General features: G+C 41.9%; 1 long non-coding RNA gene across 2 annotated transcripts; it reads left to right on the forward strand.

Annotated features, from left to right (window-relative positions):
• Window positions 1-20,426: 20,426 nt before the first annotated feature.
• On the forward strand, window positions 20,427-30,930 carry LOC147653735 (uncharacterized). 2 transcript variants are annotated; one of them, XR_015285754.1, is made up of 11 exons: window positions 20,427-20,985; window positions 21,128-21,339; window positions 21,740-21,813; window positions 23,158-23,230; window positions 23,599-23,826; window positions 25,415-25,550; window positions 25,826-25,924; window positions 26,069-26,212; window positions 26,427-26,512; window positions 27,064-27,178; window positions 27,650-30,930. It is a non-coding gene; the product is annotated as an uncharacterized LOC147653735 (long non-coding RNA). The 2 variants fall into 2 exon arrangements; XR_015285755.1 differs by lacking the exons at window positions 20,427-20,985; window positions 21,740-21,813.
• The last annotated feature ends 41,159 nt before the right edge of the window (window positions 30,931-72,089 follow it).

Below are 72,089 nucleotides of genomic sequence, written 5' to 3' on the forward strand. Positions count from 1 at the left end.
GGCGAGGAGAACGTGTGACAGGACAGCACATGTTTGTGCAGCTCACCCCTGCCACTGACACAAGCACGGATTTGCAGCACCCTATTCCACCCATGGTGTGACAGGTTTCTGCGCTGTGCAGGGCATTTCTCTGCATCTGGGAGTCCAAGGGAAAGTAAAATTGTTGTCGCAGAGAGCAGCAACAGCAGTAGGGAGCAGCAGAAGGAAGTCTTGCCCGTACTTCTTCTACAAGACAACTAGAGACTTGTCAGCAAGCGGCTGAGCAGCATCTACGTTCCACTTGCAGTCTGAAAGTTTCCCGTACCAGATACCTGTTCAACACCTTCCTTATTCGCCTGCCCGCAGTGCTCGCGCTTTCCCCCGCCCGCGCTCTGACTGGCACTCTCCCTCTGACGCACATGGTTCCTTGGCCGGTTGCCAAGAGCTCCGGAAAGCAGCTTCTGCCGAAGGAGACTCGCCTCTTGCGGTTGCCTTCTCCGAACCCCGTAGTCGCGGCTTCTGCCTTTCTTGCTCTTATTGCAAGCGGAAATCTTTTGCACTGCGTCTGGCGAGGAGAACGTGTGACAGGACAGCACATGTTTGTGCAGCTCACCCCTGCCACTGACACAAGCACGGATTTGCAGCACCCTATTCCACCCATGGTGTGACAGGTTTCTGCGCTGTGCAGGGCATTTCTCTGCATCTGGGAGTCCAAGGGAAAGTAAAATTGTTGTCGCAGAGAGCAGCAACAGCAGTAGGGAGCAGCAGAAGGAAGTCTTGCCCGTACTTCTTCTACAAGACAACTAGAGACTTGTCAGCAAGCGGCTGAGCAGCATCTACGTTCCACTTGCAGTCTGAAAGTTTCCCGTGCCACATGCCTGTTCAACACCTTCCTTATTCGCCTGCCCGCAGCGCTCGCGCTTTCCCCCGCCCGCGCTCTGACCGGCACTCTCCCTCTGACACACATGGTTCCTTGGCCGGTTGCCAAGAGCTCCGGAAAGCAGCTTCTGCCGAAGGAGGCTCGCCTCTTGCGGTTACCTTCTCTGAGCTCCGGAGTCCTGGCTTCTGCCTTTCTTGCTCTTAATGCAAGCAGAAAGCTTTTGCACTGCGTCTGGCGAGGAGAACGTGTGACAGGACAGCACATGTTTGTGCAGCTCACCCCTGCCACTGACACAAGCACGGATTTGCAGCACCCTATTCCACCCATGGTGTGACAGGTTTCTGCGCTGTGCAGGGCATTTCTCTGCATCTGGGAGTCCAAGGGAAAGTAAAATTGTTGTCGCAGAGAGCAGCAACAGCAGTAGGGAGCAGCAGAAGGAAGTCGTTGCAGTACTTCTTCCACACGACATCTATCTATCTATCTATCTATCTATCTATCTATCTATCTATCTATCTATCTATCTCCCTATCTATGTATCTCCCTATCTATCACCCTATATGCATTTCTTTATTATAGATTTGTATATTTTAATTTCTATATTATTCATTTAAATGCCAAGCTTTTAAATAAATAGGGGAACCGAGTGAGAGGAGTGGCAGCATGGTACGGGTCGTCGCGAGTGCCAGAAGCCCGAAAAAGCGGCCGCGTCAAGGACCCCCGGCAGAGTGCGGCGTCGTCACCGCTGCCTGTCGGCGCCCGACCGTCTCGCGCTCGGCCCCGGTGCCGCCGAGCGCACAGCCCGTGTCCGCACGGCTGGAGCAGCCGCGGAAAATTGCGACGGGGTGGCGTCGACGCCAGGGTGTTTGTCAGGCATTCGAATTCACGCACCCACTGCCCGGGGTCCTTCCATTTTCCCGCCTTTTTGGCCGCCATCCTTGGAAGGACAAGCCGGCCACGACCTGGCAGCCATCTTCTGCGTGGCGTGACGTAACTTCCGCCCTTCCTCGCCGCCATCTTTGCTGTGGCTGAAGCCACTTCCGGCAGAGCGGCCATCTTTGTTATGGCACAAGTAAGGCCCCCGCTGCTCTCAGCGCGTCTGTCTAACTTACATGCCTGAACGAAAAACCTGCCGACGCCGACCGACTCCGAGCATTCCGCCCGATTTTCCGCCGCCTTTCCCGGGGCGAGGACGATGGCGGCGAGACTCAGCGGCTCCGTAGCTGGGTGGCGGCCGCGCCTGCGGCGGCAGGCATTGGAGTTAACGCCTCTGCCGCGGTCCTCCCGGCCGGCTCCGGCGGGGGGCGGGGGGGAGGCCCGACGCGGCTCGGTTCGGTTCGACTCTTTCCGGCCCGCTTCGGCTCGGCTCTTTCTGGCCCGCTTCGGCTCGGCTCGCCCCTGCTCGGCCCCGCTCGGCCAGGCCCCGCCCGGCTCGGAGCACAGCTGCAGTACCGCTCTGTGCCCACAAGGCGGCAGCACTGCCGCAGAGCTCAGCCCGGGGTGGGCGGGGGGAGCCCCTGCAAGTGCAGAGAAGCGAGGCAAGAAACCACGTGTACAACCCCCTTCCATATGCTGCTACCTGTTTCCAGGCGACGACAAAGACCCATGAAGCAAATGCTTTTTCTTGGCCCATTTTGCTAAGCAAAGCTCTTCTGCAGCTCTTTAGTGCTTGCCAAACTCCAATGCGCGTGCTGCTGCTTCGATCGGATAAGAAGCACAGCCTTCTGACAGCAGCTTTCAGGTTGCTTCAGAATGAGCTTGGCCATTTGAACGTGCAGCATGTCTGTGTGTGCATAAGCTGCAGGTGCAAGCTCCTGACAAATGTGTTCTGCAGGTACAGTTTCTCTCTGCCGGATGCAGTGGAAATGCTTTCTGCTGGTATTCTCGCCAAGAGTCACAGAGTGCTTAACTCAGGAGCCCTGAGAATGGAAGCGCAAGAAGCGTTCCGCATTTGGTGGGATATTTTTCTAGAATTTGGTCGTGTTTTGAGAAGATTTAGGGAATTTGGTGGGATTTTTCCTGGAATTTTGTTGGATATTGAGGAGATTTTGTGAGATGTTTGTGGAACTTTGAGGGACTTTTCTGGAATTTGGTGAGGTTTTGTAGAGAACTGATGAATTATCAGGGATTTTTCATGTATTCTGTGGGAATTTGTGGAGATTCTGTGGGATTTTTGTGGATTTTGGCCGTGTTTTGAGTCCCCTCAAAACCACACAAATCCTTGAAAAGGTCCACCAAATTCCAGAAAAATCCCACAGAATCTCCACAAATTCCCACAAAATCTAAGAAAAATTCCTCAAAATTCTTCAAGTCTCCTCAGAATCCCACACAATTCCAGAAAAACCCCACAAAATTCCAGAGAAGTCCCACAAAACTCCCTAAATCATTTCAAAACCCTACCAATTCACAGGAATGTCCCACAAAATCTCTACCAATTCCCAGAACATCCCACAAAAATCTCACAAAAATCCCTAACACTTCTGAAAACTCGACCAAATTCCAGAAACGCCCCATAAAATCAGCACAGTTTCCCACAAAATTCAAGAAAAAACACCACAAAATTCCCTAAATCTTTTCAAAATACCACAAAATTCTTGAAAAGCCCCACCAAATTCCAGAAACATCCCACAAAATGTCCTCAATACCCAACAAAATCCCAGAAAAATCCCACAAAATTCCCTAAATTTTCTCAAAACACAACCAAAATTCCAGAAAAATCCCACCGAATCGCCACAAATTCCCACAGAATACATGAAAAATCCCTGATAATTCGTCAGTTCTCTACAGAATCTCACCAAATTCCAGAAAAGTCCCTCAAAGTTCCACAAACATCCCACAAAATCTCCTCAATATCCAACAAAATTCAAGAAAAATCCCACAAAATTCTCTAAATCTTCTCAAAACACGGCCAAAATGCACAAAAATCCCACCGAATCTCCACAAATTCCCACAGAATACATGAAAAATCCCTGATAATTCGTCAGTTCTCTACAGAATCTCACCAAATTCCAGAAAAGTCCCTCAAAGTTCCACAAACATCCCACAAAATCTCCTCAATATCCAACACAATTCCAAGAAAAATCCCACATAATTCCCTAAATCTTCTCAAAACACGACCAAATTATAGAAAAATATCCCACCAAATCACCACAAATTCCCACAAAATACATGAGAAATCCCTCAAGATCCCTAAATCGCCTCAATATCCCACAAAATCACACAAAAATCACACAAAACCTCCACAAGTTTCCACAAAATCTAAGAAAAATTCCTCAAAATTCTTCAAGTCTCCTCAAAACCACACAACGTCCTGGAAAAGGCCCACTAAATTCCAGAAAAATCCCACAGAATCTTCACAAATTCCCACAAAATCTAAAACAAATTCCTCAAAATTCTTCAAGTCTCCTCAGAATCCCACACAATTCCAGAAAAACCCCACCAAATTCCAGAGAAGTCCCACAAAACTCCCTAAATCATTTCAAAACCCTACCAATTCACAGGAATGTCCCACAAAATCTCCACCAATTCCCAGAACATCCCATAAAAATCCCTAAATCTTCTGAAAACTCGACCAAATTCCAGAAACGCCCCATAAAATCAGCACAGTTTCCCACAAAATTTAAGAAAAAACACCACAAAATTCCCTAAATCTTCTCAAAACACGACCAAATTCTAGAAAAATATCCCACCAAATCTCCACAAATTCCCACAAAATACATGAAAAATCCCTCAAGATCCATAAATCGCCTCAATATCCCACAAAATCACACAAAAATCACACAAAACCTCCACAAGTTTCCACAAAATCTAAGAAAAATTCCTCAAATATCTTCAAGTCTCCTCAGAAGGTTCTGGATGAGGGTAGAAATAATTAAAAAGCATCTTGAAAGTAACATCATATTTTTGTCAGCCATCTCTTCAGGGACTACTTTAAATCCCAGAATGTTCAAGAGCCATCATCACTGTGCAAACAGAAGCTCCAACTGAACGAAACCAGAAGAAGTGGATATGGCAAATTCTCTGGTCCAAGTGGTGATATTAATCTGGTGAGGCTCTGGATTCCCATTTCAGACATACTATCACAGCTTAAATATAGGAAAAAATTGGGATTTTACTTTGCTGTGGTCTCTTTTTGTTTTGCAAAATATGTGATAGTTAATATATGAGTAAAATCTTGTATAAAAACAGGTTTGTTTTTTGTTTTTTTTTCTAACAAATAGCCAAATGCATATTACCTGCCTTGCTGGAAAATAATTGAGGTCTTCCTCTAAGAAATTTTTTCTCAGAGTGCCTTTCTTTGTGATTTGTGTTCTTATCTTAGGAAGATACAGGAGTTGCTCATTTTAATGCTGTCCAGCAGACTATTCCATGCTTTCTCAGCTGTTTGGATCTGCAGTTCAGGATTGGACCAAGAAAAATGGTGATGGGATGAAATTATTTTTATTCTTAAATGAGGACAATTCCATTTTTAAACATACACATGTGCTTCCAATGCTTTCAGTAGTCAAGGATGAAATTTTGAACAGACATGAATTCCTCAGTCTTTGTTTCTTTTTCCCTGAAGGATGGAATTTGGACTTTGCCCACCAGTGCAGTCCTTGCTATGGGCAGATGTTTCTTCTGTTCTTCTTACCAGCAGTAGGAGTGGTTGGACACTGAACCTCAAAGAAGAGGGAGCTAACATCCCTTACCTGGATAAGTCCCACAGGTAAGCACCTTGGAGAAGTTCTTCAACCAAAACCAGTTCCTGTAAGGCTTTCCAGCCCTTGACAGGAAATAAGCTGATTCCTGCAGGCTGCAACATGAAGACTTCCAGACTGAAGTGAGCATCCTGCTATAAGGAAGGATTTGGGAGTAGTGAGTCATCATTTGTATGGGAAATTAATCTGTGATTTTTATTTATTGTTTTTTTTCATTTGAAGTAACATCACATCATCATAGAGAGACATTGTCTGTCATTTCTGGTGTGGATACCTGAATAACTCAGCTAGACAGGTAGCATGATAAGGTAATACAATGCAGATATTGAAAGGAATTTTTTGGATGATTTTTTTGTTAGTTCAAGCTGCAGTCCCTGATTTATTCAGGCTTTGAAGTACCATGCAAGCCTTTCCCACAGAAGAAATTCTGTTTTATGTAAATAATGCACTGTGCAGTAAACTAGAAGAAAGCAGGGAGCATAGAGCATGAAGTTAGTGTTTCATGCAGGTGTTTGAAGGCAATGTGGGATTCCAGAGCTTAGTGTTTGAATTGCAACTTGAATTTCCTTCTTTGCTGTTATTTAGACTGCTCTGAAGTAGTCATGAGAAGCAAAAATGAAAGGCAATGTTGTTTGATGGGGACTGTGGTAGGGCTTTCTTGCCAGATTTGAAATGGCTTGAATTGATTAAAATCTCCAGGTGAGGGGAAGATTGTATCCATTCCTCTCTCTTATTAAAGCAAATTTTCCAAGAGGGATGTAAAATTGCAGTTGAGGGTTGGGGTGGTTTTTTCTTTTTTCCCTTCTTTCATGTGCAACCTAACAACTCCAATTTCACAGGCCTATTTAACATTTGATCCCTAAAAGTCAGTCCTTTGCTTTGTATTTTGGGCACTTGTTCATCTTGGGAAATTTGTCATCTTCTCAGGGCATTGAAGGTCAACCAAATGCTGCAGGTTTCATTCTTCCTTTCATATGGTCTATGTCCTGGGGTTTGACTCTTAAGCAGAGCTATTTTTTTATTTTGCAGCCTAGCAGTTGTACGGTGGGGCTGTGTGCAGGTGAATTGATTTGAGAACGATGGGTAAATCAGCTCCTGGGAAGATGTGCACTGCCTGGCCCCGATGCTTCAGCATGCTTGAGGTCAGCTTGGCTGTCTCTGACTGTCTAATAATAATGCAGAATAACAGAATTAAGTATTCATTGTAATTGGTGATCAATAAGATTTGTTTTCAGCTAAATCTGCGTGCTAGTTTCTAAAGCACTCCAGTCTGTTTCATCAATGACCTTTGTGGTTTTAGCTTAAGCTAAAAATCTAGTTTCTGCTGTTGTTATTTTCTGCCCTGTCGCTGTGAGAGGAAGGGATGATGGCTGGAGGTTTGGCAGTCAGCGAGGGCCTGGCCACCACTGCAGTTCTGTACACTCAGCCTTGGAGATGTGATCAGGAATGTGCTGTTAGTTGCCAGTTTTGTATTGCAAAGACTGAGCATGCTGCCATCACTCTGTTTGATGAGTGAGTTTTCATTGGTTTGGTCCGACTCCAAAGCAGCCTTAATTTGAAGGTGGAATTCTTTGTGGATGAGGCTGTGAAGAATATGGTGTTTATACTCCCATCCTACGGGCAGTACGGTAGAACAACTCCTAACTGATTTGGTAATAAAGACCTAGTTTTTCTTCACTAAACCTGCCCTAGCCAAATTCATCAGCTGGTGATAGCTATCTCTGGAGTGGGAGTTCTTTATTGAGTTGATTGACAATTTAATATACTTTGTCAAGCTGTGTTGTTTAGTTTCTGTTGATCCAGAGACACCTGAGGCTCCTTTTGCTTCCTAAGGGATTAAAGTAGCAAGCACTTAGAATGAGATATTGGGAAGATGGGTGCAGGAGACTTTGTAATTTACTATGGAAAAACATAATAATGATGATGAATATTTCAGGTGGAAACGATAGCATTTCACTATATACTATGTGAAATGCTTTTATGTGGTTTTTTTCATTTCTCTTTTATTTTTTAATCCTGGATAAATTAAATGAGGCTTTTGGGGAAAGCATGAGCTGGAATTTCTATTGAGGTTGATAACCTCTGATTCTGCGTGTGACAGGACAGCACATGTTTGTGCAGCTCACCCCTGCCACTGACACAAGCACGGATTTGCAGCACCCTATTCCACCCATGGTGTGACAGGTTTCTGCGCTGTGCAGGGCATTTCTCTGCATCTGGGAGTCCAAGGGAAAGTAAAATTGTTGTCGCAGAGAGCAGCAACAGCAGTAGGGAGCAGCAGAAGGAAGTCGTGGCCGTACTTCTTCTACAAGACAACTAGAGACTTGTCAGCAAGCGGCTGAGCAGCATCTACGTTCCACTTGCAGTCTGAAAGTTTCCCGTGCCAGATACCTGTTCAACACCTTCCTTATTCGCCTGCCCGCAGCGCTCGCGCTTTCCCCCGCCCGCGCTCTGACCGGCACTCTCCCTCTGACGCACATGGTTCCTTGGCCGGTTGCCAAGAGCTCCGGAAAGCAGCTTCTGCCGAAGGAGACTCGCCTCTTGCGGTTGCCTTCTCCGAACCCCGGAGTCGCGGCATCTGCCTTTCTTGCTCTTATTGCAAGCGGAAAGCTTTTGCACTGCGTCTGGCGAGGAGAACGTGTGACAGGACAGCACATGTTTGTGCAGCTCACCCCTGCCACTGACACAAGCACGGATTTGCAGCACCCTATTCCACCCATGGTGTGACAGGTTTCTGCGCTGTGCAGGGCATTTCTCTGCATCTGGGAGTCCAAGGGAAAGTAAAATTGTTGTCGCAGAGAGCAGCAACAGCAGTAGGGAGCAGCAGAAGGAAGTCGTTGCAGTACTTCTTCCACACGACAACTAGCAACTAATCAGCAAGCGTGCGAGCGGCAGCTATGTTCCACTTGCAATCTGAAAGTTTCGCGTGCCAGATACCTGTTCAACACCTTCCTTATTCGCCTGCCCGCAGCGCTCGCTCTTTCCCCCGCCAGCGCGCTGATCGGCACGCTCCCTCTGACACACATGGGAAGTTGGCCGGTTGCCAAGAGCTCCGGAAAGCAGCTTCTGCCGAAGGAGGCTCGCCTCTTGCGGTTACCTTCTCTGAGCTCCGGAGTCCTGGCTTCTGCCTTTCTTGCTCTTAATGCAAGCAGAAAGCTTTTGCACTGCGTCTGGCGAGGAGAACGTGTGACAGGACAGCACATGTTTGTGCAGCTCACCCCTGCCACTGACACAAGCACGGATTTGCAGCACCCTATTCCACCCATGGTGTGACAGGTTTCTGCGCTGTGCAGGGCATTTCTCTGCATCTGGGAGTCCAAGGGAAAGTAAAATTGTTGTCGCAGAGAGCAGCAACAGCAGTAGGGAGCAGCAGAAGGAAGTCTTGCCCGTACTTCTTCTACAAGACAACTAGAGACTTGTCAGCAAGCGGCTGAGCAGCATCTACGTTCCACTTGCAGTCTGAAAGTTTCCCGTGCCAGATACCTGTTCAACACCTTCCTTATTCGCCTGCCCGCAGCGCTCGCGCTTTCCCCCGCCCGCGATCTGACCGGCACTCTCCCTCTGACGCACATGGTTCCTTGGCCGGTTGCCAAGAGCTCCGGAAAGCAGCTTCTGCCGAAGGAGACTCGCCTCTTGCGGTTGCCTTCTCCGAACCCCGGAGTCGCGGCATCTGCCTTTCTTGCTCTTATTGCAAGCGGAAAGCTTTTGCACTGCGTCTGGCGAGGAGAACGTGTGACAGGACAGCACATGTTTGTGCAGCTCACCCCTGCCACTGACACAAGCACGGATTTGCAGCACCCTATTCCACCCATGGTGTGACAGGTTTCTGCGCTGTGCAGGGCATTTCTCTGCATCTGGGAGTCCAAGGGAAAGCGCAATTGTTGTCGCAGAGAGCAGCAACAGCAGTAGGGAGCAGCAGAAGGAAGTCTTGCCCGTACTTCTTCTACAAGACAACTAGAGACTTGTCAGCAAGCGGCTGAGCAGCATCTACGTTCCACTTGCAGTCTGAAAGTTTCGCGTGCCAGATGCCTGTTCAACACCTTCCTTATTCGCCTGCCCGCAGCGCTCGCGCTTTCCCCCGCCCGCGCTCTGACCGGCACTCTCCCTCTGACACACATGGTTCCTTGGCCGGTTGCCAAGATCTCCGGAAAGCAGCTTCTGCCGAAGGAGGCTCGCCTCTTGCGGTTACCTTCTCTGAGCTCCGGAGTCCTGGCTTCTGCCTTTCTTGCTCTTAATGCAAGCAGAAAGCTTTTGCACTGCGTCTGGCGAGGAGAACGTGTGACAGGACAGCACATGTTTGTGCAGCTCACCCCTGCCACTGACACAAGCACGGATTTGCAGCACCCTATTCCACCCTTAGTGTGACAGGTTTCTGCGCTGTGCAGGGCATTTCTCTGCATCTGGGAGTCCAAGGGAAAGTAAAATTGTTGTCGCAGAGAGCAGCAACAGCAGTAGGGAGCAGCAGAAGGAAGTCGTGGCCGTACTTCTTCTACAAGACAACTAGAGACTTGTCAGCAAGCGGCTGAGCAGCATCTACGTTCCACTTGCAGTCTGAAAGTTTCCCGTGCCAGATGCCTGTTCAACACCTTCCTTATTCGCCTGCCCGCAGCGCTCGCGCTTTCCCCCTCTCGCGCTCTGACCGGCACTCTCCCTCTGACACACATGGTTCCTTGGCCGGTTGCCAAGAGCTCCGGAAAGCAGCTTCTGCCGAAGGAGGCTCGCCTCTTGCGGTTACCTTCTCTGAGCTCCGGAGTCCTGGCTTCTGCCTTTCTTGCTCTTAATGCAAGCAGAAAGCTTTTGCACTGCGTCTGGCGAGGAGAACGTGTGACAGGACAGCACATGTTTGTGCAGCTCACCCCTGCCACTGACACAAGCACGGATTTGCAGCACCCTATTCCACCCATGGTGTGACAGGTTTCTGCGCTGTGCAGGGCATTTCTCTGCATCTGGGAGTCCAAGGGAAAGTAAAATTGTTGTCGCAGAGAGCAGCAACAGCAGTAGGGAGCAGCAGAAGGAAGTCGTTGCAGTACTTCTTCCACACGACATCTATCTATCTATCTATCTATCTATCTATCTATCTATCTATCTATCTATCTCCCTATCTATGTATCTCCCTATCTATCACCCTATATGCATTTCTTTATTATAGATTTGTATATTTTAATTTCTATATTATTCATTTAAATGCCAAGCTTTTAAATAAATAGGGGAACCGAGTGAGAGGAGTGGCAGCATGGTACGGGTCGTCGCGAGTGCCAGAAGCCCGAAAAAGCGGCCGCGTCAAGGACCCCCGGCAGAGTGCGGCGTCGTCACCGCTGCCTGTCGGCGCCCGACCGGCTCGCGCTCGGCCCCGGTGCCGCCGAGCGCACAGCCCGTGTCCGCACGGCTGGAGCAGCCGCGGAAAATTGCGACGGGGTGGCGTCGACGCCAGGGTGTTTGTCAGGCAGTCGAATTCACGCACCCACTGCCCGGGGTCCTTCCATTTTCCCGCCTTTTTGGCCGCCATCCTTGGAAGGACAAGCCGGCCACGACCTGGCAGCCATCTTCTGCGTGGCGTGACGTAACTTCCGCCCTTCCTCGCCGCCATCTTTGCTGTGGCTGAAGCCACTTCCGGCAGAGCGGCCATCTTTGTTATGGCACAAGTAAGGCCCCCGCTGCTCTCAGCGCGTCTGTCTAACTTACATGCCTGAACGAAAAACCTGCCGACGCCGACCGACTCCGAGCATTCCGCCCGATTTTCCGCCGCCTTTCCCGGGGCGAGGACGATGGCGGCGAGACTCAGCGGCTCCGTAGCTGGGTGGCGGCCGCGCCTGCGGCGGCAGGCATTGGAGTTAACGCCTCTGCCGCGGTCCTCCCGGCCGGCTCCGGCGGGGGGCGGGGGGGAGGCCCGACGCGGCTCGGTTCGGTTCGACTCTTTCCGGCCCGCTTCGGCTCGGCTCTTTCTGGCCCGCTTCGGCTCGGCTCGCCCCTGCTCGGCCCCGCTCGGCCAGGCCCCGCCCGGCTCGGAGCACAGCTGCAGTACCGCTCTGTGCCCACAAGGCGGCAGCACTGCCGCAGAGCTCAGCCCGGGGTGGGCGGGGGGAGCCCCTGCAAGTGCAGAGAAGCGAGGCAAGAAACCACGTGTACAACCCCCTTCCATATGCTGCTACCTGTTTCCAGGCGACGACAAAGACCCATGAAGCAAATGCTTTTTCTTGGCCCATTTTGCTAAGCAAAGCTCTTCTGCAGCTCTTTAGTGCTTGCCAAACTCCAATGCGCGTGCTGCTGCTTCGATCGGATAAGAAGCACAGCCTTCTGACAGCAGCTTTCAGGTTGCTTCAGAATGAGCTTGGCCATTTGAACGTGCAGCATGTCTGTGTGTGCATAAGCTGCAGGTGCAAGCTCCTGACAAATGTGTTCTGCAGGTACAGTTTCTCTCTGCCGGATGCAGTGGAAATGCTTTCTGCTGGTATTCTCGCCAAGAGTCACAGAGTGCTTAACTCAGGAGCCCTGAGAATGGAAGCGCAAGAAGCGTTCCGCATTTGGTGGGATATTTTTCTAGAATTTGGTCGTGTTTTGAGAAGATTTAGGGAATTTGGTGGGATTTTTCCTGGAATTTTGTTGGATATTGAGGAGATTTTGTGAGATGTTTGTGGAACTTTGAGGGACTTTTCTGGAATTTGGTGAGGTTTTGTAGAGAACTGATGAATTATCAGGGATTTTTCATGTATTCTGTGGGAATTTGTGGAGATTCTGTGGGATTTTTGTGGATTTTGGCCGTGTTTTGAGTCCCCTCAAAACCACACAAATCCTTGAAAAGGTCCACCAAATTCCAGAAAAATCCCACAGAATCTCCACAAATTCCCACAAAATCTAAGAAAAATTCCTCAAAATTCTTCAAGTCTCCTCAGAATCCCACACAATTCCAGAAAAACCCCACAAAATTCCAGAGAAGTCCCACAAAACTCCCTAAATCATTTCAAAACCCTACCAATTCACAGGAATGTCCCACAAAATCTCTACCAATTCCCAGAACATCCCACAAAAATCTCACAAAAATCCCTAACACTTCTGAAAACTCGACCAAATTCCAGAAACGCCCCATAAAATCAGCACAGTTTCCCACAAAATTCAAGAAAAAACACCACAAAATTCCCTAAATCTTTTCAAAATACCACAAAATTCTTGAAAAGCCCCACCAAATTCCAGAAACATCCCACAAAATGTCCTCAATACCCAACAAAATCCCAGAAAAATCCCACAAAATTCCCTAAATTTTCTCAAAACACAACCAAAATTCCAGAAAAATCCCACCGAATCGCCACAAATTCCCACAGAATACATGAAAAATCCCTGATAATTCCTCAGTTCTCTACAGAATCTCACCAAATTCCAGAAAAGTCCCTCAAAGTTCCACAAACATCCCACAAAATCTCCTCAATATCCAACAAAATTCAAGAAAAATCCCACAAAATTCTCTAAATCTTCTCAAAACACGGCCAAAATGCACAAAAATCCCACCGAATCTCCACAAATTCCCACAGAATACATGAAAAATCCCTGATAATTTGTCAGTTCTCTACAGAATCTCACCAAATTCCAGAAAAGTCCCTCAAAGTTCCACAAACATCCCACAAAATCTCCTCAATATCCAACAAAATTCCAAGAAAAATCCCACATAATTCCCTAAATCTTCTCAAAACACGACCAAATTATAGAAAAATATCCCACCAAATCACCACAAATTCCCACAAAATACATGAAAAATCCCTCAAGATCCCTAAATCGCCTCAATATCCCACAAAATCACACAAAAATCACACAAAACCTCCACAAGTTTCCACAAAATCTAAGAAAAATTCCTCAAAATTCTTCAAGTCTCCTCAAAACCACACAACGTCCTGGAAAAGGCCCACTAAATTCCAGAAAAATCCCACAGAATCTTCACAAATTCCCACAAAATCTAAAAAAAATTCCTCAAAATTCTTCAAGTCTCCTCAGAATCCCACACAATTCCAGAAAAACCCCACCAAATTCCAGAGAAGTCCCACAAAACTCCCTAAATAATTTCAAAACCCTACCAATTCACAGGAATGTCCCACAAAATCTCCACCAATTCCCAGAACATCCCATAAAAATCCCTAAATCTTCTGAAAACTCGACCAAATTCCAGAAACGCCCCATAAAATCAGCACAGTTTCCCACAAAATTCAAGAAAAAACACCACAAAATTCCCTAAATCTTCTCAAAACACGACCAAATTCTAGAAAAATATCCCACCAAATCTCCACAAATTCCCACAAAATACATGAAAAATCCCTCAAGATCCATAAATCGCCTCAATATCCCACAAAATCACACAAAAATCACACAAAACCTCCACAAGTTTCCACAAAATCTAAGAAAAATTCCTCAAATATCTTCAAGTCTCCTCAGAAGGTTCTGGATGAGGGTAGAAATAATTAAAAAGCATCTTGAAAGTAACATCATATTTTTGTCAGCCATCTCTTCAGGGACTACTTTAAATCCCAGAATGTTCAAGAGCCATCATCACTGTGCAAACAGAAGCTCCAACTGAACGAAACCAGAAGAAGTGGATATGGCAAATTCTCTGGTCCAAGTGGTGATATTAATCTGGTGAGGCTCTGGATTCCCATTTCAGACATACTATCACAGCTTAAATATAGGAAAAAATTGGGATTTTACTTTGCTGTGGTCTCTTTTTGTTTTGCAAAATATGTGATAGTTAATATATGAGTAAAATCTTGTATAAAAACAGGTTTGTTTTTTGTTTTTTTTTCTAACAAATAGCCAAATGCATATTACCTGCCTTGCTGGAAAATAATTGAGGTCTTCCTCTAAGAAATTTTTTCTCAGAGTGCCTTTCTTTGTGATTTGTGTTCTTATCTTAGGAAGATACAGGAGTTGCTCATTTTAATGCTGTCCAGCAGACTATTCCATGCTTTCTCAGCTGTTTGGATCTGCAGTTCAGGATTGGACCAAGAAAAATGGTGATGGGATGAAATTATTTTTATTCTTAAATGAGGACAATTCCATTTTTAAACATACACATGTGCTTCCAATGCTTTCAGTAGTCAAGGATGAAATTTTGAACAGACATGAATTCCTCAGTCTTTGTTTCTTTTTCCCTGAAGGATGGAATTTGGACTTTGCCCACCAGTGCAGTCCTTGCTATGGGCAGATGTTTCTTCTGTTCTTCTTACCAGCAGTAGGAGTGGTTGGACACTGAACCTCAAAGAAGAGGGAGCTAACATCCCTTACCTGGATAAGTCCCACAGGTAAGCACCTTGGAGAAGTTCTTCAACCAAAACCAGTTCCTGTAAGGCTTTCCAGCCCTTGACAGGAAATAAGCTGATTCCTGCAGGCTGCAACATGAAGACTTCCAGACTGAAGTGAGCATCCTGCTATAAGGAAGGATTTGGGAGTAGTGAGTCATCATTTGTATGGGAAATTAATCTGTGATTTTTATTTATTGTTTTTTTTCATTTGAAGTAACATCACATCATCATAGAGAGACATTGTCTGTCATTTCTGGTGTGGATACCTGAATAACTCAGCTAGACAGGTAGCATGATAAGGTAATACAATGCAGATATTGAAAGGAATTTTTTGGATGATTTTTTTGTTAGTTCAAGCTGCAGTCCCTGATTTATTCAGGCTTTGAAGTACCATGCAAGCCTTTCCCACAGAAGAAATTCTGTTTTATGTAAATAATGCACTGTGCAGTAAACTAGAAGAAAGCAGGGAGCATAGAGCATGAAGTTAGTGTTTCATGCAGGTGTTTGAAGGCAATGTGGGATTCCAGAGCTTAGTGTTTGAATTGCACTTGAATTTCCTTCTTTGCTGTTATTTAGACTGCTCTGAAGTAGTCATGAGAAGCAAAAATGAAAGGCAATGTTGTTTGATGGGGACTGTGGTAGGGCTTTCTTGCCAGATTTGAAATGGCTTGAATTGATTAAAATCTCCAGGTGAGGGGAAGATTGTATCCATTCCTCTCTCTTATTAAAGCAAATTTTCCAAGAGGGATGTAAAATTGCAGTTGAGGGTTGGGGTGGTTTTTTCTTTTTTCCCTTCTTTCATGTGCAACCTAACAACTCCAATTTCACAGGCCTATTTAACATTTGATCCCTAAAAGTCAGTCCTTTGCTTTGTATTTTGGGCACTTGTTCATCTTGGGAAATTTGTCATCTTCTCAGGGCATTGAAGGTCAACCAAATGCTGCAGGTTTCATTCTTCCTTTCACATGGTCTATGTCCTGGGGTTTGACTCTTAAGCAGAGCTATTTTTTTATTTTGCAGCCTAGCAGTTGTACGGTGGGGCTGTGTGCAGGTGAATTGATTTGAGAACGATGGGTAAATCAGCTCCTGGGAAGATGTGCACTGCCTGGCCCCGATGCTTCAGCATGCTTGAGGTCAGCTTGGCTGTCTCTGACTGTCTAATAATAATGCAGAATAACAGAATTAAGTATTCATTGTAATTGGTGATCAATAAGATTTGTTTTCAGCTAAGTCTGCGTGCTAGTTTCTAAAGCACTCCAGTCTGTTTCATCAATGACCTTTGTGGTTTTAGCTTAAGCTAAAAATCTAGTTTCTGCTGTTGTTATTTTCTGCCCTGTCGCTGTGAGAGGAAGGGATGATGGCTGGAGGTTTGGCAGTCAGCGAGGGCCTGGCCACCACTGCAGTTCTGTACACTCAGCCTTGGAGATGTGATCAGGAATGTGCTGTTAGTTGCCAGTTTTGTATTGCAAAGACTGAGCATGCTGCCATCACTGTGTTTGATGAGTGAGTTTTCATTGGTTTGGTCCGACTCCAAAGCAGCCTTAATTTGAAGGTGGAATTCTTTGTGGATGAGGCTGTGAAGAATATGGTGTTTATACTCCCATCCTACGGGCAGTACGGTAGAACAACTCCTAACTGATTTGGTAATAAAGACCTAGTTTTTCTTCACTAAACCTGCCCTAGCCAAATTCATCAGCTGGTGATAGCTATCTCTGGAGTGGGAGTTCTTTATTGAGTTGATTGACAATTTAATATACTTTGTCAAGCTGTGTTGTTTAGTTTCTGTTGATCCAGAGACACCTGAGGCTCCTTTTGCTTCCTAAGGGATTAAAGTAGCAAGCACTTAGAATGAGATATTGGGAAGATGGGTGCAGGAGACTTTGTAATTTACTATGGAAAAACATAATAATGATGATGAATATTTCAGGTGGAAATGATAGTATTTCACTATATACTATGTGAAATGCTTTTATGTGATTTTTTTTTCATTTCTCTTTTATTTTTTAATCCTGGATAAATTAAATGAGGCTTTTGGGGAAAGCATGAGCTGGAATTTCTATTGAGGTTGATAACCTCTGATTCTGCTCTTGTTTGTCTGTCTGCTGGAACTTGTAGCAAACTAGCTATGTCCAAGTTTAATTGTGTAATAATTATCTTTCAAATCGAGCCTTTCTCACTTGGTGCTGATGTATTTGGGGGAGGGAGGGGAATGGAGAGTAAAGAGCTCCTTTCATGAATACAATTTTAATTTCATCTTGCTGATTTGAGCCTTTCCAAGATTCAAGTGAGCATTGGATCAGGTTGGAACTGAGGGGATGACTCATGACTCTGGCATAAAAACTACATTGCATTCCACATATTGGGAGTTTTCTGTTGCCCACAAGAAAGTTCAGGAAAAAAAAGAAAAATATAGAAATGGGTTTCAAATTTCCTGTGCTATTTTCAGTTGACTCCTCTTTCTGGAGGTGCCTTAGCAAGTGTAGGACATCTGAAAAACTTGGAACTGCAACTTTCTTGTTGAGGCTCTGATGAACATTGCTTCTGTCATCAAGTTCTTGTGTTCATACTTTGAACTTAGCTGAGTAATGTTGGTATCAGCAGACTCTACTAAAGCCATGCCTTCCTAATTAATAATGCATTCTTAATAAAAAAAAAAAAAATCTATTTCTTCATGTATTTAATTACCTAGTGAGTGTAAGACTGAATGAAGTTAATACCGTGCAGATTTCAAGCAAAACGCTGCTTTTTAATGTGCTTCAGTATAGGCTATGCACAAGTCAATAGACATGATTTTTAAGCTTCAGTTACCTTTCATTACCCTGTGCATATTCAAATTCAGATTGATGAATGCTGAACCAAAAGCAGACATCATAGAGTTAATTGAAGTTCTTTAAATTCAGAGGCAAACTATTTTCATAGCTTTGTTTTGAGGGTGGGTTGCTTTTGATGTCTGGGGTTTTTTTGGCTAAGGCAATGGCAAACATTTATTTATCCTGCTCCCTCCCCATTTTCCACCATCGTTGTTGCCAGTGATGCCTGCAGTGCTCAGTGGTCAATGACCCTCAGCCAGGGTGAGCTGCAGGAGCCTTACAGACGGGCCTGTTCTTTCTCCCAGTGCTAGAACAAGTGCAACAGCACAGTGCCATTTTGCTAAAAGCTAATATTTTTCCCAGCAGCTTCTTCTCCAGGCAGAATGAAATGCTTTCTTCAAGAGCAACCACATCTTTTCTCTGCCTGAAAGGTTGTGTTTGTTTGGGGTTTTTTCTCTTGCCTTAGGTGAGAGATAAAAAAAAAATGAAGAGGAAAGCACAAGGAAATGCCAAAAGTACCACCTGGTAGTAATTTTGTGTGAGTGTCTCCATTTACACTTCAAACTTGCTCTTGGAGAACTTGGAGCTGCATTTAAAATGTATTTTGGTAGGTGGTCAGCTGCTGACTATCTGCATTTCTTCTTCCATTTCTTTTCTGTGCTTGTTTGGTATTGCTGCTGAATGTCCCCAAAGAGTAAAGTGGTGTGGAAGAGTTGAGGAAGCAGCTTTTGAAATTCTAAAGCTGATGTGTAGGTTTTGTTCCTCTTGGATTTTTAAAAGCAGGTATGTCATCCAAGTTAACTTTCTTCAGCAAGTAACAAGATTGTCGTCCTTCCACTGATGCTCTGTATTTTAACAGAGGTATTTGATGGTGCTGGAAAGGAGCAAGATGCAGAATGAGTTTGAGAGAAGTGATTTAAAGTGGGAGCACAGATGGTTGATTCCTAAAAATCAAAAAACGGATGTTTTGTTTTGTAGGAAAATGAAATCTAATCCTATTTGAGGGTCAGCAGGATAAATACAAAGAACTAAATACAGATGTAGATACATATATACATATATGCGTATATATATATATATATATATATATATGTATAACCCCGCCCCCCGAAATCTATGAAGCAGGACTGATTGGTGCCATAGCCCAGGCAGCCTGTGGATCTAATTGCCTGCCTGTATTCAGCCCTTGCCTGGATGCCAGGGGAGACGTCTCTGGATTTGTCTCCAGACAGCTTTCCAGGGATGATCCTGCTCCTTTCCTGGTGCCCCAGAGTGCTGCAAGCCCCCCGTCCTGGGGCCATGGTGATGCCTGCCGGGGCCTTTAGGGTCCCCCCTAAAGGGCAGACAGGGTTTGACTGCAAGCTTCCTTGGAAGGTGGAGGCAGGTGAATATTGGCCACCTTCTTCTTTCCCGCTGCCCTCCGTGCTCTTGCAAAGCCTGCTGGGGCACTGGGGCTCTCCATTGCAGGCAGTCTGGAGCTGCCATGCAAAGCCATCTCTCAAGGAGTCCCCAGGTCTCAGGTGCAACCTCAAGAAAATGACACAGCAACGTGTAGAAAATGTGAACTTTATTCACTTGACTACTTCTAAAATCTACAATCCAACGTTACTAGAAGACTATGGGGTAAGAATCTTAAGGCTAAGAAACTTCAATGCTTCAACTGTTTAGAACTGAACACTAAGGGAAAGGTCAACTTCTTGGGGGAAACGTGGTGGGGAATCGAACAACAACAGGGGTGTGGCTAACTTGTAAGGTGGGGAACGTCGCAGTGCCTGGGCTGGGCACTGGTCACCCGTTCCCCGTAAGGTTCTTTAGACGGAGCGCGACGCTGGAGGTCAGAGCTGTGGGGAGGTGCGCAGTCTCCTGTCACTGCCCTCTTTTGCCGCCGTCTTGGTGGTTGGCCTCCTCGGCTGAGAGCTGTAGCGAAGGTGTAGCCGCATCAGGTCACGGTTTTGCCTGAGCAGCTGCATCAACTTGGTGGGACAGCCGAGTCTTCGATGGCGGCGGGGCCCCGCACGGCCCGAAGGGCTCTGGAGATTCCGCTGCAAGGCAAAGCACAGGGATCCCCATGGAAGAGGCAGAGAGGCAGAGCGGGGCCGGCACCTGTGGGGCTGCCTTTGGCCTGGGAGACAGAGACTCGGGCCCAGTTGGGCTGGGCTGGCCCGGGGAAGAGGCTGCAGCAGGCAGAGCTCTGCCGCCTCTGCTTGGTGCTGTCCATGGAGCTCAGCCCCTGGGCCACATTCCCCAGCCAGGAGCTCAGGCCCCTTCTGCCGCAGGGCATTGGCCAAAGGGTGCCCAAGAGGCCCTCAAGGTCTTCCCCATCCCACCTGCCCCTGACCCCCCACCCCCTGCCTCACCTCTCCCCAGCGTCTCTGAAATCTTCTTCCAAGGGCCCATCCCATGGCCATTCCTATGAGGAGCACGTCAATGAGCAGGAGTGTCCTGGACGCCCACCAGAGGAGCGCAGAGTCCTTCTCCTCCAGGTCGAAATCCTCCAGAACCAGAGGAGAGGCACCCGTGCTCCTCTCGGGTTTGCTCACAGGGTCGAGGGGATGGGCCAAGAGCAGCAGCACGTAAAGCTGCAGCAGCGCGGAGGAGCCGTGAGCAGCCATAGTGCTCTGCCAGCAGCACCGAGGCTCTGGGCGTCTCTCTGCGAGCAGCTGTGCCTGGGCTCTGGGGCGCAGCAACAGCTGGGGACAGTTGCCAGCCAGCGTGCCGTCCCCAGAGGCTGTGATGTCACAGAAGCACAGAACGCCCTGGCTGCAGAGAGCCCTGAGAGAATGTTGAGTCCAAGCTGGGAGCCATGGCGGCAAGTATGGCCAGCAGAGCGGGGCCCGAGCGCTGCGGCCTGGCTTGCCTTGCACCCGTGCCACAATGATGACTCCAGCAGCCCCTGTCAGGCCATTGCAGTATCTGATGGCCCACGCTGGGCACAAGTTCTTCCCAATGGCCAGCGTAAACCTCCCTTGGCCCAGCTTCCAAGCCTTGTTGGCATCTGCTCTCTCTTGTCCTTGCCCACCTGGCTGGCGCTGCCGTGTTGCTCGCTGGCCTGTCTGTGGGAGAAGAGGCTGTGCCAATGAGTGCTGCTCAACTTGGAGGCCATTCAAAGGAGGATTTGATTGTGCCTGCTGTGGGAAGAAGGAATATGCGTGCACATGGCCACTTCCCATAGGTTTTACCCCAGATTTTCATGAGCAGCTGTCCTAGTGAAAGTCAAGTCTGTTTTAGTGAGTATTTGAGGGCTTCCAGAGCACAGTGCCATCTCAGGGGAATTCTGCTGGTTGAGTTCTACTGAGGCTTTGAGATGAGTTGCAAATCCTGAAAATGTTCTCCTTGCCCAGGTAGTAATTTCACAGTTTAGACTGTGGGGATATTGATTGCTCAGTGTTGAGGACCTCATGTAACTTTCAGCCCCAGAAACTTTCAACCTCCAGTGATTGTCCTTGAGACAAAACCATTTGAAATCTTTTTTTCTGTGGACAGGAATTGCTTCGGTGTTACTTCACATCATCCATTAAAAATTTGATGCCTGGAACAAGTCCCGAGTGCTGTGTGATTTCCTTGGTCGTGTTCCTTGGAATGGCTTCCCCCCCATTTTCTGAAGCTGGCCCCAGAAAGGTCATAGATGGGTGAGAAGTTCTGAAAGGCCAAGTGGTGCAGATCTTTGCCTCCTGTTTCGAGGTCTGCGGTGAGCTGTGAGTCCAAGAGCTGATCTGACGTGATGGTGAAAACACAGTTGTCGTGGTTTTAAAGCAGTAACTGAAAAAATACTAGAAAACTTACTTATTTCTTGCTGTGAGATATGGATTAGAGCAAGAGCAAAACAGGCTTAAAACTTAAAAGGAATAAAGAAAGTTTATTCACAAAACTACAAGAATAAGAACACCAGAATAAACTTTCAGAAAACCCTTTTATCCCGCACTACCCAGCATTCCCTTGTTCACATGACAAGATAGAGACAAAAGACTTTGGAACTTTGGTGTTTAAAACAGTCCCAATTCTTGCTAGAGTCTCTTTATCAGTGTTTGTATAGAAACAGAAATCTTCTTCTGCTAATCTATGGAGTTTCTCACAAGAAAAATATTTCTGTTATAGTTTTCTATTTGTTTGATGCCAGCTGCCCGGAAATCTGCCATGAGTTCACTCCTCCCATTTCACATCACTCTGAGGTGTGTATGGGCCATGAGTCCTCTTCATCTGTCTCTGTGAGCTTCGCAGGAAAACAGTTTTCTCATTGCCCTCAAGGCCTCAAATCTTCACTCCACTCTGTTCCAGCGCCTCACTGTATCACAATTACTCTACTTTTTACTCAAAATCCACACTTTGAACACTCCATGCTTCCCAATATACTCTGTCATGAATTAAAGGAGTTTTTTTCAGAACATGGTTGTCCATCTCCATAGCTTTAAGAGAAAAATATTTCAGCTTATAAAGCATCTCCTTATTCTCTCTTCCCTATCTAAAACTTAAGCCTTGTTTTTGTCCTATATTTTTCTAATACTAAAAAAAAAAAAATCTGTGTTTTTCTAAAAGTGAAAAAAAAAATAAAAAAATAAAGTAAAGAGTAGAAACAGAATAATATTTCTGAGAGGCAGGACATTTTTTAGTTTGTGTTGTCCGATGGAACAACAGTCACTTGAAGAAATTCCATATAGTAGAACATGTCACATTTGTCAATTTTAACCTGAAATTTATTAACAGGAATGTCTGTACTACGAACATGTGTTAAGTATAGGAATATATTGCATGTTTTCCTACTTGTAAGAAGTAAATTTCTGTCTTTACAAGCTAACACCATTAATTTCAGCTCTTAGTTATTCCCATTGCATATTCTTTTAAACAGACTTAATCAGACAAATTTTGTGTTATTTAGCAAGTAATGCTTGGTTATTACTACAAGTTCTTGAAGTCATAACACTTAAAATTGCAGTACATATATATTATTCTTACTATGATGATGTGAGTTGGCTGCTAGTCATTTAACTATATATAAGGTCTTACTATTTCTTAGTGCAATTACTTAAAATAAGTGTCTTGGAAATTGTTTTTATTTTTAGATTTAAAACTGTTCTTACTAAAGTTGATTTGTTAAAGATTGGACAATGTATATTTAATAATTAATGTTCCCCAGTGATATTTATTGTCAGTCAGGATTCACTTTACAGTCAATAAATAACCTAAAAAATCTGAATTTTGTAGCCAGTTTTGTCTAATTCTTAGAGCAATGCTTTGGGAAATTGGAGATATATATATATGAATATAAATATGTATATCTGCTATATACCTTTTTTATGATGGTTTTGTCCTACTACTGCAAATGTTTCTTTTTGTTTGTTTTTTCCTAACATACATAAAATTTTCTTAACCATATTTAAAGCTACCAGCTTGTTATTCTGACAAAACCCTGTGAGAATAAATTATTTTTATTAATACTCTACATGTCAAAACCTTGCAGTCAGTCAAATAACAGAAGGAGTGTTCATTGTCTCTCTCCCCCACTGATGCTGTTCTAGGAGTTGGAGTTAGAAGATTCAGACATCAAGTGAAACAGTGAAAGATGATAAGAAAACACTTGATTCTCACAAGGTATTTCCTACTAAAAGAGATTGTTTTGCAGTTTTGTTTGCTCTTGACACTATTTTGAGTAAATGTGAATTCCTAAGACATGCTCAAGGCAATTAAATATTTATGCTCCCCAAACTCAATTTTTAAGCAACATTTTCTGTTTACAAGAATCAGGTTTGCTTTGGTTTTATCTCTTTTCTTTCAGGTTACAAGACAGATTTTTTTATTATTATTTTCATTGGGGGAAAAAGATATGTATTTATAGTGTTTGTGAAGACTTTGCTCAGCTGAAAAAAGTAATAGATAACATGAGTATAACATTGTGTTCTTCCATATTTCTATTTTTAAGTCCTATTACATGTGATATTTTCCATTTTGCCTTCTATTAGGCCTGAAATTGGAAACTATTTAAAACCTAACAAACCCCGGAGTTTATCCCTGTTCTTTGAATAGCAACAGAAGTATGGCTGTCATGGTTTGACACATCAATGAAGAACAGCCTCTGCTCTGCAGCAGGTACTCAAGTGGAACTTTTGCAAGTGGGCTCTCATCAGGAGTGAAACACTGGCTGCTGACTCTGCTGCTTTTGGTCACAGACTGCTGCCTTTATGAACCAGGTTTGTCCTTCTGCTTCTTTTGTGTTTTATATAGACTTGATTACAAATGAGGCACTTGTCCTCTTACCTGGGAGTTGCAGCAGGTCAGCAGCAGCAGGAGTTACTGGCTGCTTCCCATCAGCTGACTCCTTTTAGCCAACCCTTCCCATTTCCTGCGCCAATCCGATTTTTCCAAGCAATTAGGAAGAAAACTAAACCATAACTTTTACAAAATCACTTTAGGGAAGATGTTGCTTAATTGTTTGCTTCATTCAAATGAACACTTCTAACATTCACTTCTCTGAGTAAGAATGCCTTTTATGAGAAGCTGCTAAAAATAGGAATTTGAGAGCAGGGATGTTAAAAGTAGGGCCAGAGAGGAGCAAATTTGTCGCAGGGCAAGTTCTGTTTGCACTGAGGGAGTACTATCAATTTTGTCTCTGTCCTGTCTTTCACTGGTCCTGAAACAACAGTGCCTGCTTGAACAAACCTGCTCCTCAGGAGTGATTGGATCTGGTGCTCTGGGTGTTAGCAGCTGCAGTGCTGAACCACAGGCAGACATGAGATCTGACTGGATCACCCTTGCTAACATTTTCATGTAGAACCCATAACTCACTTGATCAGCAACACTTGCTTGAATGCTGCCTTTTGCCTTGGCTCTTCCCACTAAATAGTTCTTGAGCTGGGAAGTGGTCCTGATCTAAGAATCTGCAGTAATCTTTAATTCTGCCTTTATAACTCAGGAAACCACAGTAACCTTCATTTTAGAATGTGAACATTTTTTGGACAAACACTGAATTGTAGCTTCATTGACATGAGCTAAAGTAAGCTCTTTCAGTGGTCCTAGAGTGGTAGCTGTAAAAGGCAATCAGAGTGAAGATCCTGAATAATTTTCTTTTCCAGCCAGGTTTTAATGTATTTCCCCTGCAAATCAATTCATGTATCATAGAGCTCAATTACCTGCCCATAAAATGAGAGTTGTTGCTCAGAACTGTGGAATTAGGGTAACAAGAACTGTAATGATACACTAGATAAACACTGTTGCAATACTCTCTCAGCCCTGTTAGGGTATTTTAAATTTGCAGCAGATCTCAGTAAGGATGAGAAAATGCTGAGCTACATAAAAATGATGGAGACTGGAGGAGAAATTAGCCTTGCAGTGTTCTACAGTCCCAACATTTCCAACCACCACACCTGGTAGTGAAAATGCTGGTTTGTATTTGAAAAAAAGGAACTGCAATCAATCAAATGCACTGCCAAGTATAAATTAATTTCTGTAAGTCAAGTCCCTTAGGAACAATTCCTTAATAAAAGATCTGTTTCAAATCTCCTAAGTCTTCTAAAACCAACCCCAACAAAACACAGAAAACATAGTGTCTTTATTTGACCTGTCCTAGACTTCATTTATTTATTTACAGTCTGAAGGATGAGTCAAGTACCTGCAGTGGTGCCTTTAGCAATGCAAAACAAAATATTTTGAATATTCTTATTTAGCGTTCCAGTTTTAATGAGCTTGGAGCATAGTGAAGGAGATCAGATGTTTGCAGGTTCTGGATGAGGGTAGAAATAATTAAAAAGCATCTTAAAAGTAACATCATATTTTTGTCAGCCATCTCTTCAGGGACTACTTTAAATCCCAGAATGTTCAAGAGCCATCATCACTGTGCAAACAGAAGCTCCAACTGAACGAAACCAGAAGAAGTGGATATGGCAAATTCTCTGGTCCAAGTGGTGATATTAATCTGGTGAGGCTCTGGATTCCCATTTCAGACATACTATCACAGCTTAAATATAGGAAAAAATTGGGATTTTACTTTGCTGTGGTCTCTTTTTGTTTTGCAAAATATGTGATAGTTAATATATGAGTAAAATCTTGTATAAAAACAGGTTTGTTTTTTGTTTTTTTTTCTAACAAATAGCCAAATGCATATTACCTGCCTTGCTGGAAAATAATTGAGGTCTTCCTCTAAGAAATTTTTTCTCAGAGTGCCTTTCTTTGTGATTTGTGTTCTTATCTTAGGAAGATACAGGAGTTGCTCATTTTAATGCTGTCCAGCAGACTATTCCATGCTTTCTCAGCTGTTTGGATCTGCAGTTCAGGATTGGACCAAGAAAAATGGTGATGGGATGAAATTATTTTTATTCTTAAATGAGGACAATTCCATTTTTAAACATACACATGTGCTTCCAATGCTTTCAGTAGTCAAGGATGAAATTTTGAACAGACATGAATTCCTCAGTCTTTGTTTCTTTTTCCCTGAAGGATGGAATTTGGACTTTGCCCACCAGTGCAGTCCTTGCTATGGGCAGATGTTTCTTCTGTTCTTCTTACCAGCAGTAGGAGTGGTTGGACACTGAACCTCAAAGAAGAGGGAGCTAACATCCCTTACCTGGATAAGTCCCACAGGTAAGCACCTTGGAGAAGTTCTTCAACCAAAACCAGTTCCTGTAAGGCTTTCCAGCCCTTGACAGGAAATAAGCTGATTCCTGCAGGCTGCAACATGAAGACTTCCAGACTGAAGTGAGCATCCTGCTATAAGGAAGGATTTGGGAGTAGTGAGTCATCATTTGTATGGGAAATTAATCTGTGATTTTTATTTATTGTTTTTTTTCATTTGAAGTAACATCACATCATCATAGAGAGACATTGTCTGTCATTTCTGGTGTGGATACCTGAATAACTCAGCTAGACAGGTAGCATGATAAGGTAATACAATGCAGATATTGAAAGGAATTTTTTGGATGATTTTTTTGTTAGTTCAAGCTGCAGTCCCTGATTTATTCAGGCTTTGAAGTACCATGCAAGCCTTTCCCACAGAAAGAAATTTTCCAGAAGAAATTCTGTTTTATGTAAATAATGCACTGTGCAGTAAACTAGAAGAAAGCAGGGAGCAACAAAACTTCCTAGAACTTAAAATCTTCACATTTGGTGTGACTGTACAGTAAATGTTAGAAGAAAATTTTTAAAAGCTTTCTTCCTTTAAGTTCCATTGAAGCATTCACCCATTGTTTAATGTGCTTTTATTGTTACTCTCCATAAGTTTTCCCTGTTACATTTTTTTGATTGCAAATGGTTTACTGTGCTAGCTTTTTCCATTGTCACACAGTAAGAAGCCATAACTAAAGAATGATCATTTTTTTGTAATTTGAAATAATGATGGAAGCTTTATTCAAATGGAAAATATTGCCAACTCTGCTCTCCCTTGCCCCCTTGAAATCCAGTTTTAGAATTACAGAACTCTGTATTCTCCATTCCAGAAAAATGAATATGTAGACATCTGCCTGGACTAATCAAGTAATCACTGCTCTTTGTGATCTTCAATGCCGTTCTTCACTCAAAAACCTCAAAGCACAAAGAATTTTTCTGAGGCAGGTAAGAGAGCCACTTGCATTTCCTCTTTCAGTCTCGCAGCCATTCCTGTAGCTCACGTGACAATCATTTGGGCAGGCACATAAGAGTTGAAACTATGGGGTGAACTATCCTTCAGATACAGTCTCTTCCTGTACATCTTGGAAAACTTTGAACCAAATAGTGTAGTTCAGCACAGTTCAGTGCTTTGACTTTGCTAAAATGAACTTGGCAGTAGCAGCAATACTGGAATATTGTGATTCTGGTGCCTATCATGAATAATTATAAATATCAGAAAAAAATGAAGCTGCAGCAGTAGTGGAATATTGTGATACTGGTGCCTGTTACAAGTGCTTCTAAACATCATAAATATTTAAAATGACTAACAGAAATCTAAATTCCTAAGTTAATCTCCAAGACTGCAATTTTTAAGGACCCAAATTTTACTGATCCTGAAAAACCTGGGGATTAATATTTCCTTGGCTTTTGTGTCAGAAAGCCATGCACAGTGGAGCTGTTTGTGCATTGAGGGCAATCTCCTTTGGCTTTTTTGAGCTCAAGTTCTTCAAGCAAGTATTAGTGTGAACAGCAGCAGCTTAAAGCACTCCCTAATCTTGAAGAGACCATAAGTAACACACTGCTTGAACAAGGTGGGTTTGGACCAGATTTAACAACGTGATTTGCTTTTTCCTGTGTTTTAGTTTAAATTTTGCTTAAAACGGAGTTGTTTTAGCACTGGAATAGTTTAGATTATTCAGCATTTATATATACAAGAAAAAGGTTTCTAGAGTTTTGTTCTTAGTGTTCATTGTAATGTGAGTTATGTATCTAAACCCATAGAAATTCTGTGAAATTTTAAATTCTAAGGGGTCAAGGATTTGGTTTTGGGTTGGTTCTGTTATTCCTGTGCGGATTGGAATGATTTGTTCAAACTCTGTGCATGTTACATGACATCTGTAGTAAGTGAATCCCAGAAGATTTTAAGATTTATTTTGAGTCTGTTTCAATCTTGAATATAATTCCAAAATTATTTTTATCTAGTCCCTGTAGATGGAAGCATCTTTGAGACTAATTCCATCATATCTTGGGGATTAGAAGAAATGGGGAAAATCTGTGAGAAATGAGGAGAGCAAATTATTGTCTTTCAATGAAGTAAGCACCAACTCAGATCTTGTCATACATTATGAATAATCTCATTTTTGCTGGAATCCTGTACTATATTAAAGACATTATGGCAGGTAAAATTACCTAGGGGAGTACTGCTTTCTTAGGTACCTTTGTACCAGAAGATGGAGCCGGAGAGCCTGGATTCAGCATCTCTGCAGGGTCAACGTTCTTTCAGTAGAGCTGACCCGGCTTTTGTTATCTCCATGGATGAGATCAAAAAAGGAAAATGGAGGTCACAGCTATTTCACAGTTTAATAGCCCTGTAACCATTAAAACATAGTAAACCCAAGAATAAAAACAGAACCCAAGTGAAGTCAATTTAAATAGTTAAGGAACAAGGACGTGTTTCAGTGGGAAACATCCATAAGGTAATGCATAACTTTTTTTTTCCCTATCACATACTTAGAGATGAATTTTAAATTCCAGTGTGACAGGTCTCAAAGGTAAAGCTGAACATGATAATTAATATAAGATCATTCATACCTGATTCTCTGCAGGACTTTTATTGAATTGTGAAAAGTAAGAGATATGATTCTGCAAACTTTTTCCCCGGCAGACCTCACACAGAAAGTGTTGCTGTGGAAGTTTTAAGCAAGATTCCCAACACCAATTAATTTGAAGAGCTAATGCATGTTTGGATCCTCTGATGAATGGTGCTGAGGATCAGTATTTTGCAAACTATTTCATATCTTAGAGAGCCCCAGCCATGAAATATGCCCACATGAATGCCATTTTCAGGGTTTCTAAGCAAAACAAAAGTATGTACATTTTATTAACGCAGATGGCGGCATTTTTAAAAAGAATCCTAATCATCCACGGACATTGCAACTTCCCCCTCTCCCTCCCACCACTATTGCATGCACTAAGGATCTAACTCACATTACAAAAATAACTTCAGAGAAGGCTTGAAACTAAATTTCATCATTTCCCTTTTTTAATGGCAACAGTTTCAAATGTGTACATAATGTTGCTGCCACTCAATCAGTTTATTGTAAATACCACATACAAATCAGTGGGGTTTTTTTCTGTTTTCAAAACAAATCTTGAATATTTGAAAAGCACTCTGAAAAGAAGTCCTTGTTTCAATATTTAGCTTAAAAAGTAGTCTATTCTGTTATTTATTTTTGCCCCAAACCCTCATTGTTTTATTAAGAACTCCTCGGGAAGTTTTGCATTGTTGGACATGAATTCATTCCATCCTCCAGACAAAACAGTGCTTGTGGAACTTGATCAGCTTGAGGTTGCTGTTGGAGTAATAGACAGCTCTTGGACTTCTCATGGGAAACAGCCCCGTTTTTATCATCCTTGCCTTCTATTCTTCTTCCTAGCAGCCATTTGTGCTTTAAATTATTGTGAACACTATCTCTGGCTAACAAAACACCAATAGTTCCTGGGCCAGGATTTGGTTTCTGTTCCCAAGGTCATGATGTGGCGCAGTGCGGGTCTGATTCTCTGGTGTGCTACTGCAGATTTTTGAAACAAGCAGGAGAAATGATATTTATGTTGGTCATATTCTGACACCAGTCATTTTATGAAAGAGCTACAACCTTTGAGTCACTTGGAAAAATTACTTGAGTGACGCTGTGTGCTTCATTCAGTTATTTCATGAAGTGCCTAAATGCTTCAAGCATTTCTTCATATGAACATTACATTACTATGATATGGAATCTCTTGCTATGAATGTTCTGTCAAAATGGGTTTTTGTGAATGGTTAATGCTTGCATAGAAAAATAAACCCATGCACTTCAGAGTTCTCAGAGAGGTAGGGCTGTAATTCCAGAAACATGCCTGCTTTTGATATTCCCAGTGGCACCCTGCCTATGTTTTAGTAAGTGAAACACAAGCGTTCATGAAACTCTAGTCCTTCTACTTTTTTATTTACTTCTGAATAATGAACAGAAATGCATCTGTGTATTGTATCCAACTGCATATGGGATTCTTGCTAGGTGATTGTAATTCTGTGGTGAGCCCAGAGTGTGATTATTAACAAATAATGCTGTGTCGTGATCAACAATAAGCCAGTGGGCTTGAAAATTTGAGAAAAAACCTCTTGTATTAATTTTCTGGAATGTGAAGCTCTCAGGTAAATCAGAAGAGCTGGCTCACAGGAGTGGCAGAGCACTGCAGATTTATTCCCTAGGTCAGTAATTTACACCCACTTCTACTTGACTCCCTGTTCTAATGTGTAATGTCAGTAACATTCTCCTGCTTATTAAAAATGATTAATAGGCAAAATATGGGGTCAGAGGATGCAGAACTCATCTTTTTAATCTGCCCCCAAATATCCAAAGTACTGTTTCCTTTCAATGGAGAAACGAATGAATTTAAATCTTCTAGTTTTGCTTAAAATTGCTGCATCATTTCTGAAGGCTTTGCTATTACACAAATTCCACTCAAAATTGGTAGTGAGGTCTCAAGTCACTCTTGTTATGGGTCATGAAGTTCTGCACAGAATAGAAGAACCATGTGAGTCTTGGTGTGAGGCCACTGAAGCAGAGTTTTCTCTCTGGTTTCACTCACCCAACTCTCTTGTCATTCACAGGATCCTATAAGCACGTGAGATCAGTCTTAGAAAATAAATCCAAACTATTGCTTCTCTACCATAAAAAGTGTGGAAGTCACTTTCTGTTGTTTCCATTCTGTTTTGTTTGTGTGAGTATTTCAGGTCCTCAAATTTGTCAGTGTCCTACTTGATCATCACATTTAATCCTTTAGAGGTGCTAAAGATGCTCTTGTCTAAAATGACTTTGGGGAACAGTCATTCTTTGGTCTGCACTCAGTAATTGTGTGATTTACTCAAAGGACTGTAATCCTATGACAGAAGAAGAGCAATTAAATATCAGAATTATTCAATTACTCTTAATGTAGGGATTTAAATGTGTTTTGTTGCATTGTAGTGGTTTTGAATACTTTAGGACACTTGCACAGGCATAGGGTCTGAAACTCATAAAACAAGAAAAATGCCTAATTGCTCTATGCATGGATTATTTATAACTGTGTGGTCTATGAAGGAATAAGAGTCCATAAAAAGAATGCCACTGAGTGTTAAAACCAATCTACTTGCTGCATTTTAATTGGGAGGAGAGTCTTAGCTCTTTGGTTTCAGAATCATTGCGTTATGGATATGGTGCTTGCTTTCTAATTTTAAATCAGTAGGAGGAGGAGTAAATATTGATTGAGGAACTTGGTGTGTCAGGGTATAATTACTCTATAACAGATGAAGCCATGAAACCTTTGGAGATTTCTGTTTTCTTTGCTCTGAAGTTTAGACCTGCTAATTTACTCGGGAGGGGCAGGGAGAGGTTAGAATTACTGTATCTGCATATGGATTTGGGGAGGCATACCCTGAGTTATGCAGAAGTGTTTATGTCAGCCTACCTCTCTCTCTTCCTATTTATTTCCTTGATTTGTTTGTCCTCAGCTCTCTTAATGAACACATGGATTTAAACCTCTTGGGGCACACTGAGGCTTCCTTCTGGTTCTCTCCTTGTCTGGAAGATACCAGCATAGGTTATGCCGGTGCACGGGTTTTGTCTAACAAGCTTGGCACAGAATTTGTTCAAGGTTGGCAAATGGTGACATCAGGAATGCAAAATACATTTAATTTCATTGAACGTGTAAAATTATTTCCTCCTGAATTCCCTTAAGTGATGCAATTCAGCCCAGAGTCAAGTTTTACATCCAAGTTGTTACAGAAATAGTAATAATTCAGTCATATAATGGCTGAAACAGCACTGCTATAGTGCACAATTCAAATCTGTCCCTACAGTGGTACTAAAATCAGTTATCACCTTTGAAAGCTTCTCTGGACACTTGGCACTTAAATTGATCAATTGATCCATTAACGCTCCCCTTTTGCTAACCTATTGGTTAGCTGGTCTCCTTTAATTTTCCCCTTTGGTGAAGCAGTTCCACTGGTCTGCATGTAATTATGGTCCTACATGAATGCCTTTTCAAAAACTGCCTTTTGGGAAGCTTGTGCTGGTTTTTGTGTGGGAGAAGTAGGGAAATTGTTGTTACCTGTGGTAACTATCCAGAAAAGGAAAAGAAACCCCAAACCCCCATAGCTGATGTACTGTATCTATCTGGTTTATATTTCACATGGCCTAGAATTTGTTACCTGTGGCTGAAGGGAAACAAACAAACAAAAGCTACAAATGATAAAAAAGTCACAACTGAAAGAGGTGTAAGTTGTGAAAATGAGTTGGAAAGAAATGGCACTTGGAGTTGGATTAGATATAGCAAGACCAGGCTTGCTCTGTTCTGAGAGTGAGGAATAATAGAAGAGATTGAAAAGTAACCTTAGCACTCAAGGGTCAAGAAGAAATAATGTTGGTTATTTTTCTTAACAACATCTTTTGATTTTAAATTTTCCTCTGATAATTGGCAGTATAGCAGAAGATGTATTCAGCAGCAACAGCAAATCTGTGCCACATTCAGTTTAACCATTTACCCATAGACTAGGAAATCAATGCTGTTTAATAAGGATAAAGGAGGGCAAAATTGTGATTCAAAACACTTTTCCTTCATAAAGCAAGTATTTTGTTTAAGCATTTTTAAAAATACAATACTGCTTCAGCAGAGTGTCCTAATAATGAAATAGTTTGTTAAATGTATACATTCAAATAGCCAGTAACTCTGTATTTACAGAGCTAATAGTGCTCTTGCTGGAAACACCAGGGAGGATAAAAACATTAAGTGGTTATTTTGCTTGGGAGAAAAATGATTTGGCTTCAGCAAATTGTCTGCTGATATTGAGGATTCTCAAACAACACATACCTTCCCATCCCTTGTCTACCTTGAAATCCCATTTCAATACGTTTCATTATCCTGTAAGTTAAATAAGAAAAGCTGAGAACGTAGGCAAGGCTTAACAGTGATGATCCATGTGAAGAGGGGTTATTTTTCTGTTTTACATTAAAAATTGAACAGGCTTTGAAAAGAAGCAGGCCCAGGTATTGTTTTGAAGTAAATTGTAACATCAGTACATTTGTAGTGAAATTGTTCCTGGTTGCTATTATGTAGCAGCAAAACTGCAGAGGTGAACAGAAGATGCAGAATGGATTTGAGGTGGAATTATTAACTACTTGGTGTAGGCTTCAAAGAGACAAGAGCTGCAACCATCAGCTCCTTGTGGTGCCTGGTCTGGGTGCTCCTTTAGGGTTTGGAGGTGGGGTAGAAAGCTGGTGCTTTGGAAGGCTTGAGTGTGTTTGTATCCATCTGTGCATGCCCAGCTTTATGATGGGTGGTACTGATTTAGCTCTTCACTTCTATTTCCTCTGGGAACCTAAATAAACATGATAGGACTCTTGGGAAACCCAGCTACTAGTACTGCATCACTGGCACCATGGCAGAGCTCAAATTATTAAAGCAAGGCAAAAAACCTCAAATCTAGTAAGTAAAAGTTCTATTTCATTTCTATTCCCTGGCAGTCGTATTTCTGGCCTATGACTGTAGTGTGTTGTAGATGTTCAAGATAAAAGTTGATTTCAGGTGATAAAGTACACTTAAATTTTCATAAGTCTTCATGTAAAAAACAGATCCTAAGCTTGTACAATTTTATGATTCACCCTTAGTCACTGGAGCTTAGAGTAGAGAATATATTCTGAAAGTGCCATGTTATCAGTGGCTTGTCAAGTCCTTTCTGATTTAGCCCCTGGCTCTAAGCAGACTGTCCTGCTTTCTGTGAGAGTAATAAAAAGATAAGCCTTGAGAGATGTGTAGGGGGGAGAAGGAGCTCATTTGCATTCAGATGAGCTATTCTTTCAGCCTCTCTCTCTATTTGATCTTATAAAAATTATCCTAGATTTGATCAAGAGCAGAGAAAAGATGGATAAATCCAAAGACAGGTTAACAGCAGAGTTTCTCATCATGGTAACTCCAGTAGAAAAGTGATGCATAGGAACACATCTTTGCACTCACTGAAACCTGTGTACAGTGTCTTGTGTCATTGGTCAGGAGTATTAGATGTGACACTGAGACATCAAACAACTTCACAATGAGCTGAAATAGAGAATTCCATCTTAATAACGCTTCTCCTAAAATGTTGGTAGGGTCCCTTATCTTTGATGACATTAATTTTCTTTTTGGCCACCATTGCACATGGCATGCCAAATATTTTATTGCTAGAAACTATATTCCAAGGCTGTAGGGTTGTGTTCATGACACAGATACCATAAATTATCTTCAGCCATAGCATCTGATAATTCTCCTAAAGTAGAGCTACTCATACAGGCCTGTGGGGCAATGCATTTGTAAATTTGTATTTCTAATGGAAGTGTCCTTACATTCATTTAGTACAAATGAGTGCAGACCCTCAGTGGTGTAAAGTCATTGGGATCCACTAAGCCAAGAACACTAGGCAGAGATATTTTCCAGCCCAGAATCCTGCTAGGATGCACAAATGTAGACCCTTCTCAGCCTTCCCCAATGACTTTGAGCTTATGGAAATAAGATTATAGGACAGGATGTAAAATTTGGTGGCAGATAGAGAACACTGCTGTTTCTTCTTCTCTGGCAGACTGTTCAGGAGGAAGTTTACTTGTAGTAATACCTTTTGGACCCAAAAAATGAAAGTAAACTTTAGAAAGTACGTACCTCTGAGAAGAGCTGAACTCAGAATGTGGTTTAACATGGCAGATAAACACAAGATGCAGAGCAGGTATTTTTCTTTCACCTTTTTCACATTAATTGCCACGGGGGGAAAAGCTCCTACATCCTTGTTCTGTATGAGACTCTTTTTCTCTTTTACCAACTGTGGAGGAGCGAACCCAGGAATGAGCTGGGGAGGAAAAAGGACTGAACAGTTCTTTATTTTGGCCTCTGGAGAATCAAAGTTGTGGCCTGAAACCTACCCGAGCCAAGTGTATTTTCAGTTTGTAGAAGCTTGCTCTGCTATGAATTTCTGTCTCTTGGCTGGATACTCAGCATCTCTAAGTGCAGAATCCTCCCTGGCACCGTATATCCTCGCCTTGTCCCTGCCACCACCACTCAAATATTTTCCTTTCATTGTAAAGTGAGTGAGATTTTACTTGGCTGGAATTCTGCAGTGCTGGGAATGAAGGTTTTTTCCTTCTTCATTTTTTTATAATGAATTTCTTTTTTATTCTATTCACACCTTCTGAGTGAGCCTTTCATAAGGGCTTCTGTATTTCACAGAGGCTACACCTATTTGGGCCTGAAGACTTTGATACAATTGTAATCACCTGGAAATGGAACCTGTTTGATTTGTATGGAAGGCAGCCATTCTCCCTGTTCCAAACTTCCTAAAATAGTTTATCCACGTTGAAAAAAACAATACCTCTTGGAGATAATGAAGACAGTGCATGATGGTGATTCCAGGGATGGAGAAGAAGAACCATCACCTTCCTCACACCATCAAACTTGAGACTAAGGTTTGCAGTTCTAATTTTAATCCACAGTAATCTACAGACAATCCTTTATTATCTAAAAAAGCTGATACCGTCAAGTTGGAAGCAAGCTGAAGTTGGAAGAGTTAGGTTTCTTCAAAGCTCTTGTTTCCAGCAGGATTGGAGAGTCTTTACCTTTTGTAACAGGAAGGTTTTAAATTTGTAATGCTGACCTTGCAACTGGAACTTGGTGGCTCCATTGTTGCACTTGCAGCAGCCAGATGACCTCAAAGGAGAAGTGCGTTGTTCTGACTTCTGTGTAAGCAGTGGCTGCAAATACCATCAGGAAGTGCTGGACTGGCAGGACATTGGATGGATGCTCTTAGGCCACAGAGCTGGAAATATCAGCTGTAGCCACATGGTAAGTCCATTTATGTAATTCCAAATCAGTTCCTCACACGATCTGTGCTCCTCTATTCCGTATCAGCTTGGTGAGGAGGTAGATGAGACTGTTGGGGGAAAGAAACCACTTCAATTTAAAGCAGAGAAACTGTTCCATTATAAATGCTGAAGATAAACCTTTGAGGCTACCAAAGAAATCTTTCTTTGTCTTCCAGTTAATAACTTCAAATGGATAACAAATCTATGCTGTATAATCTGCTTTGAATGGATTTCCTTTGGAACGTGTGCTTCTTCCTGAATGACAGAACTGCAATATTTTCACACTTGCAGTTTCACCCTCAAATGGCCACAGGAAATGCAGCAGCTTCTGTTTTCTGTTGCTTCTGTTTGTTAATGCTTCAAGGTGTTGCTCTGTATTTGTCCCCAGCTGTCATGACCTTAGAAAGAGAATGTTCTAAAGATAGGAGTAAAAAAGCCAGAGAGCTCCTCCTTGCAGCAGACACGGGCAGCATTGGATCCTAATAGTTTTTGCAAGGCATCCTGATGGGGAGAGGCAGATGTCAAGAATGGCAACTTCAGCAGGTGTGTGGCTGCTTCGTAGCTTGGGCTGGATTCAGGAAGGGCAGTGTTCCAGAGAGCAAAGTCAAGAGTTTGAATCAAGTAAGTGTGAGGTGCCCAGAAAGGCAGGGCCCACACTGCTCATGTGTGTCGGGGGAAGGTGAGAATCAGGCCCATCTGCTCCTAGAAATGCAGGTTCCATCTTTAGCAGCCAAAGGCTATGCAAATAAATGGCTTCTATGTATTGGAGAGCATAGAGCATGAAGTTAGTGTTTCATGCAGTTGTTTGAAGGCAATATGGGATTCCAGAGCTTAGTGTTTGAATTGCAACTTGAATTTCCTTCTTTGCTGTTATTTAGACTGCTCTGAAGTAGTCATGAGAAGCAAAAATGAAAGGCAATGTTGTTTGATGGGGACTGTGGTAGGGCTTTCTTGCCAGATTTGAAATGGCTTGAATTGATTAAAATCTCCAGGTGAGGGGAAGGTTGTATCCATTCCTCTCTCTTATTAAAGCAAATTTTCCAAGAGGGATGTAAAATTGCAGTTGAGGGTTGGGGTGGTTTTTTCTTTTTTCCCTTCTTTCATGTGCAACCTAACAACTCCAATTTCGCAGGCCTATTTAACATTTGATCCCTAAAAGTCAGTCCTTTGCTTTGTATTTTGGGCACTTGTTCATCTTGGGGAATTTGTCATCTTCTCAGGGCATTGAAGGTCAACCAAATGCTGCAGGTTTCATTCTTCCTTTCATATGGTCTATGTCCTGGGGTTTGACTCTTAAGCAGAGCTATTTTTTTATTTTGCAGCCTAGCAGTTGTACGGTGGGGCTGTGTGCAGGTGAATTGACTTGAGAACGATGGGTAAATCAGCTCCTGGGAAGATGTGCACTGCCTGGCCCCGATGCTTCAGCATGCTTGAGGTCAGCTTGGCTGTCTCTGACTGTCTAATAATAATGCAGAATAACAGAATTAAGTATTCATTGTAATTGGTGATCAATAAGATTTGTTTTCAGCTAAGTCTGCGTGCTAGTTTCTAAAGCACTCCAGTCTGTTTCATCAATGACCTTTGTGGTTTTAGCTTAAGCTAAAAATCTAGTTTCTGCTGTTGTTATTTTCTGCCCTGTCGCTGTGAGAGGAAGGGATGATGGCTGGAGGTTTGGCAGTCAGCGAGGGCCTGGCCACCACTGCAGTTCTGTACACTCAGCCTTGGAGATGTGATCAGGAATGTGCTGTTAGTTGCCAGTTTTGTATTGCAAAGACTGAGCATGCTGCCATCACTGTGTTTGATGAGTGAGTTTTCATTGGTTTGGTCCAACTCCAAAGCAGCCTTAATTTGAAGGTGGAATTCTTTGTGGATGAGGCTGTGAAGAATATGGTGTTTATACTCCCATCCTATGGGCAGTACGGTAGAACAACTCCTAACTGATTTGGTAATAAAGACCTAGTTTTTCTTCACTAAACCTGCCCTAGCCAAATTCATCAGCTGGTGATAGCTATCTCTGGAGTGGGAGTTCTTTATTGAGTTGATTGACAATTTAATATACTTTGTCAAGCTGTGTTGTTTAGTTTCTGTTGATCCAGAGACACCTGAGGCTCCTTTTGCTTCCTAAGGGATTAAAGTAGCAAGCACTTAGAATGAGATATTGGGAAGATGGGTGCAGGAGACTTTGTAATTTACTATGGAAAAACATAATAATGATGATGAATATTTCAGGTGGAAATGATAGTATTTCACTATATACTATGTGAAATGCTTTTATGTGATTTTTTTTCATTTCCCTTTTATTTTTTAATCCTGGATAAATTAAATGAGGCTTTTGGGGAAAGCATGAGCTGGAATTTCTATTGAGGTTGATAACCTCTGATTCTGCTCTTGTTTGTCTGTCTGCTGGAACTTGTAGCAAACTAGCTATGTCCAAGTTTAATTGTGTAATAATTATCTTTCAAATCGAGCCTTTCTCACTTGGTGCTGATGTATTTGGGGGAGGGAGGGGAATGGAGAGTAAAGAGCTCCTTTCATGAATACAATTTTAATTTCATCTTGCTGATTTGAGCCTTTCCAAGATTCAAGTGAGCATTGGATCAGGTTGGAACTGAGGGGATGACTCATGACTCTGGCATAAAAACTACATTGCATTCCACATATTGGGAGTTTTCTGTTGCCCACAAGAAAGTTCAGGAAAAAAAAGAAAAATATAGAAATGGGTTTCAAATTTCCTGTGCTATTTTCAGTTGACTCCTCTTTCTGGAGGTGCCTTAGCAAGTGTAGGACATCTGAAAAACTTGGAACTGCAACTTTCTTGTTGAGGCTCTGATGAACATTGCTTCTGTCATCAAGTTCTTGTGTTCATACTTTGAACTTAGCTGAGTAATGTTGGTATCAGCAGACTCTGCTAAAGCCATGCCTTCCTAATTAATAATGCATTCTTAATAAAAAAAAAAAAAATCTATTTCTTCATGTATTTAATTACCTAGTGAGTGTAAGACTGAATGAAGTTAATACCGTGCAGATTTCAAGCAAAACGCTGCTTTTTAATGTGCTTCAGTATAGGCTATGCACAAGTCAATAGACATGATTTTTAAGCCTCAGTTACCTTTCATTACCCTGTGCATATTCAAATTCAGATTGATGAATGCTGAACCAAAAGCAGACATCATAGAGTTAATTGAAGTTCTTTAAATTCAGAGGCAAACTATTTTCATAGCTTTGTTTTGAGGGTGGGTTGCTTTTGATGTCTGGGGTTTTTTTGGCTAAGGCAATGGCAAACATTTATTTATCCTGCTCCCTCCCCATTTTCCACCATCGTTGTTGCCAGTGATGCCTGCAGTGCTCAGTGGTCAATGACCCTCAGCCAGGGTGAGCTGCAGGAGCCTTACAGACGGGCCTGTTCTTTCTCCCAGTGCTAGAACAAGTGCAACAGCACAGTGCCATTTTGCTAAAAGCTAATATTTTTTCCCAACAGGTTCTTCTCCAGGCAGAATGAAATGCTTTCTTCAAGAGCAACCACATCTTTTCTCTGCCTGAAAGGTTGTGTTTGTTTGGGTTTTTTTCTCTTGCTTTAGGTGAGAGATAAAAAAAAAAATGAAGAGGAAAGCCCAAGGAAATGCCAAAAGTACCACCTGGTAGTAATTTTGTGTGAGTGTCTCCATTTACACTTCAAACTTGCTCTTGGAGAACTTGGAGCTGCATTTAAAATGTATTTTGGTAGGTGGTCAGCTGTTGACTATCTGCATTTCTTCTTCCATTTCTTTTCTGTGCTTGTTTGGTATTGCTGCTGAATGTCCCCAAAGAGTAAAGTGGTGTGGAAGAGTTGAGGAAGCAGCTTTTGAAATTCTAAAGCTGATGTGTAGGTTTTGTTCCTCTTGGATTTTTAAAAGCAGGTATGTCATCCAAGTTAACTTTCTTCAGCAAGTAACAAGATTGTCGTCCTTCCACTGATGCTCTGTATTTTAACAGAGGTATTTGATGGTGCTGGAAAGGAGCAAGATGCAGAATGAGTTTGAGAGAAGTGATTTAAAGTGGGAGCACAGATGGTTGATTCCTAAAAATCAAAAAACGGATGTTTTGTTTTGTAGGAAAATGAAATCTAATCCTATTTGAGGGTCAGCAGGATAAATACAAAGAACTAAATACAGATGTAGATACATATATACATATATGCGTATATACATATATATATATATATATATATATATATATATATATATATATATGTATAACCCCGCCCCCCGAAATCTATGAAGCAGGACTGATTGGTGCCATAGCCCAGGCAGCCTGTGGATCTAATTGCCTGCCTGAATTCAGCCCTTGCCTGGATGCCAGGGGAGACTTCCCTGGATTTGTCTCCAGACAGCTTTCCAGGGATGATCCTGCTCCTTTCCTGGTGCCCCAGAGTGCTGCAAGCCCCCCGTCCTGGGGCCATGGTGATGCCTGCCGGGGCCTTTAGGGTCCCCCCTAAAGGCAGACAGGGTTTGACTGCAAGCTTCCTTGGAAGGTGGAGGCAGGTGAATATTGGCCATCTTCTTCTTTCCCGCTGCCCTCTGCCCTCTTGCAAAGCCTGCTGGGGCACTGGGGCTCTCCATTGCAGGCAGTCTGGAGCTGCCATGCAAAGCCATCTCTCAAGGAGTCCCCAGGTCTCAGGTGCAACCTCAAGAAAATGACACAGCAACGTGTAGAAAATGTGAACTTTATTCACTTGACTACTTCTAAAATCTACAATCCAACGTTACTAGAAGACTATGGGGTAAGAATCTTAAGGCTAAAAAACTTCAGTGCTTCAACTGTTTAGAACTGAACACTAAGGGAAAGGTCAACTTCTTGGGGGAAACGTGGTGGGGAATCGAACAACAACAGGGGTGTGGCTAACTTGTAAGGTGGGGAACGTCGCAGTGCCTGGGCTGGGCACTGGTCACCCGTTCCCCGTAAGGTTCTTTAGATGGAGCGCGACGCTGGAGGTCAGAGCTGTGGGGAGGTGCGGAGTCTCCTGTCACTGCCCTCTTTTGCCGCCATCTTGGTGGTTGGCCTCCTCGGCTGAGAGCTGTCGCGAAGGTGCAGCCGCATCAGGTCACGGTTTTGCCTGAGCAGCTGCATCAACTTGGTGGGACAGCTGAGTCTTCGATGGCGGCGGGGCCCCGCACGGCCCGAAAGGCTCTGGAGATTCCGCTGCAAGGCAAAGCACAGGGATCCCCATGGAAGAGGCAGAGAGGCAGAGCGGGGCCGGCACCTGTGGGGCTGCCTTTGGCCTGGGAGACAGAGACTCGGGCCCAGTTGGGCTGGGCTGGCCCGGGGAAGAGGCTGCAGCAGGCAGAGCTCTGCCGCCTCTGCTTGGTGCTGTCCATGGAGCTCAGCCCCTGGGCCACATTCCCCAGCCAGGAGCTCAGGCCCCTTCTGCCGCAGGGCATTGGCCAAAGGGTGCCCAAGAGGCCCTCAAGGTCTTCCCCATCCCACCTGCCCCTGACCCCCCACCCCCTGCCTCACCTCTCCCCAGCGTCTCTGAAATCTTCTTCCAAGGGCCCATCCCATGGCCATTCCTATGAGGAGCACGTCAATGAGCAGGAGTGTCCTGGACGCCCACCAGAGGAGCGCAGAGTCCTTCTCCTCCAGGTCGAAATCCTCCGGAACCAGAGGAGAGGCACCCGTGCTCCTCTCGGGTTTGCTCACAGGGTCGAGGGGATGGGCCAAGAGCAGCAGCACGTAAAGCTGCAGCAGCGCGGAGGAGCCGTGAGCAGCCATAGTGCTCCGCCAGCAGCACCGAGGCTCTGGGCGTCTCTCTGCGAGCAGCTGTGCCTGGGCTCTGGGGCGCAGCAACAGCTGGGGACAGTTGCCAGCCAGCGTGCCGTCCCCAGAGGCTGTGATGTCACAGAAGCACAGAACGCCCTGGCTGCAGAGAGCCCTGAGAGAATGTTGAGTCCAAGCTGGGAGCCATGGCGGCAAGTATGGCCAGCAGAGCGGGGCCCGAGCGCTGCGGCCTGGCTTGCCTTGCACCCGTGCCACAATGATGACTCCAGCAGCCCCTGTCAGGCCATTGCAGTATCTGATGGCCCACGCTGGGCACAAGTTCTTCCCAATGGCCAGCGTAAACCTCCCTTGGCCCAGCTTCCAAGCCTTGTTGGCATCTGCTCTCTCTTGTCCTTGCCCACCTGGCTGGCGCTGCCGTGTTGCTCGCTGGCCTGTCTGTGGGAGAAGAGGCTGTGCCAATGAGTGCTGCTCAACTTGGAGGCCATTCAAAGGAGGATTTGATTGTGCCTGCTGTGGGAAGAAGGAATATGCGTGCACATGGCCACTTCCCATAGGTTTTACCCCAGATTTTCATGAGCAGCTGTCCTAGTGAAAGTCAAGTCTGTTTTAGTGAGTATTTGAGGGCTTCCAGAGCACAGTGCCATCTCAGGGGAATTCTGCTGGTTGAGTTCTACTGAGGCTTTGAGATGAGTTGCAAATCCTGAAAATGTTCTCCTTGCCCAGGTAGTAATTTCACAGTTTAGACTGTGGGGATATTGATTGCTCAGTGTTGAGGACCTCATGTAACTTTCAGCCCCAGAAATTTTCAACCTCCAGTGATTGTACTTGAGACAAAACCATTTGAAATCTTTTTTTCTGTGGACAGGAATTGCTTCGGTGTTACTTCACATCATCCATTAAAAATTTGATGCCTGGAACAAGTCCCGAGTGCTGTGTGATTTCCTTGGTCGTGTTCCTTGGAATGGCTTCCCCCCCATTTTCTGAAGCTGGCCCCAGAAAGGTCATAGATGGGTGAGAAGTTCTGAAGGGTCAAGTGGTGCAGATCTTTGCCTCCTGTTTCGAGGTCTGCGGTGAGCTGTGAGTCAAAGAGCTGATTTGAAGTGATGGTGAAAACACAATTGAACCTTTTTGCAGCAGGGTGGATGGATAGAAGCAAAGCACAGCACGGCTGGCAGCAGCAAATGAATTAAAATGCATCCCTGGAATATGTTTCTTGGATTGTTCTTCTAGTATTGTGGTAGTAATTCTGATGTCTGAGTAGTGAACAAGCAACAAGTAGTGAACACGTGATTTGTAGTCAGTTTTCTATTTCTTATGTAGTGGAGAGTATGGATGCTAGCTTTGGAGCAGGCTGCAGAGAGCTGCAGAAACTGCAGGCCCCATGGCCTATCAGTCCTGCCCGAGAAGCTAGCCTGGGAATTCATAGGAGGATTTCAAAACAATCCTCAGAGACAGAAAACAACTGCCAGGTGCTGTTTGTCTGTCCTCTTGTTTTCCTTGCAGGAGAAAGTCAGGGGGGTGGTGAGCCCCGCTGACCAATGATGGTGATGTAGCACTTTACTAAGCAATAAGAGTTTCCTTTCTGTACTTTCCACGTATCTGTCTATTAGACAAGCCTAGAGTAATAAAGTAGAGAAGATTCTCCTGTTGTGACTCCCTTTAGAGTCCGTGTCGTTCTTTCCCACCGTTCCCAATCAGAACGACAGAGGAGATTTTTAGGAATTGTGTTTTTCTCTCCTGGTTGAGGAATGTGTTCTTCACGGGCTGAATCTTCATATCACTTTGTTTTTGTAGAAGAGCAGTTTCAGCAGCAGATGATTCTCCTTGCCCTCCTTTTCATTTTTCTTGTCTGTATTATTGCCTGGCAGGTTAACCTTTTCAAATTGCGTGCTGCAAAACGTTGCTACTAAGGATAGTTGGTGTCCAAACAGGTTCTTTTCTCGCTTGGATTTCAACTATTGCAGGATGAAAGGTTTCTAATGAAGCTACAGAATTGCATATCACTGGGACCTTGACTTCTTCCCTGCTTGGATCTAGATAAAGAGATTCTTGCCAATTGAACTGCTGACATATTATGTAGAGATCAGGAGTGGCCACCACAAGTGGTACTGAATTCTTGGAAATGTGGTGATTTTTGTTAGAAATGATTTTAGCTTTGACAGTGCAAGCTTATCATATCCATCTGCATTTGTGTTCTATTAATCATGGGGTTTTGTATTAAGCATGGGCTTCAGTTTGCTGTCTTTTTGTCACTTCTTCAAATACCAGTTTTCTACACCTGCTGGCTTGTTCCTTCTGACTTCAAATGGTATCTCTTGGGCACATAACTTCATCTTATTGTGAACAGCGCAAAGAACATGTTTTGGTCTGTCTTGATTTGATGGAGTGATTGCTGTGGAAGGACTGGGAGGTTTTGTGGTTTAAGGTGAAAGAAGTTCAGCAGCCTTGGCAAGTAAGTGTGCCAGTTTACAAGGTGAATCTACAGAAACCCCCGTGCTTCAGCTGCAATGTACAATCTCTGAGGCTGCTGCTTTTTTTCTTCGGGGTGCCTTTGTTCTGTTGGTTTGGGAACCCATATTCTACACAGCATCATTTGTCAGAACTCCATTTCACTTGTACAGTCCCTCTGTTTTCCCACTTCTGAATGATGGTTTTCTCTGTGCCTTTAACATGGGGAATTCTGGGTGATAAAAATAATACATATTCCATAATGTTTTACGTTTCCTCTTGGAGTTTTTTCTAGTTTTCAAATAATTACCTTTTGTTTCTAGCTGGTGGCAAAATGCATTTGCAGTTTCAGTGGTTTTTTTTCCCAATTTCTAATCTTACTTGGGCACTAGATAAGGGAGAAAAATGCCCTAGCTTCATGGAAAAGATTCTGTGTTATTCCATGCCTTGAAATGAATTAAAATACGGTTCTATTGCTCTCTGTTTCATTTCTTCACTTCATTTGGTAGAGTTTAGAAATCTCTTGCCATGAACTAGGTAGTGCAGAGTGCCTGCCTTGCTGTGTTGAACTCCTGGGTGAGCATGCCAGGCTTAGTTTAGAGATTTGCTTTTAAACATCCCTTATTCCTTGTGAAATCTATCATTTGGTTTGTTTGTAGTTGTGTTAGAAGATAAAGAGGAGGGGGTGCACCCTGGAAAATTTGTCATCTGAACTGAATTTGTACCCTTTAGGCCATCAGTGACTGCTCCTTAGCTTTCTCAAGGCATGAAGGACACTGGGAGTTCCTCCCAGACTCTTCTTTTGGGACAGCAGTCCTTTCTCTTTGGCTCCATGAGATGCTCTGCACAGGAGTGCTTGAGCTCTGAAGGGCAGGGGCATTCCATGAGGGTGAATAATAAAGAACTCCTGTAGCCTGAACTGTTTCCAACTTAACCCAGCAGAAGGAGTTGTTTCCCAATTCTGAGTCTAATGGTGCTGCTGACAAATTGTGCAGTTTCAGAGCAGCAGTGCAAGATGTGCAAGGGGCTTGTGTGGAGGGAGAGCAGAAGCTTGTAACACTGGACCTTTGTCCCGTGGGCAGCTGTGCGGTTTTAAGCGGGAATGTTCCGGAGGGGTGTGGAATTGAAGAAATGTTTGGAAGATTTGAAGGTTTGTTGCTGTAGGTGTGAAGGGTGGGGACAAGTCTTGTCCAGTGACAGAGCAATGATTAGGTAAGGTACTGGGAGAGCATCTGAGGATGGTGTTGCTGTTGCATGTGATTTTTCTGGAGGCCATCTGATGCACACAAGATTTGTTATGGCTACCAGGATTGCAACTAAACAGAATGCAGTCATTTTTCTTGTATCAAATCAAAATCCCACCAAATCTCCAGAAATTTTCTTTGATTTTCTTTGATTTTCTTGTATCAAATAAAAATTCCACCAAATCTCCAGAAATTCCCACAGAATACATGAAAAATCCCTGATAATTCGTCAGTTCTCTACAGAATCTCACCAAATTCCAGAAAAGTCCCTCAAAGTTCCACAAACATCCCACAAAAATCTCACAAAAATCCCTAACACTTCTGAAAACTCGACCAAATTCCAGAAACGCCCCATAAAATCAGCACAGTTTCCCACAAAATTCAAGAAAAAACACCACAAAATTCCCTAAATCTTTTCAAAATACCACAAAATTCTAGAAAAGCCCCACCAAATTCCAGAAACATCCCACAAAATTTCCTCAATACCCAACAAAATCCCAGAAAAATCACACAAAATTCCCTAAATCTTCTCAAAACACGGCCAAAATCCACAAAAATCCCACCAAATCTCCACAAATTCCCAGAGAATACATGAAAAATCCCTGATAATTTGTCAGTTCTCTACAGAATCTCACCAAATTCCAGAAAAGTCCCTCAAAGTTCCACAAACATCCCACAAAATCTCCTCAATATCCCACAAAATTCAAGAAAAATCACACAAAATTCCCTAAATCTTCTCAAAACACGACCAAATTCTAGAAAAATATCCCACCAAATCTCCACAAATTCCCACAAAATACATGAAAAATCCCTCAAGATCCCGAAATCGCCTCAATATCCCACAAAATTCCACAAAAATCCCACAAAACCTCCACAAGTTTCCACAAAATCTAAGAAAAATTCCTCAAAATTCTTCAAGTCTCCTCAAAACCACACAAAGTCCTTGAAAAGGCCCACCAATTTCCAGTAAAATCCCACAGATTCTCCACAAATTCCCACAAAATCTAAAACAAATTCCTCAAAATTCTTCAAGTCTCCTCAGAATCCCACACAATTCCAGAAAAAACACACAAAATTCCAGAGAAGTCCCACAAAACTCCCTAAATCATTTCAAAACCCTACCAATTCACAGGAATGTCCCACAAAATCTCCACCAATTCCCAGAACATCCCACAAAAATCTCACAAAAATCCCTAAATCTTCTGAAAACTCGACCAAATTCCAGAAACGCCCCATAAAATCAGCACAGTTTCCCACAAAATTCAAGAAAAAACACCACAAAATTCCCTAAATCTTTTCAAAATACCACAAAATTCTTGAAAAGCCCCACCAAATTCCAGAAACATCCCACAAAATGTCCTCAATACCCAACAAAATCCCAGAAAAGTCCCACAAAATTCCCTAAATCTTCTCAAAACTCTACCAAATTCCAAAAAAATCCCACAGAATCTCCACAAATTCCCACAGAATACATGAAAAATCCCTGATAATTCGTCAGTTCTCTACAGAATCTCACCAAATTCCTAGAAAGTCCCTCAAAGTTCCAAAAACATCCCACAAAATCTCCCCGGTATCCAATAAAATTCCAGGAAAAATCCCACAAAATTCCCTAAATCTTCTCAAAACATGGCCAAAATCCACAAAAATCCCACCGAATCTCCACAAATTCCCACAGAATACATGAAAATACCCCTGATAATTCGTCAGTTCTCTACAGAATCTCACCAAATTCCAGAAAAGTCCCTCAAAGTTCCACAAACATCCCACAAAATCTCCTCAATATACAACAAAATCCCAGAAAAATCACACAAAATTCCCTAAATCTTCTCAAAACACGACTAAATTCTAGAAAAATGTCCCACCAAATCTCCACAAAATCCCACAAAATACATGAAAAATCCCTCAAGATCCCGAAATCGCCTCAATATCCCACAAAATCACACAAAAATCACACAAAACCTCCACAAGTTTCCACAAAATCTAAGAAAAATTCCTCAAAAGTCTTCAAGTTTCCTCAAAACCACACAAAGTCCTTGAAAAGGCCCACCAAATTCCAGTAAAATCCCACAGATTCTCCACAAATTCCCACAAAATCTAAAACAAATTCCTCAAAATTCTTCAAGTCTCCTCAAAACCACACAATTCCAGAAAAAACACACAAAATTCCAGAGAAGTCCCACAAAACTCCCTAAATCATTTCAAAACCCTACCAATTCACAGGAATGTCCCACAAAATCTCCACCAATTCCCAGAACATCCCACAAAAATCCCACAAAAATCCCTAAATCTTCTGAAAACTCGACCAAATTCCAGAAATGCCCCATAAAATCAGCACAGTTTCCCACAAAATTCAAGAAAAAACACCACAAAATTCCCTAAATCTTTTCAAAATACCACAAAATTCTTGAAAAGCCCCACCAAATTCCAGAAACATCCCACAAAATGTCCTCAATACCCAACAAAATCCCAGAAAAATCACACAAAATTCCCTTAATCTTCTCAAAACACGGCCAAAATCCACAAAAATCCCACCAAATCTCCACAAATTCCCACAGAATACATGAAAAATCCCTGATAATTTGTCAGTTCTCTACAGAATCTCACCAAATTCCAGAAAAGTCCCTCAAAGTTCCACAAACATCCCACAAAATCTCCTCAATATCCCACAAAATTCAAGAAAAATCACACAAAATTCCCTAAATCTTCTCAAAACACGACCAAATTCTAGAAAAATATCCCACCAAATCTCCACAAATTCCCACAAAATACATGAAAAATCCCTCAAGATCCCGAAATCGCCTCAATATCCCACAAAATTCCACAAAAATCCCACAAAACCTCCACAAGTTTCCACAAAATCTAAGAAAAATTCCTCAAAATTCTTCAAGTCTCCTCAAAACCACACAAAGTCCTTGAAAAGGCCCACCAATTTCCAGTAAAATCCCACAGATTCTCCACAAATTCCCACAAAATCTAAAACAAATTCCTCAAAATTCTTCAAGTCTCCTCAGAATCCCACACAATTCCAGAAAAAACACACAAAATTCCAGAGAAGTCCCACAAAACTCCCTAAATCATTTCAAAACCCTACCAATTCACAGGAATGTCCCACAAAATCTCCACCAATTCCCAGAACATCCCACAAAAATCTCACAAAAATCCCTAAATCTTCTGAAAACTCGACCAAATTCCAGAAACGCCCCATAAAATCAGCACAGTTTCCCACAAAATTCAAGAAAAAACACCACAAAATTCCCTAAATCTTTTCAAAATACCACAAAATTCTTGAAAAGCCCCACCAAATTCCAGAAACATCCCACAAAATGTCCTCAATACCCAACAAAATCCCAGAAAAGTCCCACAAAATTCCCTAAATCTTCTCAAAACTCTACCAAATTCCAAAAAAATCCCACAGAATCTCCACAAATTCCCACAGAATACATGAAAAATCCCTGATAATTCGTCAGTTCTCTACAGAATCTCACCAAATTCCTAGAAAGTCCCTCAAAGTTCCAAAAACATCCCACAAAATCTCCCCGGTATCCAATAAAATTCCAGGAAAAATCCCACAAAATTCCCTAAATCTTCTCAAAACATGGCCAAAATCCACAAAAATCCCACCGAATCTCCACAAATTCCCACAGAATACATGAAAATACCCCTGATAATTCGTCAGTTCTCTACAGAATCTCACCAAATTCCAGAAAAGTCCCTCAAAGTTCCACAAACATCCCACAAAATCTCCTCAATATACAACAAAATCCCAGAAAAATCACACAAAATTCCCTAAATCTTCTCAAAACACGACTAAATTCTAGAAAAATGTCCCACCAAATCTCCACAAAATCCCACAAAATACATGAAAAATCCCTCAAGATCCCGAAATCGCCTCAATATCCCACAAAATCACACAAAAATCACACAAAACCTCCACAAGTTTCCACAAAATCTAAGAAAAATTCCTCAAAAGTCTTCAAGTTTCCTCAAAACCACACAAAGTCCTTGAAAAGGCCCACCAAATTCCAGTAAAATCCCACAGATTCTCCACAAATTCCCACAAAATCTAAAACAAATTCCTCAAAATTCTTCAAGTCTCCTCAAAACCACACAATTCCAGAAAAAACACACAAAATTCCAGAGAAGTCCCACAAAACTCCCTAAATCATTTCAAAACCCTACCAATTCACAGGAATGTCCCACAAAATCTCCACCAATTCCCAGAACATCCCACAAAAATCCCACAAAAATCCCTAAATCTTCTGAAAACTCGACCAAATTCCAGAAATGCCCCATAAAATCAGCACAGTTTCCCACAAAATTCAAGAAAAAACACCACAAAATTCCCTAAATCTTTTCAAAATACCACAAAATTCTTGAAAAGCCCCACCAAATTCCAGAAACATCCCACAAAATTTCCTCAATACCCAACAAAATCCCAGAAAAATCCCACAAAATTCCCTAAATCTTCTCAAAACTCTACCAAATTCCAAAAAAATCCCACAGAATCTCCACAGATTCCCACAGAATACATGAAAAATCCCTGATAATTTGTCAGTTCTCTACAGAATCTCACCAAATTCCAGAAAAGTCCCTCAAAGTTCCACAAACATCCCACAAAATCTCCTCAATATCCCACAAAATTCAAGAAAAATCACACAAAATTCCCTAAATCTTCTCAAAACACAACCAAATTCTAGAAAAATATCCCACCAAATCTCCACAAATTCCCACAAAATACATGAAAAATCCCTCAAGATCCCTAAATCGCCTCAATATCCCACAAAATTCCACAAAAATCCCACCAAAACCTCCACAAGTTTCCACAAAATCTAAGAAAAATTCCTCAAAATTCTTCAAGTCTCCTCAAAACCACACAAAGTCCTTGAAAAGGCCCACCAAATTCCAGTAAAATCCCACAGATTCTCCACAAATTCCCACAAAATCTAAGAAAAATTCCTCAAAATTCTTCAAGTCTCCTCAGAATCCCACACAATTCCAGAAAAAACACACAAAATTCCAGAGAAGTCCCACAAAACTCCCTAAATCATTTCAAAACCCTACCAATTCACAGGAATGTCCCACAAAATCTCCACCAATTCCCAGAACATCCCACAAAAATCCCACAAAAATCCCTAAATCTTCTGAAAACTCGACCAAATTCCAGAAACGCCCCATAAAATCAGCACAGTTTCCCACAAAATTCAAGAAAAAACACCACAAAATTCCCTAAATCTTCTCAAAACACAACCAAATTCTAGAAAAATATCCCACCAAATCTCCACAAATTCCCACAAAATACATGAGAAATCCCTCAAGATCCCTAAATCGCCTCAATATCCCACAAAACCACACAAAAATCCCACAAAACCTCCACAAGTTTCCACAAAATCTAAGAAAAATTCCTCAAAATTCTTCAAGTCTCCTCAGAATCCCACACAATTCCAGAAAAAACACACAAAATTCCAGAGAAGTCCCACAAAACTCCCTAAATCATTTCAAAACCCTACCAATTCACAGGAATGTCCCACAAAATCTCCACCAATTCCCAGAACATCCCACAAAAATCCCACAAAAATCCCTAAATCTTCTGAAAACTCGACCAAATTCCAGAAACGCCCCATAAAATCAGCACAGTTTCCCACAAAATTCAAGAAAAAACACCACAAAATTCCCTAAATCTTTTCAAAATACCACAAAATTCTTGAAAAGCCCCACCAAATTCCAGAAACATCCCACAAAATTTCCTCAATACCCAACAAAATCCCAGAAAAATCCCACAAAATTCCCTAAATCTTCTCAAAACTCTACCAAATTCCAAAAAAATCCCACAGAATCTCCACAGATTCCCACAGAATACATGAAAAATCCCTGATAATTTGTCAGTTCTCTACAGAATCTCACCAAATTCCAGAAAAGTCCCTCAAAGTTCCACAAACATCCCCCAAAATCTCCTCAATATCCAACAAAATTCAAGAAAAATCACACAAAATTCCCTAAATCTTCTCAAAACACAACCAAATTCTAGAAAAATATCCCACCAAATCTCCACAAATTCCCACAAAATACATGAAAAATCCCTCAAGATCCCTAAATCGCCTCAATATCCCACAAAATTCCACAAAAATCCCACCAAAACCTCCACAAGTTTCCACAAAATCTAAGAAAAATTCCTCAAAATTCTTCAAGTCTCCTCAAAACCACACAAAGTCCTTGAAAAGGCCCACCAAATTCCAGTAAAATCCCACAGATTCTCCACAAATTCCCACAAAATCTAAGAAAAATTCCTCAAAATTCTTCAAGTCTCCTCAGAATCCCACACAATTCCAGAAAAAACACACAAAATTCCAGAGAAGTCCCACAAAACTCCCTAAATCATTTCAAAACCCTACCAATTCACAGGAATGTCCCACAAAATCTCCACCAATTCCCAGAACATCCCACAAAAATCCCACAAAAATCCCTAAATCTTCTGAAAACTCGACCAAATTCCAGAAACGCCCCATAAAATCAGCACAGTTTCCCACAAAATTCAAGAAAAAACACCACAAAATTCCCTAAATCTTCTCAAAACACAACCAAATTCTAGAAAAATATCCCACCAAATCTCCACAAATTCCCACAAAATACATGAGAAATCCCTCAAGATCCCTAAATCGCCTCAATATCCCACAAAACCACACAAAAATCCCACAAAACCTCCACAAGTTTCCACAAAATCTAAGAAAAATTCCTCAAAATTCTTCAAGTCTCCTCAGAATCCCACACAATTCCAGAAAAAACACACAAAATTCCAGAGAAGTCCCACAAAACTCCCTAAATCATTTCAAAACCCTACCAATTCACAGGAATGTCCCACAAAATCTCCACCAATTCCCAGAACATCCCACAAAAATCCCACAAAAATCCCTAAATCTTCTGAAAACTCGACCAAATTCCAGAAACGCCCCATAAAATCAGCACAGTTTCCCACAAAATTCAAGAAAAAACACCACAAAATTCCCTAAATCTTCTCAAAACACAACCAAATTCTAGAAAAATATCCCACCAAATCTCCACAAATTCCCACAAAATACATGAGAAATCCCTCAAGATCCCTAAATCGCCTCAATATCCCACAAAACCACACAAAAATCCCACAAAACCTCCACAAGTTTCCACAAAATCTAAGAAAAATTCCTCAAAATTCTTCAAGTCTCCTCAGAATCCCACACAATTCCAGAAAAAACACACAAAATTCCAGAGAAGTCCCACAAAACTCCCTAAATCATTTCAAAACCCTACCAATTCACAGGAATGTCCCACAAAATCTCCACCAATTCCCAGAACATCCCACAAAAATCTCACAAAAATCCCTAAATCTTCTGAAAACTCGACCAAATTCCAGAAACGCCCCATAAAATCAGCACAGTTTCCCACAAAATTCAAGAAAAAACACCACAAAATTCCCTAAATCTTTTCAAAATACCACAAAATTCTTGAAAAGCCCCACCAAATTCCAGAAACATCCCACAAAATGTCCTCAATACCCAACAAAATCCCAGAAAAGTCCCACAAAATTCCCTAAATCTTCTCAAAACTCTACCAAATTCCAAAAAAATCCCACAGAATCTCCACAAATTCCCACAGAATACATGAAAAATCCCTGATAATTCGTCAGTTCTCTACAGAATCTCACCAAATTCCTAGAAAGTCCCTCAAAGTTCCAAAAACATCCCACAAAATCTCCCCGGTATCCAATAAAATTCCAGGAAAAATCCCACAAAATTCCCTAAATCTTCTCAAAACATGGCCAAAATCCACAAAAATCCCACCGAATCTCCACAAATTCCCACAGAATACATGAAAATACCCCTGATAATTCGTCAGTTCTCTACAGAATCTCACCAAATTCCAGAAAAGTCCCTCAAAGTTCCACAAACATCCCACAAAATCTCCTCAATATACAACAAAATCCCAGAAAAATCACACAAAATTCCCTAAATCTTCTCAAAACACAACTAAATTCTAGAAAAATGTCCCACCAAATCTCCACAAAATCCCACAAAATACATGAAAAATCCCTCAAGATCCCGAAATCGCCTCAATATCCCACAAAATCACACAAAAATCACACAAAACCTCCACAAGTTTCCACAAAATCTAAGAAAAATTCCTCAAAAGTCTTCAAGTTTCCTCAAAACCACACAAAGTCCTTGAAAAGGCCCACCAAATTCCAGTAAAATCCCACAGATTCTCCACAAATTCCCACAAAATCTAAAACAAATTCCTCAAAATTCTTCAAGTCTCCTCAAAACCACACAATTCCAGAAAAAACACACAAAATTCCAGAGAAGTCCCACAAAACTCCCTAAATCATTTCAAAACCCTACCAATTCACAGGAATGTCCCACAAAATCTCCACCAATTCCCAGAACATCCCACAAAAATCCCACAAAAATCCCTAAATCTTCTGAAAACTCGACCAAATTCCAGAAATGCCCCATAAAATCAGCACAGTTTCCCACAAAATTCAAGAAAAAACACCACAAAATTCCCTAAATCTTTTCAAAATACCACAAAATTCTTGAAAAGCCCCACCAAATTCCAGAAACATCCCACAAAATGTCCTCAATACCCAACAAAATCCCAGAAAAATCACACAAAATTCCCTTAATCTTCTCAAAACATGGCCAAAATCCACAAAAATCCCACCAAATCTCCACAAATTCCCACAGAATACATGAAAAATCCCTGATAATTTGTCAGTTCTCTACAGAATCTCACCAAATTCCAGAAAAGTCCCTCAAAGTTCCACAAACATCCCACAAAATCTCCTCAATATCCCACAAAATTCAAGAAAAATCACACAAAATTCCCTAAATCTTCTCAAAACACGACCAAATTCTAGAAAAATATCCCACCAAATCTCCACAAATTCCCACAAAATACATGAAAAATCCCTCAAGATCCCGAAATCGCCTCAATATCCCACAAAATTCCACAAAAATCCCACAAAACCTCCACAAGTTTCCACAAAATCTAAGAAAAATTCCTCAAAATTCTTCAAGTCTCCTCAAAACCACACAAAGTCCTTGAAAAGGCCCACCAATTTCCAGTAAAATCCCACAGATTCTCCACAAATTCCCACAAAATCTAAAACAAATTCCTCAAAATTCTTCAAGTCTCCTCAGAATCCCACACAATTCCAGAAAAAACACACAAAATTCCAGAGAAGTCCCACAAAACTCCCTAAATCATTTCAAAACCCTACCAATTCACAGGAATGTCCCACAAAATCTCCACCAATTCCCAGAACATCCCACAAAAATCTCACAAAAATCCCTAAATCTTCTGAAAACTCGACCAAATTCCAGAAACGCCCCATAAAATCAGCACAGTTTCCCACAAAATTCAAGAAAAAACACCACAAAATTCCCTAAATCTTTTCAAAATACCACAAAATTCTTGAAAAGCCCCACCAAATTCCAGAAACATCCCACAAAATGTCCTCAATACCCAACAAAATCCCAGAAAAGTCCCACAAAATTCCCTAAATCTTCTCAAAACTCTACCAAATTCCAAAAAAATCCCACAGAATCTCCACAAATTCCCACAGAATACATGAAAAATCCCTGATAATTCGTCAGTTCTCTACAGAATCTCACCAAATTCCTAGAAAGTCCCTCAAAGTTCCAAAAACATCCCACAAAATCTCCCCGGTATCCAATAAAATTCCAGGAAAAATCCCACAAAATTCCCTAAATCTTCTCAAAACATGGCCAAAATCCACAAAAATCCCACCGAATCTCCACAAATTCCCACAGAATACATGAAAATACCCCTGATAATTCGTCAGTTCTCTACAGAATCTCACCAAATTCCAGAAAAGTCCCTCAAAGTTCCACAAACATCCCACAAAATCTCCTCAATATACAACAAAATCCCAGAAAAATCACACAAAATTCCCTAAATCTTCTCAAAACACGACTAAATTCTAGAAAAATGTCCCACCAAATCTCCACAAAATCCCACAAAATACATGAAAAATCCCTCAAGATCCCGAAATCGCCTCAATATCCCACAAAATCACACAAAAATCACACAAAACCTCCACAAGTTTCCACAAAATCTAAGAAAAATTCCTCAAAAGTCTTCAAGTTTCCTCAAAACCACACAAAGTCCTTGAAAAGGCCCACCAAATTCCAGTAAAATCCCACAGATTCTCCACAAATTCCCACAAAATCTAAAACAAATTCCTCAAAATTCTTCAAGTCTCCTCAAAACCACACAATTCCAGAAAAAACACACAAAATTCCAGAGAAGTCCCACAAAACTCCCTAAATCATTTCAAAACCCTACCAATTCACAGGAATGTCCCACAAAATCTCCACCAATTCCCAGAACATCCCACAAAAATCCCACAAAAATCCCTAAATCTTCTGAAAACTCGACCAAATTCCAGAAATGCCCCATAAAATCAGCACAGTTTCCCACAAAATTCAAGAAAAAACACCACAAAATTCCCGAAATCTTTTCAAAATACCACAAAATTCCTAGAAAGCCCCACCAAATTCCAGAAACATCCCACAAAATGTCCTCAATACCCAACAAAATCCCAGAAAAATCACACAAAATTCCCTTAATCTTCTCAAAACACGGCCAAAATCCACAAAAATCCCACCAAATCTCCACAAATTCCCACAGAATACATGAAAAATCCATGATAATTTGTCAGTTCTCTACAGAATCTCACCAAATTCCAGAAAAGTCCCTCAAAGTTCCACAAACATCCCACAAAATCTCCTCAATATCCCACAAAATTCAAGAAAAATCACACAAAATTCCCTAAATCTTCTCAAAACACGACCAAATTCTAGAAAAATATCCCACCAAATCTCCACAAATTCCCACAAAATACATGAAAAATCCCTCAAGATCCCGAAATCGCCTCAATATCCCACAAAATTCCACAAAAATCCCACAAAACCTCCACAAGTTTCCACAAAATCTAAGAAAAATTCCTCAAAATTCTTCAAGTCTCCTCAAAACCACACAAAGTCCTTGAAAAGGCCCACCAATTTCCAGTAAAATCCCACAGATTCTCCACAAATTCCCACAAAATCTAAAACAAATTCCTCAAAATTCTTCAAGTCTCCGCAGAATCCCACACAATTCCAGAAAAAACACACTAAATTCCAGAGAAGTCCCACAAAACTCCCAAAATCATTTCAAAACCCTACCAATTCACAGGAATGTCCCACAAAATCTCCACCAATTCCCAGAACATCCCACAAAAATCCCACAAAAATCCCTAAATCTTCTGAAAACTCGACCAAATTCCAGAAACGCCCCATAAAATCAGCACAGTTTCCCACAAAATTCAAGAAAAAACACCACAAAATTCCCTAAATCTTTTCAAAATACCACAAAATTCTTGAAAAGCCCCACCAAATTCCAGAAACATCCCACAAAATTTCCTCAATACCCAACAAAATCCCAGAAAAATCCCACAAAATTCCCTAAATCTTCTCAAAACTCTACCAAATTCCAAAAAAATCCCACAGAATCTCCACAGATTCCCACAGAATACATGAAAAATCCCTGATAATTTGTCAGTTCTCTACAGAATCTCACCAAATTCCAGAAAAGTCCCTCAAAGTTCCACAAACATCCCACAAAATCTCCTCAATATCCCACAAAATTCAAGAAAAATCACACAAAATTCCCTAAATCTTCTCAAAACACAACCAAATTCTAGAAAAATATCCCACCAAATCTCCACAAATTCCCACAAAATACATGAAAAATCCCTCAAGATCCCTAAATCGCCTCAATATCCCACAAAATTCCACAAAAATCCCACCAAAACCTCCACAAGTTTCCACAAAATCTAAGAAAAATTCCTCAAAATTCTTCAAGTCTCCTCAAAACCACACAAAGTCCTTGAAAAGGCCCACCAAATTCCAGTAAAATCCCACAGATTCTCCACAAATTCCCACAAAATCTAAGAAAAATTCCTCAAAATTCTTCAAGTCTCCTCAGAATCCCACACAATTCCAGAAAAAACACACAAAATTCCAGAGAAGTCCCACAAAACTCCCTAAATCATTTCAAAACCCTACCAATTCACAGGAATGTCCCACAAAATCTCCACCAATTCCCAGAACATCCCACAAAAATCCCACAAAAATCCCTAAATCTTCTGAAAACTCGACCAAATTCCAGAAACGCCCCATAAAATCAGCACAGTTTCCCACAAAATTCAAGAAAAAACACCACAAAATTCCCTAAATCTTCTCAAAACACAACCAAATTCTAGAAAAATATCCCACCAAATCTCCACAAATTCCCACAAAATACATGAGAAATCCCTCAAGATCCCTAAATCGCCTCAATATCCCACAAAACCACACAAAAATCCCACAAAACCTCCACAAGTTTCCACAAAATCTAAGAAAAATTCCTCAAAATTCTTCAAGTCTCCTCAGAATCCCACACAATTCCAGAAAAAACACACAAAATTCCAGAGAAGTCCCACAAAACTCCCTAAATCATTTCAAAACCCTACCAATTCACAGGAATGTCCCACAAAATCTCCACCAATTCCCAGAACATCCCACAAAAATCTCACAAAAATCCCTAAATCTTCTGAAAACTCGACCAAATTCCAGAAACGCCCCATAAAATCAGCACAGTTTCCCACAAAATTCAAGAAAAAACACCACAAAATTCCCTAAATCTTTTCAAAATACCACAAAATTCTTGAAAAGCCCCACCAAATTCCAGAAACATCCCACAAAATGTCCTCAATACCCAACAAAATCCCAGAAAAGTCCCACAAAATTCCCTAAATCTTCTCAAAACTCTACCAAATTCCAAAAAAATCCCACAGAATCTCCACAAATTCCCACAGAATACATGAAAAATCCCTGATAATTCGTCAGTTCTCTACAGAATCTCACCAAATTCCTAGAAAGTCCCTCAAAGTTCCAAAAACATCCCACAAAATCTCCCCGGTATCCAATAAAATTCCAGGAAAAATCCCACAAAATTCCCTAAATCTTCTCAAAACATGGCCAAAATCCACAAAAATCCCACCGAATCTCCACAAATTCCCACAGAATACATGAAAATACCCCTGATAATTCGTCAGTTCTCTACAGAATCTCACCAAATTCCAGAAAAGTCCCTCAAAGTTCCACAAACATCCCACAAAATCTCCTCAATATACAACAAAATCCCAGAAAAATCACACAAAATTCCCTAAATCTTCTCAAAACACGACTAAATTCTAGAAAAATGTCCCACCAAATCTCCACAAAATCCCACAAAATACATGAAAAATCCCTCAAGATCCCGAAATCGCCTCAATATCCCACAAAATCACACAAAAATCACACAAAACCTCCACAAGTTTCCACAAAATCTAAGAAAAATTCCTCAAAAGTCTTCAAGTTTCCTCAAAACCACACAAAGTCCTTGAAAAGGCCCACCAAATTCCAGTAAAATCCCACAGATTCTCCACAAATTCCCACAAAATCTAAAACAAATTCCTCAAAATTCTTCAAGTCTCCTCAAAACCACACAATTCCAGAAAAAACACACAAAATTCCAGAGAAGTCCCACAAAACTCCCTAAATCATTTCAAAACCCTACCAATTCACAGGAATGTCCCACAAAATCTCCACCAATTCCCAGAACATCCCACAAAAATCCCACAAAAATCCCTAAATCTTCTGAAAACTCGACCAAATTCCAGAAATGCCCCATAAAATCAGCACAGTTTCCCACAAAATTCAAGAAAAAACACCACAAAATTCCCGAAATCTTTTCAAAATACCACAAAATTCCTAGAAAGCCCCACCAAATTCCAGAAACATCCCACAAAATGTCCTCAATACCCAACAAAATCCCAGAAAAATCACACAAAATTCCCTTAATCTTCTCAAAACACGGCCAAAATCCACAAAAATCCCACCAAATCTCCACAAATTCCCACAGAATACATGAAAAATCCATGATAATTTGTCAGTTCTCTACAGAATCTCACCAAATTCCAGAAAAGTCCCTCAAAGTTCCACAAACATCCCACAAAATCTCCTCAATATCCCACAAAATTCAAGAAAAATCACACAAAATTCCCTAAATCTTCTCAAAACACGACCAAATTCTAGAAAAATATCCCACCAAATCTCCACAAATTCCCACAAAATACATGAAAAATCCCTCAAGATCCCGAAATCGCCTCAATATCCCACAAAATTCCACAAAAATCCCACAAAACCTCCACAAGTTTCCACAAAATCTAAGAAAAATTCCTCAAAATTCTTCAAGTCTCCTCAAAACCACACAAAGTCCTTGAAAAGGCCCACCAATTTCCAGTAAAATCCCACAGATTCTCCACAAATTCCCACAAAATCTAAAACAAATTCCTCAAAATTCTTCAAGTCTCCGCAGAATCCCACACAATTCCAGAAAAAACACACTAAATTCCAGAGAAGTCCCACAAAACTCCCAAAATCATTTCAAAACCCTACCAATTCACAGGAATGTCCCACAAAATCTCCACCAATTCCCAGAACATCCCACAAAAATCCCACAAAAATCCCTAAATCTTCTGAAAACTCGACCAAATTCCAGAAACGCCCCATAAAATCAGCACAGTTTCCCACAAAATTCAAGAAAAAACACCACAAAATTCCCTAAATCTTTTCAAAATACCACAAAATTCTTGAAAAGCCCCACCAAATTCCAGAAACATCCCACAAAATTTCCTCAATACCCAACAAAATCCCAGAAAAATCCCACAAAATTCCCTAAATCTTCTCAAAACTCTACCAAATTCCAAAAAAATCCCACAGAATCTCCACAGATTCCCACAGAATACATGAAAAATCCCTGATAATTTGTCAGTTCTCTACAGAATCTCACCAAATTCCAGAAAAGTCCCTCAAAGTTCCACAAACATCCCACAAAATCTCCTCAATATCCCACAAAATTCAAGAAAAATCACACAAAATTCCCTAAATCTTCTCAAAACACAACCAAATTCTAGAAAAATATCCCACCAAATCTCCACAAATTCCCACAAAATACATGAAAAATCCCTCAAGATCCCTAAATCGCCTCAATATCCCACAAAATTCCACAAAAATCCCACCAAAACCTCCACAAGTTTCCACAAAATCTAAGAAAAATTCCTCAAAATTCTTCAAGTCTCCTCAAAACCACACAAAGTCCTTGAAAAGGCCCACCAAATTCCAGTAAAATCCCACAGATTCTCCACAAATTCCCACAAAATCTAAGAAAAATTCCTCAAAATTCTTCAAGTCTCCTCAGAATCCCACACAATTCCAGAAAAAACACACAAAATTCCAGAGAAGTCCCACAAAACTCCCTAAATCATTTCAAAACCCTACCAATTCACAGGAATGTCCCACAAAATCTCCACCAATTCCCAGAACATCCCACAAAAATCCCACAAAAATCCCTAAATCTTCTGAAAACTCGACCAAATTCCAGAAACGCCCCATAAAATCAGCACAGTTTCCCACAAAATTCAAGAAAAAACACCACAAAATTCCCTAAATCTTCTCAAAACACAACCAAATTCTAGAAAAATATCCCACCAAATCTCCACAAATTCCCACAAAATACATGAGAAATCCCTCAAGATCCCTAAATCGCCTCAATATCCCACAAAACCACACAAAAATCCCACAAAACCTCCACAAGTTTCCACAAAATCTAAGAAAAATTCCTCAAAATTCTTCAAGTCTCCTCAGAATCCCACACAATTCCAGAAAAAACACACAAAATTCCAGAGAAGTCCCACAAAACTCCCTAAATCATTTCAAAACCCTACCAATTCACAGGAATGTCCCACAAAATCTCCACCAATTCCCAGAACATCCCACAAAAATCTCACAAAAATCCCTAAATCTTCTGAAAACTCGACCAAATTCCAGAAACGCCCCATAAAATCAGCACAGTTTCCCACAAAATTCAAGAAAAAACACCACAAAATTCCCTAAATCTTTTCAAAATACCACAAAATTCTTGAAAAGCCCCACCAAATTCCAGAAACATCCCACAAAATGTCCTCAATACCCAACAAAATCCCAGAAAAGTCCCACAAAATTCCCTAAATCTTCTCAAAACTCTACCAAATTCCAAAAAAATCCCACAGAATCTCCACAAATTCCCACAGAATACATGAAAAATCCCTGATAATTCGTCAGTTCTCTACAGAATCTCACCAAATTCCTAGAAAGTCCCTCAAAGTTCCAAAAACATCCCACAAAATCTCCCCGGTATCCAATAAAATTCCAGGAAAAATCCCACAAAATTCCCTAAATCTTCTCAAAACATGGCCAAAATCCACAAAAATCCCACCGAATCTCCACAAATTCCCACAGAATACATGAAAATACCCCTGATAATTCGTCAGTTCTCTACAGAATCTCACCAAATTCCAGAAAAGTCCCTCAAAGTTCCACAAACATCCCACAAAATCTCCTCAATATACAACAAAATCCCAGAAAAATCACACAAAATTCCCTAAATCTTCTCAAAACACGACTAAATTCTAGAAAAATGTCCCACCAAATCTCCACAAAATCCCACAAAATACATGAAAAATCCCTCAAGATCCCGAAATCGCCTCAATATCCCACAAAATCACACAAAAATCACACAAAACCTCCACAAGTTTCCACAAAATCTAAGAAAAATTCCTCAAAATTCTTCAAGTTTCCTCAAAACCACACAAAGTCCTTGAAAAGGCCCACCAAATTCCAGTAAAATCCCACAGATTCTCCACAAATTCCCACAAAATCTAAAACAAATTCCTCAAAATTCTTCAAGTCTCCTCAAAACCACACAATTCCAGAAAAAACACACAAAATTCCAGAGAAGTCCCACAAAACTCCCTAAATCATTTCAAAACCCTACCAATTCACAGGAATGTCCCACAAAATCTCCACCAATTCCCAGAACATCCCACAAAAATCCCACAAAAATCCCTAAATCTTCTGAAAACTCGACCAAATTCCAGAAATGCCCCATAAAATCAGCACAGTTTCCCACAAAATTCAAGAAAAAACACCACAAAATTCCCTAAATCTTTTCAAAATACCACAAAATTCTTGAAAAGCCCCACCAAATTCCAGAAACATCCCACAAAATGTCCTCAATACCCAACAAAATCCCAGAAAAATCACACAAAATTCCCTTAATCTTCTCAAAACATGGCCAAAATCCACAAAAATCCCACCAAATCTCCACAAATTCCCACAGAATACATGAAAAATCCATGATAATTTGTCAGTTCTCTACAGAATCTCACCAAATTCCAGAAAAGTCCCTCAAAGTTCCACAAACATCCCACAAAATCTCCTCAATATCCCACAAAATTCAAGAAAAATCACACAAAATTCCCTAAATCTTCTCAAAACACGACCAAATTCTAGAAAAATATCCCACCAAATCTCCACAAATTCCCACAAAATACATGAAAAATCCCTCAAGATCCCGAAATCGCCTCAATATCCCACAAAATTCCACAAAAATCCCACAAAACCTCCACAAGTTTCCACAAAATCTAAGAAAAATTCCTCAAAATTCTTCAAGTCTCCTCAAAACCACACAAAGTCCTTGAAAAGGCCCACCAATTTCCAGTAAAATCCCACAGATTCTCCACAAATTCCCACAAAATCTAAAACAAATTCCTCAAAATTCTTCAAGTCTCCGCAGAATCCCACACAATTCCAGAAAAAACACACTAAATTCCAGAGAAGTCCCACAAAACTCCCAAAATCATTTCAAAACCCTACCAATTCACAGGAATGTCCCACAAAATCTCCACCAATTCCCAGAACATCCCACAAAAATCCCACAAAAATCCCTAAATCTTCTGAAAACTCGACCAAATTCCAGAAACGCCCCATAAAATCAGCACAGTTTCCCACAAAATTCAAGAAAAAACACCACAAAATTCCCTAAATCTTCTCAAAACACAACCAAATTCTAGAAAAATATCCCACCAAATCTCCACAAATTCCCACAAAATACATGAGAAATCCCTCAAGATCCCTAAATCGCCTCAATATCCCACAAAACCACACAAAAATCCCACAAAACCTCCACAAGTTTCCACAAAATCTAAGAAAAATTCCTCAAAATTCTTCAAGTCTCCTCAGAATCCCACACAATTCCAGAAAAAACACACAAAATTCCAGAGAAGTCCCACAAAACTCCCTAAATCATTTCAAAACCCTACCAATTCACAGGAATGTCCCACAAAATCTCCACCAATTCCCAGAACATCCCACAAAAATCTCACAAAAATCCCTAAATCTTCTGAAAACTCGACCAAATTCCAGAAACGCCCCATAAAATCAGCACAGTTTCCCACAAAATTCAAGAAAAAACACCACAAAATTCCCTAAATCTTTTCAAAATACCACAAAATTCTTGAAAAGCCCCACCAAATTCCAGAAACATCCCACAAAATGTCCTCAATACCCAACAAAATCCCAGAAAAGTCCCACAAAATTCCCTAAATCTTCTCAAAACTCTACCAAATTCCAAAAAAATCCCACAGAATCTCCACAAATTCCCACAGAATACATGAAAAATCCCTGATAATTTGTCAGTTCTCTACAGAATCTCACCAAATTCCAGAAAAGTCCCTCAAAGTTCCAAAAACATCCCACAAAATCTCCCCGGTATCCAATAAAATTCCCGGAAAAATCCCACAAAATTCCCTAAATCTTCTCAAAACACGACTAAATTCTAGAAAAATGTCCCACCAAATCTCCACAAAATCCCACAAAATACATGAAAAATCCCTCAAGATCCCGAAATCGCCTCAATATCCCACAAAATCCCACAAAAATCACACAAAACCTCCACAAGTTTCCACAAAATCTAAGAAAAATTCCTCAAAATTCTTCAAGTCTCCTCAAAACCACACAAAGTCCTTGAAAAGGCCCACCAAATTCCAGTAAAATCCCACAGATTCTCCACAAATTCCCACAAAATCTAAAACAAATTCCTCAAAATTCTTCAAGTCTCCTCAAAACCACACAATTCCAGAAAAAACACACCAAATTCCAGAGAAGTCCCACAAAACTCCCTAAATCATTTCAAAACCCTACCAATTCACAGGAATGTCCCACAAAATCTCCACCAATTCCCAGAACATCCCACAAAAATCCCACAAAAATCCCTAAATCTTCTGAAAACTCGACCAAATTCCAGAAATGCCCCATAAAATCAGCACAGTTTCCCACAAAATTCAAGAAAAAACACCACAAAATTCCCTAAATCTTTTCAAAATACCACAAAATTCTTGAAAAGCCCCACCAAATTCCAGAAACATCCCACAAAATTTCCTCAATACCCAAAAAAATCCCAGAAAAGTCCCACAAAATTCCCTAAATCTTCTCAAAACACGGCCAAAATCCACAAAAATCCCACCAAATCTCCACAAATTCCCACAGAATACATGAAAAATCCCTGATAATTTGTCAGTTCTCTACAGAATCTCACCAAATTCCTAAAAAGTCCCTCAAAGTTCCACAAACATCCCACAAAATCTCCTCAATATCCCACAAAATTCAAGAAAAATCACACAAAATTCCCTAAATTTTCTCAAAACACGACTAAATTCTAGAAAAATGTCCCACCAAATCTCCACAAAATCCCACAAAATACATGAAAAATCCCTCAAGATCCCGAAATCACCTCAATATCCCACAAAATCCCACAAAAATCCCACAAAACCTCCACAAGTTTCCACAAAATCTAAGAAAAATTCCTCAAAATTCTTCAAGTCTCCTCAAAACCACACAATTCCAGAAAAACCCCACCAAATTCCAGAGAAGTCCCACAAAACTCCCAAAATCATTTCAAAACCCTACCAATTCACAGGAATGTCCCACAAAATCTCCACCAATTCCCAGAAAATCCCACAAAAATCTCACAAAAATCCCTAAATCTTCTGAAAACTCGACCAAATTCCAGAAACGCCCCATAAAATCAGCACAGTTTCCCACAAAATTCAAGAAAAAACACCACAAAATTCCCTAAATCTTTTCAAAATACCACAAAATTCTTGAAAAGCCCCACCAAATTCCAGAAACATCCCACAAAATGTCCTCAATATCCAACAAAATCCCAGAAAAGTCCCACAAAATTCCCTAAATCTTCTCAAAACTCTACCAAATTACAGAAAAATCCCACAGAATCTCCACAAATTCCCACAGAATACATGACAAATCCCTGATAATTCGTCAGTTCTCTACAGAATCTCACCAAATTCCTAAAAAGTCCCTCAAAGTTCCACAAACATCCCACAAAATCTCCCCGGAATCCAATAAAATTCCAGGAAAAATCCCACAAAATTCCCTAAATCTTCTCAAAACATGGCCAAAATCCACAAAAATCCCACCGAATCTCCACAAATTCCCACAAAATACATGAAAAATCCCTCAAGATCCCGAAATCGCCTCAATATCCCACAAAATCCCACAAAAATCACACAAAACCTTCCAGAACATTTTCAGGATTTGCAACTCATCTCAAAGCCTCAGTAGAACTCAACCAGCAGAATTCCCCTGAGATGGCACTGTGCTCTGGAAGCCCTCAAATACTCACTAAAACAGACTTGACTTTCACTAGGACAGCTGCTCATGAAAATTTGGGGTAAAACCTATGGGAAGTGGCCATGTGCACGCATATTCCTTCTTCCCACAGCAGGCACAATCAAATCCTCCTTTGAATGGCCTCCAAGTTGAGCAGCACTCATTGGCACAGCCTCTTCTCCCACAGACAGGCCAGCGAGCAACACGGCAGCGCCAGCCAGGTGGGCAAGGACAAGAGAGAGCAGATGCCAACAAGGCTTGGAAGCTGGGCCAAGGGAGGTTTACGCTGGCCATTGGGAAGAACTTGTGCCCAGCGTGGGCCATCAGATACTGCAATGGCCTGACAGGGGCTGCTGGAGTCATCATTGTGGCATGGGTGCAAGGCAAGCCAGGCCGCAGCGCTCGGGCCCCGCTCTGCTGGCCATGCTTGCCGCCATGGCTCCCAGCTTGGACTCAACATTCTCTCAGGGCTCTCTGCAGCCAGGGCGTTCTGTGCTTCTGTGACATCACAGCCTCTGGGGACGGCACGCTGGCTGGCAACTGTCCCCAGCTGTTGCTGCGCCCCAGTGCCCAGGCACAGCTGCTCGCAGAGAGACGCCCAGAGCCTCGGTGCTGCTGGCAGAGCACTATGGCTGCTCACGGCTCCTCCGCGCTGCTGCAGCTTTACGTGCTGCTGCTCTTGGCTCATCCCCTCGACCCTGTGAGCAAACCTGAGCGCAGCACGGATGCCTCTCCTCTGCTTCTGGAGGATTGTCATCTGGACGAGTCGGACCCTGAGCGCATCCGGTGGGCGGCCAGGACATTCCTGCTCATCGACCTGCTCATCATAGGAATGGCCATGGGATGGTCGCTCGGAAAAAGAATTCAGAGACGCTGGCGAGAGGTGAGGAGGGGGGTGGGGGGTCAGGCAGGCGGGATGGGGCAGACCTTGAGGGCCTCTTGGGCACCCTTTGGCCAATGCCCTGCGGCAGAAGGGGCCTGAGCTCCTGGCTGGGGAATGCGGCCCAGGGGCTGAGCTCCATGGACAGCACCAAGCAGAGGCGGCAGAGCTCTGCCTGCTGCAGCCTCTTCCCCGGGCCAGCCCAGCCCAACTGGGCCCGAGTCTCTGTCTCCCAGGCCAAAGGCAGCCCCACAGGTGCCGGCCCCGCTCTGCCCCTCTGCCTCTTCCATGGGGATCCCTGTGCTTTGCCTTGCAGCGGAATCTCCAGAGCCCTTCGGGCCGTGCGGGGCCCCGCCGCCATCGAAGACAGGGCTGTCCCACGGAGCTGATGCAGCTGCTGATGGACAACCGCGACCTGATGCGGCTGCTCCTTCGCGACAGCCCTCAACCAACCACCAAGATGGCGGCAAAAGAGGGCAGTGACAGGAGACTCCGCACCTCCCCACAGCTCTGACCTCCAGCGTCGCGCTCCAGCTACAGAACCTTACGGGGAACGGGTGACCAGTGCCCAGCCCAGGCACTGCGACGTTCCCCACCTTACAAGTTAGCCACACCCCTGTTGTTGTTCGATTCCCCACCACGTTTCCCCCAAGAAGTTGACCTTTCCCTTAGTGTTCAGTTCTAAACAGTTGAAGCATTGAAGTTTCTTAGCCTTAAGATTCTTACCCCATAGTCTTCTAGTAACGTTGGATTGTAGATTTTAGAAGTAGTCAAGTGAATAAAGTTCACGTTTTCTACACGTTGCTGTGTCATTTTCTTGAGGTTGCACCTGAGACCTGGGGACTCCTTGAGAGATGGCTTTGCATGGCAGCTCCAGACTGCCTGCAATGGAGAGCCCCAGTGCCCCAGCAGGCTTTGCAAGAGCACGGAGGGCAGCGGGAAAGAAGAAGGTGGCCAATATTCACCTGCCTCCACCTTCCAAGGAAGCTTGCAGTCAAACCCTGTCTGCCCTTTAGGGGGGACCCTAAAGGCCCCGGCAGGCATCCCCATGGCCCCAGGACGGGGGGCTTGCAGCACTCTGGGGCACCAGGAAAGGAGCAGGATCATCCCTGGAAAGCTGTCTGGAGACAAATCCAGAGACGTCTCCCCTGGCATCCAGGCAAGGGCTGAATACAGGCAGGCAATTAGATCCACAGGCTGCCTGGGCTATGGCACCAATCAGTCCTGCTTCATAGATTTCGGGGGGCGGGGTTATACATATATATATATATATATATATATACGCATATATGTATATATGTATCTACATCTGTATTTAGTTCTTTGTATTTATCCTGTTGACCCTCAAATAGGATTAGATTTCATTTTCCTACAAAACAAAACATCCGTTTTTTGATTTTTAGGAATCAACCATCTGTGCTCCCACTTTAAATCACTTCTCTCAAACTCATTCTGCATCTTGCTCCTTTCCAGCACCATCAAATACCTCTGTTAAAATACAGAGCATCAGTGGAAGGACGACAATCTTGTTACTTGCTGAAGAAAGTTAACTTGGATGACATACCTGCTTTTAAAAATCCAAGAGGAACAAAACCTACACATCAGCTTTAGAATTTCAAAAGCTGCTTCCTCAACTCTTCCACACCACTTTACTCTTTGGGGACATTCAGCAGCAATACCAAACAAGCACAGAAAAGAAATGGAAGAAGAAATGCAGATAGTCAGCAGCTGACCACCTACCAAAATACATTTTAAATGCAGCTCCAAGTTCTCCAAGAGCAAGTTTGAAGTGTAAATGGAGACACTCACACAAAATTACTACCAGGTGGTACTTTTGGCATTTCCTTGGGCTTTCCTCTTCATTTTTTTTTTATCTCTCACCTAAAGCAAGAGAAAAAACCCCAAACAAACACAACCTTTCAGGCAGAGAAAAGATGTGGTTGCTCTTGAAGAAAGCATTTCATTCTGCCTGGAGAAGAAGCTGCTGGGAAAAATATTAGCTTTTAGCAAAATGGCACTGTGCTGTTGCACTTGTTCTAGCACTGGGAGAAAGAACAGGCCCGTCTGTAAGGCTCCTGCAGCTCACCCTGGCTGAGGGTCATTGACCACTGAGCACTGCAGGCATCACTGGCAACAACGATGGTGGAAAATGGGGAGGGAGCAGGATAAATAAATGTTTGCCATTGCCTTAGCCAAAAAAACCCCAGACATCAAAAGCAACCCACCCTCAAAACAAAGCTATGAAAATAGTTTGCCTCTGAATTTAAAGAACTTCAATTAACTCTATGATGTCTGCTTTTGGTTCAGCATTCATCAATCTGAATTTGAATATGCACAGGGTAATGAAAGGTAACTGAAGCTTAAAAATCATGTCTATTGACTTGTGCATAGCCTATACTGAAGCACATTAAAAAGCAGCGTTTTGCTTGAAATCTGCACGGTATTAACTTCATTCAGTCTTACACTCACTAGGTAATTAAATACATGAAGAAATAGATTTTTTTTTTTTTTATTAAGAATGCATTATTAATTAGGAAGGCATGGCTTTAGCAGAGTCTGCTGATACCAACATTACTCAGCTAAGTTCAAAGTATGAACACAAGAACTTGATGACAGAAGCAATGTTCATCAGAGCCTCAACAAGAAAGTTGCAGTTCCAAGTTTTTCAGATGTCCTACACTTGCTAAGGCACCTCCAGAAAGAGGAGTCAACTGAAAATAGCACAGGAAATTTGAAACCCATTTCTATATTTTTCTTTTTTTTCCTGAACTTTCTTGTGGGCAACAGAAAACTCCCAATATGTGGAATGCAATGTAGTTTTTATGCCAGAGTCATGAGTCATCCCCTCAGTTCCAACCTGATCCAATGCTCACTTGAATCTTGGAAAGGCTCAAATCAGCAAGATGAAATTAAAATTGTATTCATGAAAAGAGCTCTTTACTCTCCATTCCCCTCCCTCCCCCAAATACATCAGCACCAAGTGAGAAAGGCTCGATTTGAAAGATAATTATTACACAATTAAACTTGGACATAGCTAGTTTGCTACAAGTTCCAGCAGACAGACAAACAAGAGCAGAATCAGAGGTTATCAACCTCAATAGAAATTCCGGCTCATGCTTTCCCCAAAAGCCTCATTTAATTTATCCAGGATTAAAAAATAAAAGAGAAATGAAAAAAAATCACATAAAAGCATTTCACATAGTATATAGTGAAATACTATCATTTCCACCTGAAATATTCATCATCATTATTATGTTTTTCCATAGTAAATTACAAAGTCTCCTGCACCCATCTTCCCAATATCTCATTCTAAGTGCTTGCTACTTTAATCCCTTAGGAAGCAAAAGGAGCCCCAGGTGTCTCTGGATCAACAGAAACTAAACAACACAGCTTGACAAAGTATATTAAATTGTCTATCAACTCAATAAAGATTTTCCACTCCAGAGATAGCTATCACCAGCTGATGAATTTGGCTAGGGCAGGTTTAGTGAAGAAAAACTAGGTCTTTATTACCAAATCAGTTAGGAGTTGTTCTACCGTACTGCCCGTAGGATGGGAGTATAAACACCATATTCTTCACAGCCTCATCCACAAAGAATTCCACCTTCAAATTAAGGCTGCTTTGGAGTTGGACCAAACCAATGAAAACTCACTTATCAAACACAGTGATGGCAGCATGCTCAGTCTTTGCAATACAAAACTGGCAACTAACAGCACATTCCTGATCACATCTCCAAGGCTGAGTGTACAGAACTGCAGTGGTGGCCAGGCCCTCGCTGACTGCCAAACCTCCAGCCATCATCCCTTCCTCTCACAGCGACAGGGCAGAAAATAACAACAGCAGAAACTAGATTTTTAGCTTAAGCTAAAACCACAAAGGTCATTGATGAAACAGACTGGAGTGCTTTAGAAACTAGCACGCAGACTTAGCTGAAAACAAATCTTATTGATCACCAATTACAATGAATACTTAATTCTGTTATTCTGCATTATTATTAGACAGTCAGAGACAGCCAAGCTGACCTCAAGCATGCTGAAGCATCGGGGCCAGGCAGTGCACATCTTCCCAGGAGCTGATTTACCCATCGTTCTCAAGTGAATTCACCTGCACACAGCCCCACCGTACAACTGCTAGGCTGCAAAATAAAAAAATAGCTCTGCTTAAGAGTCAAACCCCAGGACATAGACCATATGAAAGGAAGAATGAAACCTGCAGCATTTGGTTGACCTTCAATGCCCTGAGAAGATGACAAATTTCCCAAGATGAACAAGTGCCCAAAATACAAAGCAAAGGACTGACTTTTAGGGATCAAATGTTAAATAGGCCTGTGAAATTGGAGTTGTTAGGTTGCACATGAAAGAAGGGAAAAAAGAAAAAACCACCCCAACCCTCAACTGCAATTTTACATCCCTCTTGGAAAATTTGCTTTAATAAGAGAGAGGAATGGATACAATCTTCCCCTCACCTGGAGATTTTAATCAATTCAAGCCATTTCAAATCTGGCAAGAAAGCCCTACCACAGTCCCCATCAAACAACATTGCCTTTCATTTTTGCTTCTCATGACTACTTCAGAGCAGTCTAAATAACAGCAAAGAAGGAAATTCAAGTGCAATTCAAACACTAAGCTCTGGAATCCCACATTGCCTTCAAACACCTGCATGAAACACTAACTTCATGCTCTATGCTCCCTGCTTTCTTCTAGTTTACTGCACAGTGCATTATTTACATAAAACAGAATTTCTTCTGTGGGAAAGGCTTGCATGGTACTTCAAAGCCTGAATAAATCAGGGACTGCAGCTTGAACTAACAAAAAAATCATCCAAAAAATTCCTTTCAATATCTGCATTGTATTACCTTATCATGCTACCTGTCTAGCTGAGTTATTCAGGTATCCACACCAGAAATGACAGACAATGTCTCTCTATGATGATGTGATGTTACTTCAAATGAAAAAAAACAATAAATAAAAATCACAGATTAATTTCCCATACAAATGATGACTCACTACTCCCAAATCCTTCCT

This window comes from Cyanistes caeruleus, chromosome 4, assembly GCF_971803275.1.
Source record: "Cyanistes caeruleus chromosome 4, bCyaCae1.hap1.1, whole genome shotgun sequence".
Classification (NCBI taxonomy): Eukaryota; Metazoa; Chordata; class Aves; order Passeriformes; family Paridae; genus Cyanistes; species Cyanistes caeruleus.